This window comes from Zingiber officinale, chromosome 7B, assembly GCF_018446385.1.
Source record: "Zingiber officinale cultivar Zhangliang chromosome 7B, Zo_v1.1, whole genome shotgun sequence".
Classification (NCBI taxonomy): domain Eukaryota; kingdom Viridiplantae; phylum Streptophyta; class Magnoliopsida; order Zingiberales; family Zingiberaceae; genus Zingiber; species Zingiber officinale.
The window spans coordinates 101,671,529-101,743,617 of record NC_055999.1 but is presented as its reverse complement, the minus strand read 5'-3'; the positions used below and the strand labels follow the sequence as shown (position 1 = coordinate 101,743,617).

Genomic DNA, 72,089 nt, shown 5'->3' with positions numbered 1-72,089 from the left:
ATGTACATGACTTGTACATAAGCTTTCCCTATGATCCCCAATTTCGAATTAGGCTCATCTAGGTACAAGAACTATGCACCTTGATCCTAACTCATGATCCTAATATCTCACACACATCTAAGGTGTATCAAACACATCCAAGTCAATTTTGATGTGAGATATGAGTTTAGGTCATCTTAGGCTAAGTTCTCATGCATTTTCTAAACAACAATTTGATCTCCATATCAAATTATGTTTTTAACCTTAAATCAATTTCATTGATTATAAATGCAAGAAATGATGACATGGCATAAAATGATATCATAAATGAAAACATGTGCCAATGTCATGATGTCATGGCATAAAGTATGAAACTTAAATAAATCATGACATTTAACTAACCTAAGCATTATCATGACATTTCAAATGATCATAAATTAAATATGATGTCATGACATGGCATATGACAAACAATACATGGCAAATAACATATAAAGGTATAGAAAATACCTAATTCTAGCCTTAGTTGCCATTTTTGATAATTTTGATCATTTTGCCATCAATTCTATATTCCTAAGTGTAATAGACCTAAAATCAAATACAAAAGATTTTTAGATCACTATGTGCCAATTAGATTAACTCAAGAAAACTCCTCAAATGTGATTGGCACATCCTAATCACCTTAGGAATAATTTTCAATTTCATTTTCAAGGCTTGATTGCACCTTGAAAATTCCTAAAGTGCCACCTTTTGCCATGATTAGGTTAACTATCTATTCAAGTAAGGTTGGCACACCCTAACTAATCTAGTGTGATGGAATCACGCTCCTAGGAACCCAATACATATTTGAGCTCATTGGGTTCACTAAATATTCACTAGGGATGACTTCCCTAGCAACCCTCCTAATGACTCTCTTAGGCTTTAAAGCCTTGGCCATTTGGGACTCATCAAGATCAACTCTAGGGGTGACTCCCCTTGTGACCTTGGTGATGATCTTCCTAGCCCTAGATTTTGTTCCATAATCGAATGGAACATTATGATAAGTGGGCTTGACCACTTGGGACTTAGGTTTGTGACCCAAACCTTTCTTGTCCTTGGACATTGGTTTTTGACCCTTAAACCCTAGAGTTGACTTCTCTAAAATTTTAAGGGTCTTTTCTAAAGTATCAAGTCTTGACCTCAAGACTTGATTCTCCTTTTCTAATACCTCAAGTTTTAATTTGTCATTGTTCTTTGAGGTACTCCTAGGCATATGTCTAGTAGTTTTGGGATTCCTGTCTAGGTTTCCCTTAACCTTAGATGAGTTAATCCTAGGGTTGACATTTCTAGAGTTGTCCTTATTCAAGCTAACATGTTTAGCACCTAAGCATGTGTATCGATTTCTAATGTTATCATGCTTACCATTATTAACAATAGCAATAAGGCTACTAGCATGTGTCTTATTATTATTGCAATAATGTGCCTTAGAGATTACCTTAGGGTTTGCCTTAGCTCCCCCTATTGATGTGCTCGTCTTCTTGTCCTTGTGAGGTTGCCTCCCCCTCGGACATTGGCTCCGATAATGTCCCCTTCGCTTACATTGGAAGCACACCACGTGCTCCTTGCTCTTGCGTATCGGGACTCCGGCTTCCTTGATCTTTGGCGCCGGTGGAGTCTTCCTAATCCTCTTTGGACACTTACTCTTGTAATGTCCAAATTCCCTACACTCAAAGCACATTATGTGTAATTTGCTAGAAACTAAACGGCTTGAGTTACCTAGAGTTGAGGATGGATGAACGCTCTCTCCTTCATCCCTTCCGGAGGTAGAAGCTTCTTCTTCTTGCTCCGAACTTGAAAAAGAACTCTCCTCCTCTTCTTCTTTAGATGTTGAGTAGCCCTCAACTTCTAATTCCTCTTCTCCATGATGTGAGCTACTTGACTCACTTGACTCCTCTTCATGGCTTGAAGTGGAGTTCCCCTCATGGAACTTAGCCAAGTTGTTCCACAACTCCTTGGCATTGTTGTATCCACCTATCCTACACAAAACATCATTAGGTAAAGAAAATTCAAAAATTTTCAATACCTCATCGTTGACTAGGGATTGGTGGACTTGTTCCTTGGTCCACTCCTTCTTCTCTAGGGTTTCTCCTTTCTTGTCCATCGGAGGCTTGAAACCTAATTGAACACAACTCCAATTTTCAAGGTTAGTCATAAGAAAGTACTTCATTCTTACCTTCCAAAACGCGAAGTCATCGCGATCGTAGAAAGGTGGAATTGTGATGTCTTCTCCGAGTTGATCCATCTCTAGCTTGTGCTCCCTCGGGTGTTAATCCGGCGAAGAGCGACCTCGCTCTGATACCACTTGTTAGGATCGATGATCGCGGCTAGAGAGGGGGGGTGTGAATAGCCGCCCCAAATTGCTCGTTTCTTCCTACGATTAGGGTTAGCGTAGCGGAAATAACTAAATAGAAATGAAAGCGGAGAAAGATCAAACCTCAAACTCGAACTCGACGATGTAACGAGGTTTGGAGATGAAACTCCTACTCCTCGGCGTGTCCGTAAGGTGGACGAAGCCTATCAATCCGTCGGTGGATGAGTCCCCGGAAAACCGGCTAATATAACCTCCTTGTGGGTGGAGAAACCTCGCCACAATGTTTTGCAAAAGCAATACAGGAGTAGAAAGCAGCAAGAAGCAAAATACAATACAAATGTATGAAACACCTTCGCTTACTTGCCTTCTCTTCGACTGGATGAAGCAGCAGCTTCAAGCGACGCCTATAACAGCAGGAACCCAGCCGATGAAGCTCACACGAAGCTTCAAGCAGAAGAGAGCTCAACAAAGCTCAAATTACAGCAGTGAAGAAGAAGAACCGTGAGAGAGTGAGAGAGCACTGTAGAAGCCCTTGAACTCCTTTTATAACATGCACTCAACCTGCACTGCACCTGCGAAGAACAGAAGATAGAAGACTAGCCGTTGTGAGCCAACGGCTAGGGCTGGACCGATCAGAACATCTCCTGATCGGTCCAGGAAGACCCTGATCGGTCCTGGGGACCGATCAGAGCTTCCTCTGATCGGTCCAGGGACCGATCAGCTTCCTTTTCTCCCGAACTTCTTGCCTTATGATCGTTGTTTCCTGATCGGTCTGCACCTGATCGGTCTGCAGACCGATCAGATAACACTCAGTAGGCTACTGTTTGGTTACTGATCGGTCACCAGTGTAACGACCCGCCTTCTACTACTAGGCTGTAAGGCGAATCGTCACAATAATTGCTAAACTATGCTGTGCGGAAAGCTAGGCTAATTAAAATTTTTCTACTAAACTGATCAAAACATAATGCTCTGGGTGTACCTAGGAGTTGTACACTTGCTAGGGGAGACAACCTATGCCTCCCGACTGACCTGCTAGCTGTAATCAGGCATTTCAATCGATCCACAGATCGATTGGGCTGTCGGATCGATCACGGGATCGATCCAGCTTGATACTGGCACGGTGGGGCAGATTTCAACCCGAACTCTCTGTTCGCGGATGGATCGGTCGGCTGACCGATCCTGGGAGATACAGTAGCTACTGTATCCATCTGGATCGGTCGGCTGACCAATCCAGGAAGAGGAATGGCACTGGATCGGTCTGCTGACCGATCCAGGTTCTGAAAGTCTGAAACGAAATCAGAGTTTCTGATTTCCAGCACTGATTCGTGCCAAAATCGCATACACAAGTTCTAGATACATGAGAACACTCTAGCATGCAAATACTAACATTCTAACATCATATATTTAACATTCTAAGCATAATCTAAAGCATGGTTCGTTAACTCATGTCAAACATGGAAATACTAAAGTTCATATGCTGAATTGAAATTACTAAAGAGTTCAAATGCGTAATTTAAAGCTTGTTAGAGCCCTAAGATCTTTCATTCCAGTTCCACACACACACATCTTGATCTGCATTGCCCTCCAGCTTCCTCTGCTAGTCCACTTTCCTTTTACCTGTATCTGCAGTATAAGGAAAATAGTATCTGTAAGCCAAAAAGCTTAGTAAGAAACCATCTACCTCACAAAAACATGCGGCGATGCAAATATGCTTTGAAATCATGCTGTTTAAAACATATGCTGAATGTACTGAATAAACTAAGCATGACATGGCATATAAGCATACAATCATGGCAAAGCAACCAAATAAACACTGAACTGAATATAGGCTAAACTAACTGAAACTAAATCTGTAACTGGAAACAAACTCAACTAGCATCACTGATTTTGAGTTTCGAAATCTAATACATAATAAGTGAAAATACTAAACATGCTGTTGGGCCCGGCAACTGTACTTGCTGTGCGCGCATCCCTACTAGACCCGGGGTTGTAAGTCCCGAATTTAGCAGGGTTGTCTAGGCTACGACTGCGGGAGTCCAACCCAATGGATATCTAATCGAGTACAGTGATAAAACACCGATATCTATAGCTAATTGATATAACATGCTGTTTTTCTAGGTTATCGAACCTAGAGCTAGGTTATCTGAACCTAGAGGCGTCCCACCCTTGGACCGTAGTCCCATATAGCTAAAATAAACTGATTTATTGTTTTTAAACGCTTCTAATGCATTTAACTGTACTATTAAAATGCCTAAGTTGCATTTTTACTGATCTAGTTATTTTGTCGAACATTTAGTGTGCCCCAACTCTCCTCTTTATTAGGGAGATCACCTTTAGGCACCCGACAACGTCTACAACCCCAACTGAAGAGGGTAAGCGTGTCCGGCCCATCTAAAGGTACTCAACTAAAATCCCTAAATCTAAGAGGAGGGTTAAAACACCCTACATGTCAACAAAATCTGCATATTGCTAATCTAATGCATAGAAAATCCAAACGGAGCTATTATACTGCAGGTGAGGGGTTTCTTACTTCTTGATCGTAATTTCTTACGATTCTATTCGCTAGAGTTCCGGTGGAGATGATCCTCTCGACGATCCGATCACGTCTTCGCGTTCCTCTCGCGGAGAGGAACCTCTTTCGTGTTGGAGTCGTCGCCGGAAGGTGAACCGATGGACCTTGGGCTTGGTCTGCCGTGCGTGAGGAAGAGGAGAAGAAGAGGGGCGCCGGCGTGAGGGTTTGAGAGGAGAAGGTGCCGAACCAAAATAAAAATAACCCAACTCCAACTTAAGTTTATTATTTATATTAAGTGGTTTAATGAACCCAACTCTAATATAAATATATTTGGTTCTCCTTTCTTTCAGCACGGCCCTGCTGGATTCACCGGTTACTAATCTTATCCGTAAACCATAGGTCTCGGGTTCGATTCCCGCCTAAGCTATTTTATTCTACTTCCGATACTCGGATTTTTCCGAAAAAATATCTAAAAATTCCAGAAAAATCTTAGAATAATTCTAAAATAGTTTTGAGAATTTTCGGGCGTTACAATCCCCCATACCTTATAAAAAGTTCGTCCTCGAACTTATAACAATTCTGGGTACTTCTGTCTCATGCTGGCCTCTGTCTCCCAAGTCGCCTCTGCTGCTGTGTGATTTTGCCAGCTGACTTTGACTAATGGTACTTCCTTGTTCCGTAATTTCTTTACTGCTCGGTCTATTATCTGAATAGGCCGACTGTCATAGCTGAGATCATCACGGACCTGTACCAACCGGGGCTCCCGGTGGCGTCTGGGATATGCTTCTTCAGCATGGAGACATGAAATACGTTGTGGACGGCTGACATCTCCCGAGGTAGCTCTAACTCATATGCTACCTTGCCCACTCTCTTCGTGATAAGGTATGGTCCCACATATCCGGGAGCTAGCTTGCCCTTCTTCCCAAAACGCATGACTCTTCATGGGAGCTACTCAGAAAAATCTGATCCCCAATCGAAACTCTAGGGTCTCGCGTGGTGTATCGAGATAGCTTTTACGGTGGCTCTGTCTCTATCCTCTGGCGGATCTGCTGGATGGCTGCTGTATCTGCCACTAGATCTGTCTGAAGCTCTAGTTCCTTGCTCACCACTCTCATACCAACAGATTGGATCTGCACCTCCGCCCATAGAGTGCCTCATAAGGTGCCATGCCAATAGTGGCTGATAACTATTGTTGTATGCAAATTCCGCTAAACTCGGATATTTGCACCAACTTCCTCAAGTCTAGGGCACACGCTCGGAGCATATCTTCGAGTACCTGATTTACTCGCTCCTCGACCATCCGTTTGAGGATGGAACGGTCTTGAATTTCAATTGGTGCCCAATCTTGTTACGCACTCAAGTGTGATGTGAATCTCTGTCTCTGCGAAATGATGGTTTGGGACTCCATGTAGTCGACGATCTCCACGGAGATACTAGCGAGCTAGCTTCTCCATGGAGTAGGATATCTTGATAGCTAAAAAGTGGGCTGATTTAGTCAACCTGTCGACTATTACCCAGACGACATCAAAACCATTCGTGGTTCTGGGTAGCCCCACTATGAAGTATCCTCCCACTTCCATTCTGGGATCTGTATAGGCTGCAGAACTCCTCCTGGTCGCTGATATTCTGCCTTGACCCTCGACAGGTGAGGCAGATGCTAACATATCTGGCGATGTCTCGCTCATCCGGCCACCAAAAATATTTCTTGGTCTTGATACATTTTGGTGGAGCCCGGATGCATAGGGAGTCCTGTGGGCCTCATCTAAAATCTTCCTTTCCTCCCCGATCTGGAACACGTAGTCTATCACCAAAATACAACACCATTATCGGACACTCTGAATTCTCTACTTTCTGATTCTGCTTTCTGAATTTCGGGGTCCCGATCCTGAGCTGACTGAATATCACCAAGCAAGGTAGACTCTAAGGTCATAGTAGAGAGGTCCGACGATGAGTTCGAGACCAAAATCCGCGATCTCATAGGGGTGGTGACATGGTAGAGATAATAAGGTAGCTGGATTTTCTAAGTGCATCCGCTACCCTATTGGCTTTCCCCTGGGTGGTAGATGATGTCTATGTCATAATCTTTGACTAGCTCTAGCCACTTGCGCTGTCGCATATCCTTCCGAGTGAAGAAGTACTTGACTCTGATGATCTACTCTGCACCGAGCTCCATACAAGTAATGTCTCCAATTTTGAGAGCGAACACTGCTGCAAGCTCAAGATCATGAGTAGGGTAGTTCTTCTCATAATCCTTGAGTTGTCTGGAGGCATAGGCGATCACCTTGCCATCTTGCATCAGACCGCCTCCTAATCCCAATTTAGGCGCCACTATATATATAGTATTTTACGGCAAAGGTTTAATAGGTGCACTAGTCAATCTCCTCTTGAGTTCACTGAAGCTGTTCTCGCAGTCCTCTTGAAATCCACTAATTTCTTGTTGAGAGCTATCGGTGGGAGGCTATCCGGAGAAGTCCTCTACAAACTTCTGTAATATCCTGCTAATCCCGAAAGCTCCGATCTCGTGGCGTTCTTAGGTCTCCTCCGTTATTTATCGCTTCTATCTTGCTGGGATCTACCATAATGTCATCCTTTGAGATGACGTGACCCAGGAAGGACACCTGATTTAGCCAAAACTCACATTTCGTGAACTTGGCGTATAGCTGGTTCTGCTGAAGGGTCTGCAATACTAGTTTCAGGTGCTCTGAGTGTTATTCCTGAGTTCCTGAGTAGATAAGAATGTCATCGATAAACACAATAACAAACTTATCTAAATACTCCCTGAATACCCTGTTCATGAGATCCATGAATGTAGCTGGAGCATTTGTCACGCCAAAAGGCATGACTACGAACTCGTAATGTCCGTATCTGGTCCTGAATGCTGTCTTCGGTATATCACCCTCCTTGACTCTGACTTGGTGATATCTTGATCTGAGGTCAATTTTTGAGAACACTGCTGCTCCCTTTAACTGGTCGAACATGTCATCTATTCTGGGAAGAGGATACCTGTTCTTGATCGTGACCTGATTCAGTGCTTTGTAGTCTATACATAGCCGCATGCTTCCATCCTTCTTCTTCACGAATAGCACAGGCGCTCCCCATGGTGAGTGACTAGGGCGTATGAATGCTCGTGAAGTTCCTTCAGTTCTGCTGGAGCCATGCGGTAGGGCGCTTTGGAAATAGGATTGGTGCCGGGGAAGAGCTCTATCTCAAATTCAATCTCCCTGGCTGGTGCTAGGATACAAGAAGCGATATCTGTGGGCCCCTTTATTAGTAGGATACAAGAAAGCATGATCATGCTCATATGAGTCAATATGAGATATTACGATTATTTGATTGAGTGTGTCTACTTAGATATCAAAAAATACAAAGATTGATAAGAGGATGACATGATCTATACCTCATTGATCAATCTAGATATCAAGGATAGAAGGATTGAGTCATACAAGATAATAGCCACGGAAAGATTAAGTCGAATCTCGACATTCTCATCACTTGAGTAGCAATGATGTCTTGCTAGATGTCACTCATTGCTTATGTATCTAAAATAATTTTAGAGACATTGCCAACGTTACGAGAACCTATTGGGTTACACACAAAGAACATATTGATTTGGAGATAGGTTCACTTTAGTTTGACTAAAATGTGATGAACCATTGGATGAGATTATTTTAGTGATTGACACTTGAACTAGTGGGAGATTGTTAGTATAGCTCTAAAAGTCAATTATGGGATGATTGACACATCTAGATTAGAATTATTGAGTTAGATTTAAGTGAATCCAACTATACAGATTTAATCTAATTCGAATTAGATTTGAGTTAGACTCAAGTGAATTCATTCACTAAAGAGAATTAATGGAGATTAATAAAACATTAGAAGAGTTAATTTTAAAATTTATTTAATTTCAAAATTGAATTCAAAAATGACTTAATTGAGTGTTAATGATCATTAAGTCTCATTAAGTGAATTAATGCTCATTAAGTATTTTCATTGGATGAAGTACAAAAAGTTTTTTTTCTTTCATTTTTGAGTGTGAATTCATTCTTCTTCTTTTCCTCTCTTTCTTTGGTTGAAACTCCTTAGGGGGTGTTGGTTGGTCCTAGGAAGATCGTACCGGTTCCACTGTATAAAAATTTTGTACAAGTGTCAAACCTTTCCTAAACAACCTATTGTGTTCTTTAGAAGTTAAATTAGGAATCGCAAACGGAACTTAACATTATTGATTTCAAATTTAACTTATCTATTCTTAATGGTTTAGACTTGGATCGCAAGCGGAACTTAACACTATTGATCCAAATTCACCTATGTTATAAATTTAATTAAATATTAATTTTCAAAATTGGCTTCCAGGACTGCATGGCGAGGCACATGCCCTTCTTGGGTATGGGAGCATCCACCACCGCCTAGACAAAGCCTTTTAAGGAAAGCTAATATTTAATTTCCTTATATAACTCTAGGTTTAACAAAAAAAAAACAATCGAATCACAAATTTGAAAAATAAAACAAAAGAAACACAAATTCGAAACAAATTCAAAAACTCTAGGATCATATGCCTCTTGTGTTTGGTATTTCCAAAAATAACTATACAAAGAAAACTAGTATGATGCGGAAAATAATTACTAGTTATACCTTTCTTTGTAAGCAAATAACCTCTTGATCTTCTACCATATTCCTCTTCTTATCCCGGACATAGTGTGGGCAATGATCTACCGCAATGAAGAAGAAAGAAAAGGAAGAAGGAAAAAAACAATAGGGCCGGCCACCACCAAGGAGGAAAAGAGAAGAAGAAAAATAGAATAGAGTCGTTTCTTCGAAGGCACCTCTACCCTCTCTTTTATAATCCTTGGCCTTGGCAAATAAGGAAAGTTTAATAAAACTTTCTTATTTTCTTTGCCATGAAAAAGAAATAATTAATTGATAAAATCAATTTTATTTTCTCTTATTAAAGTGGTCGGCCACAAAAGATTCTCGATCAAGGAAAGTTTTTATTCACAAGAATTAAAACTTCCTAATTTGTTTCCGGAAATTTTTAATAAAAATTTCTCTAATAATTTTTCCCTTCAAGATGGATTATAAAAAGAAATTTTATAAATTAAAATCTTTCTTTTAAACATGTGGTTGATTTCTAAAAAGGAAAGTTATCTCTAAAATTAAAATCTTCTTTCAATTTACAAATAAGGAAATATATTTATTCTTTTCTTAATCTTTTGTAGAAACTTGTAAAATAAAAATATTTAATTTTTAAACTCTTTTTTAAATCATGAACATGGTTACAAAAAAGGAAAGTTTTCTTAGAATTAAAATCCACCTTTCAATCTACAAATAAGGAAAGATTTCAAATTTTTTCTTAATCTTTTGTAGAAAGCTATAAAAGGAAAGATTTAAATTTTAAACTCTCTTTTAAAACCATGTTATCCACATAAGAAAAATTTAAATAAAATCCCTTTTTATATTATATGTGGCCGGCCACACCTAGCTTGGACTCCAAGCTAGGGCCGGCCACTAATCTTGGCTCAATCCTTGGGTCTTGGCCGACCCTAGATTGGGTTCCAAACTAGCTTGGCCGACCACCAAAGAGTGGGTAAGAAGGTGGGTATAGGTGAATATAATTCTCTACATACAAGAGGCTACGATAGGGACCGAGAGGAGGAATTGGTTTTGGTCTCCCGATGAAAATAAGCTTCCCGTGTTCGCCCCGAACACACAACTTAACTTCATCAATAATAATTCATACCACTAAAGAATTATTATTGAACTACCGCACCAATCCCAAATTACATTTTGGACTCCTTATTATGAGTGTGTTAGTCTCCCTGTGTTTAAGATGTCGAATGTCCACTAATTAAATGAGTTACTGACAACTCACTTAATTAATATCTTAGTCCAAGAGTAGTACCACTCAACCTCATCGTCATGTCGGACTAAGTCCACCTGCAGGGTTTAACATCACAATCCTTATGAGCTCCTCTTGGGGTCATTCTCAACCTAGATAACTAGGACACAGTTTCCTTCTATAATCAACAACACACACTATAAGTAATATCATTTCCCAACTTATCGAGCTTATTGATTTATCGAGCTAAATCTCACCCATTGATAAGTCAAAGAAATAAATACTAAATATATGTGTTTGTTATTATATTAGGATTAAGAGCACATGCAACGACCCAATTTTCCTCATTAAGAGTTCTAAAGGTTCTTAAAAATATTTAGAAATATTTTAGAAATATTCTAGATATTTTTAGAAATTTTTAGAGTATTTTTATGTAATTTTTGGAGGTCGTTTGGTATTTTTACTAAACGAAGGAAGTTTCGACAAAAAAAATGTCCAAACCGAGAATTGAACCCACGACCTTTGACTCGGTCAAAACCCGGCTGACTAGGTGGGAAAATGGATTTTTCTGTTTAGAAAAGGTAGCGAATTTATTTAAGATAGTTAACAGAATATTGGATTATAAAAGAGATAAGTTGATCTTGGATTTGTCTGTTTAGAAAAGGTAGCGAATTTATTTAAGATAGTTAACAGAATATTATAAAAGGGATGAGTTGATGTTGGATTTATCTGTTTAGAAAAGGTAGTGAATTTATTTAAGATAGTTAGCAGAATATTGGATTATAAAAGGGATAAGTTGATGTTGGATTTGTCTGTTTAGAAAAGGAAGCGAATTTATTTAAGGAGTTAACAGAAATATTAAGTTATAAAAAGGGATAAGTTAATGCTCTATTTTCCGGTGACTTAAACCATTCTCTCCTTCTCTTCTGCATACGATGGCGGAGCTCGGGCAGAAAATGAAAGGGAGTTAGAGCATCATCTCCGGCGGTCGGCCAAGGTCCTAGAAGCCCTTTTTGTTCGGTTGTGAGTCCAAGAATCAAGGTAAGTGCTTCTCACCTGCAGTAGGAGTAGTTTCGGACCTTTGTTCTTCTTAAATTCGAAGCATAAGAAGCGCTTATAGTACAGATTTTTAATTAAGCCTATAGTGCAGATTTTAATTAAGCTTATAATGCAGATTTTTATGTAGAGCTTATATTGTAGATTTTAATTAAGCGCTTATAGTGCAGATTTTTAATTAAGCCTATAGTGCAGATTTTAATTAAGCTTATAATGCAGATTTTTATGTAGAACTTATATTGCAGATTTTAATTAAGCGCTTATAGTGCAGATTTTTAATTAAGTCTATAGTGCAGATTTTAATTGAGCTTATAATACAGATTTTTATGTAGAGCTTATATTGCAGATTTTAATTAAGCGCTTATAGTGCAGATTTTTAATTAATCATATAGTACAGATTTTAATTAAGCTTATAGTGCAGATTTTTATGTAGGCTTATAGTGCAGATTTTAATTAAGCTTATAGTGTAAATTTTAATTAAGCTTATAATGCAGATTTTTATGTAAGCTTATAGTGCAGATTTTAATTAAGCCTATAGTGCAGATTTTAATTAAGCTTATAGTGCAGATTTTTAATAAAGATTATAGTGCAGTTTGGTTAAGTATTATAGTGCAGTATTTATGTTTGCATAGTATGCAGAAATAGTGTAGCATAGAATGCAGAATCTTGATTAGAGTAGTATGCAGAATTTTGATTAGCATGGTATGCAGATTTTTGTTTATGCATTTCAAATTTAGAATTTGTTTAAACATTTTAGTTTTTAAAGAAGCATTCTTTTATTAGAGGTATTAACAAGTATAAGAAAGATAAAGAAAAGAAAGAAAAAGGCCAAAGCCTTAAGTTGATCCCAAAGTCAAGACTTTAGGGATTTTGGCGCACAAGGTGCTTATTAAAATGCCGAAGCATTATATATTAGAAGTATTAAAAGATAACAAGTATTTTACTTTTATCAGTGGCACTGTACTGGACTCTCAGTTGTCCTTGCGTTGGACTCCCATAGTCGTCCGTAGGTTTAGATAACCTAGTATGCAGGACTCTTAGTTGTCCTTGGGCTGGACTCCCATAATCGTCCCTAGGTTTAGATAACCTAGTAAACCCTACTAGATTCGGGACCAACTATCTCGGGTCTAGTTAGGAATGCGCGCATAGCAAGTACAGTTATCGGGCCCAAGAAGAAAGTTGATTATTATTTTGAAGTATTAAAGTATAAGTTTTCAAACAAAAGAAATAAGCTTCACATAAGTTTAAAATTCAGAAAGTTTAGCTTTCTTATATACTGACATTTTGTTTAGATTTGCTTACATGTTTAGTATTTCAGTATGCTATGTTTCGTTTGCTATTAGATGAGCATTCAGTTTCTAGATTTCTTTCAGCTTACATGCATACTCGAGTTTTGTGAGTTAGATAGCGCTTACTAAGCAATTTTGCTTATAGATGCATTTCCTCTTACTACAGATAAAGGAAAGGAAAAGCTATAGTAAAGGAAGGCGACAAGGAGGTGCGGATGGATGTGTGATGCCTGAACTATAGAAGCCTTGGGATTTAGCATAAGAATTTATTAACAAAGAGTTGAGTAGAATGTATTAGATGAGTCATTTAGTCTTCCGCTGCTAGTTAATTGTATGTTTTGAGTTCTCTGAGAGTTTTAGGAATTTCTATCAACATGTGAACAAGGATAGTTAAGTAAAGTTAGTAGTCCAGTAGCCCTCCGCCCTCACAGACCAGTAGTGAGGAGGGTGGGGTGTTACAGCACACACTTCCATAATAACTAAGGTCTAGTTCTTTTATCAAGTCAGTATAAAAAGAACTTACCTAAAATGGTCATACTCAATACATTTAGAGTGTACTAGTGTAATTTATTAGTCAAGATAAACTAATCCCTAGTCACACTACGACTTTACCGACGGTTTGTTCTTTTCCATCTTAGTCATGAGCAACTGTTTATAATTTATAAAGAACTGATAACATGATCTTCTGTGCGTGACACCACACACCATGTTATTTACGATATAAATTAATTGAACAACTATACTTAACATAAATGTAGATATTTTTTACCAATGTAATTCTTTATTTCAAAATAAATATTTACAAAAGCTAGGCTTTTAGTATATATTCTAACAATCTCCCACTTATACTAAAAGACTATGCTGCCATATATCTGATTCCCAAGCCTTCAACATGCCCATCAAAAGCTCTTGCCTTAAGGACCTTAGTGAAAGGGTCTACAGGTTATCACCTGATGCAATCTAGGCGGCAACAACTTCTCCTCGTTATACGATGTCTCGTATTGGGTGGTACTTGCGTTCTATTGTGTTTACTTATTTTATGGACTTATGTTTTCTTTGAGTTTGCTACTGCACCACTATTATTACAATAAATTATAATAATTTTTGGACAAACTAGAAATCATATCTAAGTTCATCATAAAGTTTCTGAGCCATACAGCTTCTATGGTTGCCTTAGAGGCTGCCACATACTCAGCTTCTATGGTGGAGTCTGAAAAACATCTATGCTTAACACTCCTCCATTGTTATGGCTTTACCTCCTAAAGTAAACATAAAACCCCGAGGTCGACTTATCTGATTGGAATTCAAAATTCATGTAACCTACAGGGATCAAATTATCTGCCTTGTAAACTATAATCTCTAGTCCCTCTAGGGTACTTTAATATATGCTTTACGGTAGTCTAGTGTCCTGGTCCTGGGTTACTTCGATATCTGCTAATTATGTCCTGGGCAAAACAGATATCCAGTCTCGTACACAGTATTACATACATTAGTCTTCCGATAGCCGAAGCATAAGGAATTGCCTTCATGTCCTTTATCTCCTTTGATGTCTTCGGAGACATTTCTTTAGATAAAGTTACTCCATGGCTAAAAGGTAGAAAACCTTTCTTGAAGTCTTGCATGCTAAAACGAGCAAGGATTGTTTCGATATATGAAGTTTGGGATAAACAAAATATTCTTTTCTCGCGATCTCTTATTACTTTGATCCCAAGAATATATGCATTCTCCCAAGTCCTTCATATCGAATTGTTTGGACAACCATACCCTTACTTCTGACAACACTTTGATATTATTTCCAATTATCAAAAATGTTATCTACTATAGTACAAGAAATACCACCACGTTTCCATCACACTTCTTGTATACACAAGACTCATCCAGTTATTAAATAAATCCATAGATCTGGATTACTTTATTAAACCGGATGTTCCAAGACCTTAAAACTTTGCTTCAGTCCATAGATTGATTGAGCTTGCACACAAGATGCTCTTTACCCTTTGCAATGAACCCTTTTGGTTGCTTTATATGGATATTTTCTTCAAGACTTCCATTAAGGAAAGCTATCTTGACATCCACTTGCCAAATCTCATAGTTCATATGAGTAAGAATAGATAAAAGAATCCGGACAGACTTAAGCATGACTAACGGTGAGAAAGTTTTCTTTTTCAACAAGCCTTGCTTTGAAAGTTTCCACCTTCCCATCTATCCCTCTTTTCCTATTGTAGACCCAATGGCTATTACATCATCTGGTGGCTCTACAAGCTCCCAGAATTTATTAGAACATATATATTCTAATTCTGTATTCATTTCTCAAAGATGCTGCATCTTTATCTTGGAGTGCTTTGTCATATGTCCGGGAATTAAATTCATGTTCTCCAGGGATCAAGTCCAAAGACTTTTCCAAAACATGAATATTTTAGGTTGCCTAACAACCCTCCCACTACGACGAGGAACTTTCTGTAATTGTGTATCATCTGTGATACGTGTTGCAGTTTATTGTGATATTTCATCTTGTATAGTTGGTACTAGATTACACGTGTCCTTTATTATTTCCTTAAGAACAAATTTACTTATGGGCTTATAGTTTATTACATAGTCCTCTTCTAAAAATCGGGCATTGGTGCTAACAATGACCTTCTGATTTTTAGGACTATAAACCTCCTTTCGTTTCTCTAGGATAACCTATAAACAAGTGAACTCCTGTCCAACTTATCAGTGTCTCTCATGTGCTAGACCACCCAAATTCGAATATGCTTTAGACTAGGCTTACGCCCATTCTGCAATTGTATGAGAGTAGAGAGTTCTGACTTAGAAGGTACTATATTCACTTATGTTTCCAGTGTATATCCTCAAAACAAATTTTGGTAATTCCGAATAACTCATTACTGATCTAACTATTTCCATAAGAGTCATATACCTTCGTTCTACTACACCATTTTGTTGGGGTGTACTAGGTACAGTTAGTTGGGATTGAATCCCGACTTCTGATAAATGACTCCTAAACTCTCCTAAGAGGTGCTTACCACTATGATCTAACCGTAGTGTCTTGATATTTTTAGCTTGATGTTACTTCACATCAGCCTAGTACTCTTTGAACTGATCAAAGCACTTAGACTTGTGGTGTTGGTTGCTACTCGGAAAACCTAGAGGTTCCACTATACAAAAATTTTGTACAAAGGTCTGAACCTTTTCCTAGTTACCATGTGTTCTTTTAAATTAAATTTTGGATCGCCTGCGGAACTTAACACGTTTGATCCAAAACTTAATCTATTTGTTCTTTTAGGTTTAGACTTGGATCTCCTGCGAAACTTAACACGTTTGATCCAAATCACCTAAGTTATTAATTCCATTAAATATTAATTTCCATAATTGGTTCCCAGTACTGACGTGGCGAGGCGCATGACCTTCTTGGATATGGGAACAACCACCACCGACTAGACAAAACCTTTTATGGAAAGCTAATATTTAATTTCCTAAAATAACTTTAGGTCAACCGAAAAGAACAATCAAATCACAAGGAAAAGAAAAACAAAAGAACACTATATCGAAAACAAATTCGAAATACTAAAATCGTATGCCTCTTGTATTTGGTATTATTTCCAAAAATAACTAGTATGATGCGGAAAGGAAAAATACTAGTTATACCTTTTAGAAAGACCTCTTGATCTTCTATCGTATTCCTCTTCTAACCTCAGACGTTGTGTGGGCAACGATCTTCCGAGATGAGAACCACCAAGCACCTTCTTCTTCCTTGCAAGTTTCGGCCATCAAAACATCTTCTAGGATGAAGAGGTTCGGCCACCACCACCATGCTCCAAGGGATGCTAGAAACAAAGCTTTCTTTTTCTCCTTCTTCTTCTTCTTCTCTAAACTTGATCCGACCACCATATGAGTCTCCACAAGAAGGATGAGGTTCGGCCATCAAAGAGAAGAAAGGAGGAGAGGATGGCCGGCCACACCAAGGAAGAAAAAGAGAGAGGAAAAATAATAGAGTTGATAACCATGAAGGCACCTCTACCCTCTCTTTTATAATCCTTGGCCTTGGCAAATAAGGAAATTTAAATAAAAATTTCCTTAATTCTTTTGCCATTGATAAGGAAAATTTATTTAATTAAAAACAATTTTTTTCTCATCAACAATGTGGCCAGCCACTTTAAACCAAGCAAAGGAAATTTAATTCAATCAAGAATTAAAACTTTCCTAATTTGTTTCCGGAAATTTTATAAAAAAATTTCTCTAATAATTTTTCCCTTCATGATGGTTAATAAAAAGGAAATTTTATAAATTAAAATATTTCTTTTAAACATGTGGATAAAAAGAAAGTTATCTTTAAAAATTAAAATATCTTCCAATCTACAAATAAGGAAAGATATCTAATCTTTTCTTAATCTTTGTAGAAGCTTTATAAAAGAGATATTTAATTTTTAAACTCTCTTTTAAATCATGAACATAATTAAAAGGAAAGTTTTTACCAAAATTAAAATCAACCTTTTAATCTACAAATAAGGAAAGAGATTTAACTCTTCTCTTAATCTTTTGTAGAATCTTATAAAAGGAAAGATTTAAATTTTTAAACTCTCTTTTAAATCATGTTATCCACATAAGAAAAATTTTAAAAAAAATAAAATTCCTTTTTATTTTAATAGGGCCGGCCACCTAAGCTTGAGTTCAAGCTAAGGCCGGCCACATGAATTCACCCATGAACCAAAACATGGCCGGCCCTAGCTTGGTCTCCAAGCTAGCTTGGCCGTCCCCCTATAGGATGGGTAAGAAGGTGGGTATAGTACTCTATAATCAAGAGACTACGTTAGGGACCGAGAGGAGGAATTGGTTTTGGTCTCCCGATAAAATTAAGCATCTCGTGTTCGCCCCGAACACACAACTTAATTTTATCAATAATAATTCATTCCACTAGAGAATTATTATTGAACTACCGCACCAATTCCAAATTACATTTTTGGGCTCCTTCTTATTATGAGTGTGTTAGTCTCCCTGTGTTTAAGATAACAAATGTCCACTAATTAAGTAAGTTACTGACAACTCACTTAATTAATATCTAGCTCCAAGAGTAGTATCACTCAACTTCATCGTCATGTCGGACTAAGTCCACCTGCAGGGTTTAACATGACAATCCTTTTGAGCTCCTCTTGGGGACATTCTCAACCTAGTATCTCTAGGACACAGTTTCCTTCTATAATCAACAACACACACTATAAGTGATATCATTTCCCAACTTATCGGGCTTATTGATTCATCGAACTAAATCTCACCCATTGATAAATTAAAGAAATAAATATCAAATATATGTGCTTGTTATTATATTAGGATTAAGAGCACACACTTCCATAATAACTGAGGTCTTTGTTCCTTTATAAAGTCAGTATAAAAGGAATGAACTCAAATGGTCCTACTCAATACACTCTAAGTGTACTAGTGTAATTATATAGTTAAGATAAACTAATAACTAATTACACTACGACCTTCCAATGGTTTGTTCCTTTCCATCTTGGTCGTGAGCTACTGTTTATAATTTATAAGGAACCGATAACATGATCTTCTGTGTGTGACACCACACACCATGTTATCTTCAATATAAATTAATTGAGCAACTACATTTATCATAAATGTAGATATTTGACCAATGTGATTCTTATTTCTAGATAAATGTTTATACCAAAAGCTAGGCTTTTAGTATACATCCTAACATGTGGTGCGTCAAGTAAATGTATCTTTATCTCGAATAGTCGTCTATAAAAGAAACGAAATATTCGAAACAACCTCTTTCCTGGATAGTCAAATGTCTACACAAATCAGAATGAACAAATTCCAACATATCTTTGACTCCATACCCCTTAGACTTAAAAGCTTCTTGGTGATTTTTCCTTCCAAATAAGACCCGCAGGTTGGAAAGATTTCCACTACCAATGAGTTATGCGGAGGGATGTGAGTGACCGATCAGCTTCCTTTTCTCCCGAACTTCTTGCCTTCTGATCGTTGTTTCCTGATCGGTCTGCAGACCGATCAGATAACACTCAGTAGGCTACTGTTTGGTTACTTTGAATTTAAAACTTTGAATTTAAAATAACATTAATTCCTCAAACAATATTATTTAAATTCACCAACACCTCAAACAACGGGAATTATGCATGCTACGTTAGTGTGGACGTATACAAATTCAAACATTTGTAAGAGGAGGGTCTTACCCATTAATTATCTTGTCAACCTTAAATTACATCAAACACCATGAATTTTGTATGCCACGTTAGTGTGGACGTATACAAATTTAATTGTTTGTAAGAGGAGGCATTACCCATTTTATTTTGTCAACCTAACTTTATGACAAATAAAATTACCTCAAACACCGTGAATTTTGTATGCCACGTTAGCGTGGACGTATACAAATTCAAACATTTGTAAGAGGGGGGTTTTACTTATCTTTATGACAAATTAATAGTTAGTATTTCTTTGGTCGCGCAAAACAATAGCAGTGACTCCGTTGGGGAGGATACTATTGAATGTGTCTAAGTGTATACCATTGCTTGATACTTAGTATATTAAATAGGATTATGCCCCTTCAGCTGGAGAAGATCACACGCTCCTAAATAATTTCCTATAATCATCCATAAAGGAATTTTGATCTAGTGATCCGCAAAAAACTCATCCATTGTGGAGGGAGGCACTCAGAGCCAACATGCAAGCTTGTTGCATCACTTACAAACCAGTAATGGAGATCGTGGAATTTATTTAAAAATCCCTCTCCCACTTAGTTATTTAAGGTGGGGAATTTTAACTTATGTTAGCATACATCACATGCATACACACACATCACAGTAAATAAAAGTAATAAATATGGAAATTAATTTTTCCAACTATTATGGCCTTTTCTGTCACTGTTCTTCGTGTGCTCCAACCCTAGTTGCTGCCATCTTTAGCCACCGCCATCGGGTCGAGTTGTCGCATCTATCTTGCTTCTTATTCCGCTGCGCCTCTGGTCCTCCAATAGCACCACGCCTCGCAAAGATACGATCCGTGACAAAAATAGAATTTTACATATATCGATCCTATATTCCACGAAGGAATGTACATGTAATCTAGATCGAAAATAAAATTCTAAAATCCTAGAGCTAATACAACTCCTGCTGTATTAGTTACATACAATCATGCACACACAAAAATAATGCCCTTAACATGTCTAAGGGTCCAATCACACACAATATCTATATGCCATAATAGTTGGAGTCTGCAACCACAAAGTTAGCACATCCTACTATTATCCTACCTAAATTATGTATGACATGTGCATAATCTATTTGAAAACCAAACACACAGAGGCAAACCCTAGCTCTGATACCAATTGTTGGTTGGTCCTAGGAAGATCGTACCGGTTCCACTATACAAAAATTTTGTACAAGTGTCGAACCTTTCCTAAACAACCTATTGTGTTCTTTAGAAGTTAAATTAGGAATCGCAAACGAAACTTAACATTATTGATTCCAAATTTAACTTATCTATTCTTAATGGTTTAGACTTGGATCGCAAGCGAAACTTAACACTATTGATCAAAATCCACATATGTTATAAATTTAATTAAATATTAATTTCCAAAATTGGCTTCCAGGACTGCATGGCGAGGCACATGGCCTTCTTGGGTATGGGAGCATCCACCACCGCCTAGACAAAGCTTTTAAGGAAAGCTAATATTTAATTTCCTTATATAACTCTAGGTTTAACCAAAAAGAACAATCGAATCACAAATTCAAAAAATAAAACAAAAGAAACACAAATTCGAAAACTCTAAAATCATATGCCTCTTGTGTTTGGTATTTCCAAAAATAACTATACAAAGAAAACTAGTATGATGCGGAAAATAATTACTAATTATACCTTTCTTTGTAAGCAAATAACCTCTTGATCTTCTATCGTATTCCTCGTCTTATCCCAGATATTGTGTGGGCAACGATCTACCCAGATGAGAACCACCAAAGCTCCTTCTTCTCCTTGCAAGATTCGGTCACCCAGATGAGAACCACAAATGATTAAATAGATCATTTATACACATATAAATAATATATATTAGGAATAAAGGGACTTACAACTTTAAATGAAATGACTTACCACGTGTAGCAGCTAATGTAGGATGGCTGCTATAACATGCAGTAGCTATTGTAGGGTAGATGCTACATTATATAGCAACTAATGTCGGATAGCTGCTACAAGTTGTTGCAGCTACCCCATTGATAGCTCATAGCTGATACATGTTGTAACAGTTACAACTTAAATCATAAAATATTAACATGTATCAAATATGCGAACTATAATACTAGATATAAAAAATTAAAACTCGTACAAATATAAATGTCTATTAACAATTTAGTAGCATCTAAGTAGCTAACTTAAAAAGACTTACCATCGAATGATTTGTAGAAAATGATGTTGAGCAAGTTTTCTGTAAATTATAGAAAAAAATGGTAAACAAATGTTATTTGGAGAAGCATTATAGCTGCTACACCGTTGTAGTAGTTATCCATCGAAGTAGTTGCTACAACGTTATAGCAGCTAATATTCCAAGTAGCTGCCCCAATGTTGTAGCAGCTATCTGTCTAAATAGCTATTACCACGTGTAGAAGCTAGTTGCTGAAGTAGCTACTACATGTTATAACAGATAGTGCAGGAATTAAGACTTAAATTTAAACGCCTTATCATTGAATGAAATGTGAGAAATTGAAGCTCCCCAAATTGGCAAGTTTGCTGTAATTTATACAACTAAAATAAATATAAGGCATTATTTAAAATAAAAAGATGAATAACGTTGTAAGATAGTACACTGTAGGCTTTAAAAGCTTGTATTTCATCTTGTTTACTCTCGAAGGACTGGTGTATAGCACCCCTAAAATGATTAACTTGTGTAGATGCTTCTATTCAGGTGTCATAAACACCCAACTGCCGACCAAAAAAGACAACATATGTTTTTCCCTGTATTAAATATATCACTTAGAATCATGTATAAACAATACATATTATGAATAGAGAAAATTACAAATACATTGTGGAAGGTAACTTTCCAAGTAGCCTCTACAACATGTAGCTATTAACTTTCTAATTAGCTGCTACATGTTGTAGTAATTAACTGTCAAAGTAGCTATTACAACATGTAGTAGTTAGTATAAATCTTAATAATATTTTAGAATTAGAGATAATTACAGATTAAAATTATTTTAAATAAATTTTTACCAAATTATATACATAACGAAATAGCTGCTACAATGATATAGTAGCTAACCGTCGAAGTAGGTACTACATCATTGTAGTTGTTATACCTTCGAAGTTGCTGCTATAACATTGTAATAGTTAGCCGTCGACATAGCTACTACACCATTGTAGCAGTTACCCGTCGAAGTAGCTGCTACAATATTGTAGCAACTACCTATCGAAGTAACTGCTACATTGTTCTAGCATTTAATATTCCAATTAGATGCTACAATGTTGTAGCAACTAGCCGTCCAAGTAGCTACTACACCATTATAGTATTTACCTGTCGAAGTAGATGCAACAACATTGTAGTAGCTAGTCGTCGAAGTAGCTACTACACCGTTGTAGCAGTTAACATTTCAAGTAGCTACAACGTTGTAGCAACTAGCCGTCGAAGTAGTTGTTACACCGTTTTAGTAATTAGCTATCGAAGTAGCTGCTACACCATTGTAGCAGCTAGTCGTCAGCCTTTGTCTGACCAATCGTATATTAGGATCTTTATATGATGCTAAGTATTCCAAGGTTCACCCGGCCTTTGACCGATCGAGCGCATTTAGGAAGCCCTATGTTTGATTGGCCTCTGTCCGACCGATCGTATATTAGGAGTCTGCTAAGGTTTAAGTATCTCGAGCCCGGACGACCTCCTAACCAGTCGAGCCTCCTTGAATTTTTCTTTAGTCTTAAAGTACCGTTGCGTTCTTAGATCTGATCAAGCTTGTGGTCGACCGACCTTATCCGAGAGTCCTACTCTGGGACCATGTGGGCTGGACTTAGGAACTTCGTTCCTGGGTATCCCCGTCTCAAGTGAGAAATATTCCTCTAATTTAACTTTAACTCAGACTTTTGACAGCCACATCATCTTGACTTTAACTACCATGTTATCCTTCCCATCCGTTTGATAACCATTGATCGTTCTCGAAATTTCATATCGACTACAGTGATCCCGTGACCCCCATCCTGTGTCCCATGACTTGATTAAAAAGGGGGGGTTTGACCTTGGTTCGTTCTCGCTGCACTAATCTTACCTTTTCTTTCTCCACCTTCTCCTGGGTATAATGCCGAGATCTATGAATTCAGATTTTCCTCCTTGGGCTCAACTATTATCTAAGAAAGAGCAATCCCTAGCCGAGGTGATACAAGCTCTAGATCTTCATCACTCACAACAGGGAGAACTTAAGGTGCGTCTATCTACTACTCATTCCCAAATTTGAGCTGAAGTCGCCTTAAGGGAAAAAACCTATTTTGACTTAGAGCAAAGGACCGTCGAACTGGATGACTTGGGATTGAAGCATGCTTCCGTGATCACCATCCTGACAAAGAAGACCAAGTAGATGGTCGACTAATATCACAATAGCAGTAAGATTTGGAGTAGCAAGCAGATAAAATGAGGTCCTTACAAGCTGAATTAAACCAAGCCAATTCAGAGATAGCCTCTCTTTCATAGACATGTGAAGGTAAATCTCATAAACGTAGGAGGATGGAGCAAGCATCTCATATTTGTCCAAACTGTTATTCAACCACACACCCCTATCTAGTGTTGGAGGAACAATCCAACACCTCCAAGAGGCAAGACAAGTAAAAATTTATCTATTCAATGTATCTCTTATGGTGAATTCATAGTAAAAGGTCCAGAAGTTCGATTGTATGGTTATTAATGACAATACAAAGTTCTATGTTAAGTTATTATACCTTGTTGTGTTGATTCATTTATCTCTTGATTATCTTTCCCAAGAGAAAGACGATCTATCTTCCCAATAGGTTAAATGTCATTAATGTTCCCAATCTCTCTTTAAAAATGGTAACACCCTATCAGTAACAATTTATCTCTTTATTCCTCCTTTAACCAAATCCTCTGTTACTAATGACCCCTAACTTGGAATCTGATAAACTCCAACAACTTTGCCAACAGATGAACCAACTGAATCTACTGCTTGCTCAAAAAGGAATAGCTCTTGCAGAGGCGCTGCAAGATAGAAACTTGTAGTGCTCTCATCGAATGGAAACTAAGAAACATTGGGTAGCTGCTAAGTCTCCAGTTCGTGCTGAGCTAGCCGTAAAAGCAAACGCATATTCAGATCTAGACAGTTAGAGACAAGCTAGAATATATTGGAAGATCAAGCATGATTCTACCATTTACCTCACACTTCAGGAAGCACAAGCTAAAGATAAGGGAATTGCACAACAACAGCAAAATGTACAGTTAGCCCAAGATGAATTGAGGCAAACCCAACTCATGCTTGAAGAAGAATGAAAGCGAACGAGGCAAATAGGGCGTCTCTGCCCTAGATGTTGTGCTCGTGATGGGAGTTAAAAGAGAGATTCAATCATCCTAGCAACCTTTTATATCTCTAATAATCATAGGTGCAATAGAGTTTAAACAGATGCAGGAATGCTCTTCTACACACTAATCTTATCATACATTAATGAAACTCAAAATAAGACGAATTCTAATTCTTATTCTTGCTCGATTATTTTTCCTTAAGGCTTTTTTCATGTTCCTATTGTGTCTTGAGCACTTATTGATTTTTGAAGATGGTCCGCTAACCGTCGAATTAACTACTACAATATTATAGCAGCTATCATTACAAGTAGCTGCTATAACATTATAGCAACTAACCGTCGAATTAGCTGATACAACGCCACTAGCTGTTACAATATTGTAGCAGCTAATCGTCAAATTAGCTGCTACAATATTGTAGCAGCTATCATTCCAAGTAGCTGCTAAAATGTTGTAGCAGCTAACAGTCGAACTAGCTGTTATAGCATTGTAATAGCTATCATTCCAAGTAGTTGCTACAACGTTGTAGCAGCTAACAGTCAAATTACCTGCTACAGCATTGTAACAGCTATCATTTCAAGTAACTACTACAATGTTGTAGCAGCTAGCCGTGGAATTAATTAACAGTGTAACAACCGGGACGTCTAATAATGATAATCACGTATAAACGGACAATAATAGGAATAGAGGCAAGGGAATTACAACTTAAAATGAAATGACTTACCAAGTAGCTGCTACAACGTGCAGCAACTAACTGTCCAAGTGGCTGTAGCCTGCAGGCGTTTGTAGCATGCGCTGACCTAGTACGTTGTAGTATAAATCCTTCCTTCTAATATATATTAGGATCACGGTAGGGAATTATAACTTAAAATGAAACGAATTACCATTGGTTATGAAATGTGGAAATTGATGATTGGGCAGTTCCCCTGCAAATGATATAAGCAAAAGCTGGTAAGAAAGCAGCTAGGGCTTGTTTGTTGTAGGATATTTCATTGTACAAGTTGCAAACTAGACAGTGAGTGGAGAAAAACTTATGATCGAGATTGGAGAGAATTTGGTAAGCAAACCAACATAGTGTATGTGTTCGGTGGTAGTTTCTCGAACTTTCAGTTAGCTCGAGAACAAGCATGCGATTGTAAGTTATCCAAGTAGGGCGCCTTTGCTTTTGCTTGGCCGGTAGGAACACGCTGCGAAGGAAGAGGAGAGAGAGAGAGAGCAGTGAGGGAAATTTAGAATTTAGAAAATTTCTCTCGTCGCAGATTTGAATAGAAAGCGGAAGGGGAGAGAGAATAAAAAGAATATTTTTTGATGAAGAAATCGAGTTAACAACGCCATATCTGTGCGTCGCCCATGGTCGCGCACAACTATATATATATATATATATATAACTACATAGAGAGAGAGAGAGAGAGATTTGGTATGTGAAGCGACGTTTTGTTCGTGACCGTGAGCGAAATCCGACATGAGCTATTTGACGCGACCAAAACCCAATTTTTTTAATCTCTCTCATTTGCATGCAACAACTTTTCTCTCTCATTTGTATGCAACAACTATAAAATTTTCATTTCTCTCTCATCTAATTGAATGCAACAATCACTATACTACTAATTTTTCAAGGTGATGCAACTGCTATAACGTTGTAGCAGCAACTACACAATAGCTGCTACACGTTGTAGCAACTTCTGTATAGTAGCTGCTATAACGTGTGCCAGTATTATTGTGCAGCTACTATGTTGTAGTAGCTACTGCACCGTTGTAACAACTACTGCACTGTTGTAGCAGCTACTGCATCGTTGTAGCAGCTACTGTACCGTTGTAGCGACTTCTGCACCGTTGTAGCAGCTTCTGTACTGTTGTAGCAGCTACTGCACCGTTGTAGCAACTACTGCACTGTTGTAACAATTACTGCATACTAACTGGTACAAGTTGTAGCAGCAACTGCATAGTAACTGTTACACATTATAACAACTACTGCATAGTAGCTGCTACATCGTTGTATCATTACTATCACAATAATTTTTTACCTATAATAATAGGAAAAAGAAAAAAAAATTTAATTTTAGTTTAAAAAGAAAGAGAGAAAAGTTATTACATACAAATAAGAAAAATTAAAAAAATTAAATTTTGACTACGTCAGATAGTCCACGTCGAATTTTATTCACAGTCGCGCACAAAGGGCCACTGAGCCTATCAAACCGCTATATTTCCTTTATTAAACCGCCACTAATAAAAAAATAATATAATAACACGTTCTGCGGATCTTTCCCCCTTTCTTCCTCGCTCTCTCACATCACTCGCAAGAGAGAAGAAGAGCCAGCCTCGGGCGTCGATCCCTCTCCCCTCTCTCGTTCCCTCCGGTCTCCATCTCGATCTCTTGCGCCGCCACTCGATCCTCCACGCCCTTCGCTCTACTTTTCGATTCGATCTGTTTGATGCCCGATTTGAGGTCCTCGGGCTACTCCGATCCCGGCCCGGCGTGGGGAGGTGCGTTCTGGGATCTCCAGCGTGTGGGAGCCTACGATTCCAACCGAATGAGGGATCCTCCCGGAGGAAGAGGTGACCTGCCGCCTCCGTGGATCCATCTTTCGGCGGGCGGCGGCAGGGTCGGGAATCTGGCGGATAGGTTCTCTGGGCTCGTCTTGGGCGATGGACGAAATGAGGGCGTTCACCAAATCATCAAGGCGATGGAGGATGCTGAGAGCACCATCAGGCAACAGGTCAGCTGCACGCGCTTTCTGATTTCACTGGAATCCTGGTTTGTGGTCTAGACTTAGCTCGCAGGGCTGAATTCCCTTGAACTGGAATCCATATTGTGAAGTTCGTCCATTATCTTTAGTTGTTATGCGTTTGACTTGAGAAACTTCCCAATTCATCAGTTCATGATTTATCGATTGTTTATCAGCTGAACAAGCAGGACGTGCATACTGGACGAGTGCACGAGGGTCGTTTTAATTTTCTTTAGAATGAAATATGAATTGTTGAAATTTTTTAGGCCAACAATCAATGAATTTATTACAACTGCAATCCCGACTAGTTTCTTTTGCCTTCTAAATCTCACTTATGATTGATGAATTCTAGTGCAGTTCAACTGACTTTTTTACGTTATTAATTTTTTTTTTGAAAAGGAAATTCACATTAAATATAAAATTACTTACGTGCGAAAATCATCACTATGCTGTCAAAACATCAAAAATGGCTAGAGTTCTACATCTTAGTATGGTTAACTAATATGTGAGCAAGTATTGATTTTTAAGCGATCTCAAATTGCACTTGCATCCAATTACTAGTGATGTAGAGGCACAATATAAGCAGCCATCTACAAAATTAGATACAAGACATCATGTCTTCTTGTCGCTATTAAAATATTGATGACTTGAAAACAATCTAAAGCGTAATGAAATGGATGCAACCTTCCTGCTGGCCTGTACTCAGTCTTAGCATTGTGCATGCAATTGAATAGAAACCTTGGTGATGCTGAAACCATCAACGATTTTGGACCCATATGTTTCAACGCCAACGAATTATTCTCCACATAAACCCTTCACAACACGCATACACATAAGGAAAAAGAATGATGATCACAACAGAACCAATAGTCAGATGTAGCAAATCACTTGTCAAAAGAAGACAAGCTAGAAGTTTCACTATAAACATTTTTTTTGGGGTAGATTTCCCAAATGACATTGCTAGGTTTCAATTTTTCTGACAAAGTACTCAATATTTTGTTATATCAATTAGTAATTGAAATAGAAATATTTTTTCATTATTTACTTTAAACAAACACGTGATAAAATATTAAAAAAAACATTATTTGAATTCATTTTAACACTTGTGGCTTAGTTTTGGCACTAGCAGCATAAGTGACACATGAGTGATTATGTGTGCCAATCAATATGGGATTTTGATAATTTACCAGAATTTTATGTTTTGACCACGCTGCTCGTATTTCAAACTATGATATTATGTATGCCAATTTATCTGATTCAATTTGTGCTCTATATAATTATTCCAAAAGAATGTGGAGGATAAATTATGGATTCTCTTAAGTTCTTTAGTTAAACCAGCAATTAATAAAGATGTACTATTTCCTACTTGTGAAAGATAATTCTTTGAAATTCAATTTATCAATTGTTTGAATATCATATTAATCTTGAGCACCTAGAATCTCTGTGGTTATGCATTGACAGGTAGTTGCCAAATTATCAATAGGGCAGGAACCTTTTTGAATATTTAGCATGCTGCATTTTCTATGCTTAATCTAAGGTGTGTATGGGTAGGAAGGAAGACTGTTGATTTAGAAAAAATAATTTTCAAGACAGATGGTTCCCAAAAGCTTTTAAAATATTCAAAGTAATTTGACATTAGTGGTAAGTGCCCCTCATGGCAACCGAGAGATAAGCAAAAAGGATACCACAATTCTTTTTTTACTTTTTATAGGAAAGGAGAGAGAGCTTCTTCTTGTGAGCATACTGATTCAGCAAACAAGATAATCATTGTTGCGCAAGTATTTTTGACTGATAATAAACAAAAGAGGAAATAAGTCCCCCTTGTCTAATATCTCTAGAGATGTTAAAAGGTTCATAGTGAACACCATTTGTTTTGCAAGAAAACTTAGCAGAACATAGAAAAGCTGAGATCCACATTCTTATGTTGTATAATTACAATAACAACAACAACCAAGCCTTATTCCACTGGTCGGGGTCGGCTATAATGACCAAAAGATATTTCCATGAAATATCAAATACCTTTTGATGATCAAGTTTATGAGGATGAGAGGAAATCGGGAAATCGTTTTGAATGCTTCACTTTATGTATCAGCCCCTGTGCAATAAAAATCTTGTTATGGATAGAACAATAAAAATAGATTGTTCAGGATTTATGAGGCAGTTCAAGAAAGGCTTAATTCTGGAAGAATCCAGAGAACTTTATCTTTTTGAGAAATTTGCATTTTGGTCCCTTCTGCTGATGCATTGCCCAGAGATTGTGTTGGATATAAGACACACATTATGCCTTAAATCTTTCCTAAAAACTCTGGAACCTTCTTGCCTATTCATCATATCAATTATCATTTGATTTGTTATCTGTAAGATTATCCATCACTAGCTAAGAGCAAGTAGTGTTATTCAAATCTTTTCAATTTTCAGCAATATGGATGTCTGAATCCATTCTGTGTCTTATGGAACTGTTTAACCTATGATTTATTCTAGTTTGAATCCTCATTCATATATTGTCTCTATTCCAAGTATCGCATGGTTAGTATCTTATTTTATGAAAAATACGTTTGACCAGAAGAAAACTCTAAGTGAACGACTGTTATGAACCTGCTTATATGCTCAAAACATTTGCACATTGAGGTCTTCTATCTTATGATTAGGTGTGTTCTTACTTTTGGTCTGCCCGTGTGCTCTACTTAGGTTGAAATCAATCCAGTGTTCAGATCATTATTTTGTGTTTAGCTAATAATGCAACAATAGTTACTCATGTTCTTGCCAGCTTTAATTTCCTTGGTAAAGTTTTGCGAATCTGCAAATAAAAAAAAAAGTTCCACACTTATACATCAGATTTTTGTGCATCCAATAGCTTCAATATCAGTGTGATTTTCCCTTTAATTCCCACCCAAATATAAATTACACATCTAAAAACTTAACATATCAGAATCGTATTGTGTTATTTGACCCAAATTATTACATTGACATTTGATTTCAGATGGAGCTACTTGGCTTTGGAGTATTCTGTGGCGTAACACTGCTTGCTAGTTATGTCTGAGTTTTTTTTTTTTTTGCACAAATTATGGCATTCAACTCCTAGATAGGGAAATACAGTAATAATTTTGAACTACTCTATTCTGTCTTTTTTAAACTAGTCAGTTCTATTATTCTCCCTGCACCTTTCTGTAAGATTTTGTTATTTACTAAAATTTCTTGTTATCTATTGATTATGAAAGTGATGTTAACAGTAAACCATAAAGAACTTATCTTTTCTAATTAGTGCTGTTGTCTTGCAGTTGGAAGAGAACAACTTATTAAAGAATGAAGTCTTGCAAAAAGCACGAGAATTAGAAAAATATGTAAGAACTCAAGACCACCATGCTATCCAGGGTTATTGTTCTAAATTGTTCCCTGTTATGTAGTATTAAGTGGGTTACATGCCCTAGTATATATCTTAGCGTTAAATCAAGCTTCAGGCTGGGATGAATTTTAGTTCTCAATGGTATGGCATATCATCATTCTAAACACTATTTGAGCTGTCCATTATAATATGGACTATAGGTTCACAGAACCATCATTTTTGGGTGCTTATTAAGTCATTTTAAGCTATAAGTGTTTCAGATGCTGATTTCCAACTGCCTGATAATGCAACTAATGCATTTAATGATACACTTTCTATTATAACAAAAAGGATTCTCTTAATATTTTAGTAGTGAATTTTTGTCGTTAACCTTGCTAGTATTTAGTTTTGAAATTTTGTGGGGCTCAGGCATAAACAGGTTGCATTATTGTGTTGTTATCTGTAAATAAAGTGGATATTCTTTGGCAATCCAAACATTATACAGAAACTGATCTTCCATCTGACAGCAAAATCGTTGCTGATTTATTCTCGTGGCTAGAGTGTGTTGGTTGATATATCAACGTTAGGCATTTGTCCCTACATTTAATGTCATCTTAAAAAGTTTGGCATGTGTGTGTGCTAATTTGGTTATTCTTTGCCTGTGCCAAATGCAGGCAGGAAACAAACTTCCATTGTCAAGGAAATAGTGGTGTTATAGTGGTGTTAGTAAAATAAAGGGCACTCCGATGCACGAAGTTCCCGCAAGCTGGGTCTTAAGGAAGGCTCGGACCACATTGGGTCATTGCACGCAACCTTATCTTGCATTTTGCAAGAGGTTGTTTTTGCAACTTGAATCTGAGACCATGGCAACAACTTTAACTATATATTCCAAAGCATCTTTGGACACTTATTTGTAATGGAAGATGTCAGAAAATTACTTTGTTCATTTGTTTTCTTTCTATTTTAATCAGTTTTAGAATACAATGGTAAGATGCAAATAGAATTCCCTCAATAATTAAAACACAACTCCCTCATGGTTAAAACTTAAAAGTCTAGCTTAATAACTAGGTAATAATATGAGTGTCTTAATATAATTGTTACTTTATTTCTACAGTTCATACCTTTTTGATCTTATTTGAGTAGTCTGTTGATGTCATCTTTCTCCTTTTCTTGTCAGAGGTCAGAAGTCAAATCATTAAGGCCTGAGGTACCTACAAATGACCAGGTGGATTCCTATAAAACCAGTTATTCTAATTATTCTGCTGGACATGAAGCAGAGAGGCGATGGTTAGAAAATCATTCACCTTTGAATCCTCAAGCTATGCTTGTGCTCCATCAGAATGGAGTGGCTGGAACGGAGGAATCAAATTTGGATTCTGGTACTGTTAATCAGCACACGTATGGAGGCAACAAGGTTAATGATGACCTTAAAAAATTTCCTGGAGTACATTCTGGTTTAGATAGTGCTGGTCCATCTCAATACTCTACACCATCCTCTAGATCCTTGTCTCCGAGCAGGTAAGCTAATGTAGAGCATGGAAATTTATAGTGACTTCTCTACCAAATTTGAAACCATATTCATAGATGTCACATCCTAGGAGTATACTTCCATGTAAAAGAACATACTCCTCTTGGTGACAATTTGCTAAAAAACAATGTCCATGACCATGTTAGTAAGAAATAGCATGTGATAAAGAGTGATCATATGTAGATAAAGTAAATGTGCATTTTATTCTTTTCTCAAGGTGACAAAACAAGTTTTCATTGTGTAAGCAAGAACATTTTGTACAACAAAAGAAAATGCTATATAAAAAGTATCTTTTTATTCTGATTTTTTTAGATAAAAGAAAGTGCATCGACAAAATGCTAAATGGTAAGAAAATAAGCAAAAACATATTTATTTAACAAGATCAGTTTTTGATGTCTGGTATCTTTAGGCATTTTTTTTTTTTACTTTGGTTTAAATTGGTAGAGACCTCAAAAATTGATCCTCCATGCATGTAAAATTTGAGGCCAAGAAAAACACAGAGTTAACAAAAAAATTCTTAGTGGCTAATTTACAAAGATCTGCATGAATTATAATCTTGATTAAGAATTCAAGAAATCAACAAGAGTAGAATTTCATACCTTGTAAAATTGGAGATTACAGAGTAAGCACAATTTTAGACTATGGTTCAAACCAATATAGACCTCTAAAATTGGCCGTGTCTGTTAAAATTGGAAACCAAGGAAGAGAGGGAGCACAAATTTGATAAGTAGGTAAATATAAAAAGAATGTGTATTTATTATAATTTTAATTAAGAATTCAAGAATCAATTAGATTATAATTCACATCTCAGCATTTAGGTTTTACTTAAGCATACAATAGTCTTTTTATCTATAAATTCTTGCAAATAGTCGCTCTTGTATGCTGTTCTCTTTTTTTTTTTCATTTGTTTTAGAGCAAGAATAACTGCTAAAAAGTGAATTACTAGTGTTAGGTACACGGTATAGGAAGTATCATTCGATACCTAGGCTGTAGCTTTTATCAGTGATAGTCAACGATATAACGTAACAATCAATACTGATTGCATGCAACACATGCACTGACATTGCATGTGGGCTGTTAAAAGCTCTAATCATATGGCTAGGCGCAAAGTATTCAATTTTTAGCATTTGTTTCACCATCTATCATAGCCCTTCTATTCACTTTATGGTTCTCACAACACCCAGCAGCTGTCATTCCACTTTTGAGGATATACATTTATATTACTTTTCATAATTTAAAATGTGATTAGTTTTTTAAGGGTCTAACCTATGCCACCAGTTATCAAACATTCAGCTAATTAGACAATGTACTTCTCTTGGTTGAATCTCCTGCACAAACAAACATAAACACAGTAACAGCACAGATTTAGAAATCAACCAATATTCACGACCAATGGTTCCAGTCTTAATCCATCAATCACAATACAAACTAATTGAAGAAAATGAGTCAACATTAACAAAACAGCCCCTAAATTAACAAAGTAGCCAACATTAACACCAACTCAACAAAAAACAGAAATGAAATAAGATAAAAACTCTATGCAACAACTCTTTAAATCAAGGAAACATTAGAAGCACTTGCTATGATGGAGAACAACTTGGAAGTCCTATCTGGACAATCAATATCTCTTAGTTTGAGAATAGGTAACCATTTAACAATATCAGCAAGAAAAAAAACTCACTCTTACCTCAATGAAGCTTAAGCACGGATGCATATGGTAACCGATCCAAATTGGTAGCAACAAAACAGCAGTTACTGCTTGAAATTAACGTAGGGAAAGAAAATCTGATAAAAATAGGGTATCACAGATAAACAGGAGGGATCCAAGGTTCAGTAACCCACTCTGATCGAACCTGGTTGCTGTCCACTCCAAAAGGAAATTTGGATCTTCCCACTGATCTGGAAATGGTAGGAAAAGAAAACCCTAGTCATTGACAATATCACAGAAGTTGGATGATTCTTTGTCCATGTTCACAAGAAGAGGATCAGTCACAGGGAAGAGGGCCACAGTGAGGAAGAGGCCAGGAGGGAAGAGTTTGTAAGAGAGGAAGACTGTTGCAAGGGAAAGATGGTGCTTCTGCTTACTGGAATAAATTGTGTGCTGGTGGATGGGGGGATCACAGCCCCACCCAATTGGGAGGAAGTAGCTTGGAGTGAGGAGGGAATGTGAGAGAGAGAGAGTGAGAGAGTAGGGATAAGACTAATGGAGGAGAGAGGAGCAACGCAGGCAGCTGATTGCTTCAATTGGCATCTCGGACAATGCCACAAAGAGAAGGGGTGAAGTTTGTATAGGTCTATAAAGGGCAGCTCGGTGCACGAAGCTACCGCCAATGTGGGTCCCAGGAAGAGTTGGATCATATTAGTTCTATTGTACGCAGTCTTATCCTGCATTGCAAGATGCTATTTCCACGACTTAAATATGTGACCACAAGGTCACACAGTGGCAACTTTACCATTACGTCAAAGCTCCCCTTTTTTGTTCAGCTCTATACCCGTAAAAAAAAAGGCCAAATGGACACTTAACCCTCAACACAAGGCTTACCTAACGACCTGACCAAAGACTAAATAGACCTTGAACAGACCTCCAAAAGCTAAATTGCTGGTTTGGTTCAGCTTCAGTAGCTGTAAAATTTCAAAATTTAATCATAAAAAAATTAAAGGGATGTACATTCAATATATAACATAAGATGTCTTTTATTGCTCTTGATAGGCATCAAAAGGAAGGAGGAGACCAAGATCAGAGGTTCATTTCATCTAGAAATGTTTTGGTGCCAGTGTCTGGTCTCAATTCTAGTACTCTGTGGAAGCAGGTAGTTTCGGTTGCTTAAAATTGTAGATTTTTTCTGCAATTTGCTATTTCCAGTTGTTTCTGAGTTGTAAAATCTATGTATAAAGGAACTTATTGTCAAGGTCAGAGAGCATGAAGAAGAGATTGCACAGTTAAGGAAGCATCTTGCTGATTACTCAGTAAAGGTTAGGAGGGCTTGTCATGGTGCCTGCGTTTTTCCTTTTGGTTGATCATTTTGAACCAATCAATAATTATGGCATTGTATATAGGAATCACAAATACACAATGAGAAGTATGCTCTAGAAAAAAGAATTGCTTATATGCGTATGGTGAGCAACCTAATACTTTCTTACCTTCTATAGTTTCCCTTCTAAATTTGTGATTGTTAATAGTGCAAAATATCTCAAAATGAATATTGCAGGCATTTGATCAGCAACAGCAAGACTTGGTTGATGCTGCATCAAAAGCTATTTCATATAGACAAGATATTATTGAAGAGAATATTCGTCTAACATATGCCTTGCAAGTAATATTCTTTGCTTACCTCGCGGGTATATGCTGTGAAATATTGGATCTAAACTCATAAGTTCAAGTGGCTAATATTAAATAAACTTTTTGCTAATTGCTAAAGAAATAGCATTAGTTTCTTATTGTCCCATGGCCATGCTTATTCATATTGTCATCTGGTCCATTGGACCAATGTACATAAGAATGACCATTGTTTCTGGGTTACTAGTTAATGTATCCTCTTCTTGTCTGAGTCATGCTACCTTTGTCTAAAATTATATGTTATAATGCTTTTAAATGGGTGACCTTTTTCTTTTTGTTGTTGCTGTTCTGTAGAAGTATTTTGTAGTAATTAACTAACATTTGGCATCTTTGTTTGAATGTCTTATCTATTTAGGCTGCTCATTCAGAGAAATCTACTTTTGTATCCTCTTTGGTGCCCATGCTGTCAGAACATGGTCTTCAGCCTTCTGTGGTTGATGCTCAGACAATTGTCAGTAATCTTAAGGTTAGTATATTTGGACTTTCTGCAAATAACACGGCAGGTAGCTTAGTAGTGAATCATCGTTCCACATTGCTATGTTTGTAGATAATATAAACTTACTTTCCATTTGGTGCAGCCTTTTTGTTTACTGTCCTTATACATGGAGATATTTTCAACAATGTAAATCCACAGTTTCACAATATTTTTTATTTTCTCACCTTTTGTATTCCATATCACTTTACTATTGTAGGTTTTATTCAGGCACATGCAGGAGAGAATGATCATTGCCGAGGTATCCTTTTTATGTATAGATGTTGTGCTTTTCTCTTTATAATAAATTTTGTCTTATCTTGGTTTTCTTATGAGATTTCACTATGGTGGTGAACTTTGTTTAATGGCTTTTTCTTCTAAAAAAAACAAAATGTTGTTGATCAACAGATATGTACAAGAGTAGCTGTCTAATTCATTTATCCAAATATAATTAATAACTATATACACATTGATGTAGGTTAAAATTACCCACTAACACCGAGCACTGTTGGATGTGCAACTCCTGTATGGTGCAGGGCTCAGTCAATATGAATATAGTGTGATCTGATGGAATAGAGCTAGGCCAGTTTGGCCTTGACATGTTCAAGAAGAGGAAAATGCAGCAACATGGAACAACATGATTATTTGATGGTTGGGTGATTTGTGACAAAACATCATGGAAAAGGCTCATATCCTTAGGCCAATAAAAGGAGAAGCCAAGGAGGGTTTTAGCCAATTGGAGGATTGGGGATTGCTTATCATGCAACTAAGTTTTCTCCAACTTAGACATGCACCTAGCCCTTCATCTTTTCCTTCAACTTTTTCCCTGCTTTGACACATTAATCTTCAGAATCTTCTGTGCGCCACCACAATTGATCGCCTTAGCCTAACCCATTAGTCATATCCAAGCACCTAGCTCAACTTATTCTTTGGTTGAAACACTCAGAGTTAGCATGAACTGAACCCATCACATTCCCACTTCATCTTCTTCTATTGAACCGAACCCAGTTCAGATCCTGAACTCAACCTCTCATCTCAACTTGAACTCCCATAGCCTCATTCCGAATTGAGGTCAAAGCTTGATTTTCATAGCTAGCAGACTTCACTAAAAATATGTTGTAATTTTAGTAGTTTACCACAACAGATTTGACTCTATGCTTGAGGGAAGCCCTTGGCACTGGGCATGGAGACGAGAAGGTCGAAGAAGAGTGCACTACAAAGTTCAATAAACTCACAAGTGAGGTGGATGTTGAAGGAGGCAACCCAATAAGGAGAAGAGTAGCATGTGGTCCGTTTCTTGCTGATGAGGAAATTGTTTTAACTCTGGCATACTTCTAGGCTGTAGGGGATCCGATACTGGTTGACGGAGGCTAGGGAGGCAATGAAGGTCCACGATCCCTTGAACCGTTTCAATTGGTCAATCTACTAAAATTCTCTCTCGAAGATCCTTCGGAGAGAGAGGACAAATACATAGATGAAGAAAGTGTGACAATCTACACTTTCTTATGCAAGAATAATAATAAACAATTGTAGCTCGATGTAATTATACCAACACTTATAGCTCGATGTAATTATGGTTCTTGCTGTAAAAGCTTGCTCGAGCATCAATCTACATAGTGGGGTCGTAGTTGCAAGGAGACGGCGTAATAGAATGATCGATAGAAAGAATTGTTGTACTTGAGCTGTGATCAAAGACTTCTTTTATAAGGCATTGGGGGCGGCTCCAATGATCTAGGGCGCCTCCACGCATGCTAATCTGATTTGAAAACGTCGGGTTTAATCCTCTCCGAGGCACCTCCAATGATCTGGGGCGTCTTCACTATTGTGAAGGTCTATCCTCACAACTTATCCCGTCCAAGTTCCTTTTTAGGGTGCCTCAGTCACCTGAGGCGTCTCCAACCAACTGACGAGCTTGGAATACTGTTAACTAGAGGCGTCTCCAACCAACTGAGGTGTCTGGAGTACTGTTCATTGCAACTTATTTTTTTTTTACTTTAAACTTCTGCAAAATATGGAACTCCGCCCATGATGAACTAGTCATGGCTGGTCCCAATCCCGGACAAAGGAGGAGGGTTGCGTTAGGTTACCTGCTAGCGTTAAAACTATGACAAATGTCCAATGAATGGATCCATTAAACTATTGTGCTAATGCTAGGTTGTTTCCCGGAAAGAATACATTGCAGGGTCCGACTGTAACGTCTCGGCAAGGACCGCTTACATTTTCATAAGAACTTGACTGTAGTGTTAAATAGGTAAGAATTCTCATACCATAAGTTGGATAAAAATAAATATGATAGAAAAATTAATAGTCTAGGATTTGGAATATAGAACATAAAAATCCTCATTGGTAAATCAATGGAGGTAGTAGATATGATGATTAGGAGAATGATTAGTATTTTGTGTGTACAAAAGATAAAATGGGTAGGTGAGAAGGCAAAGATGATAGAGAACTCGAGTTTAAGTTACGGTACATAGGAGGAAAGAGTAAAACAAGAAATGAAGTGGGTATTATTGTAGATAGTTCGTTGAAGGATGAAATTATAGTAATTAGAAAAGGGGATCGATTTATAGCTCTTAAGATAATAGTGGCGAAAGGAACTATGAACATAATTAGCGTATATGCACCGCAAGTAGGATTAAATGAAGCTATCAAATCAAGGTTTTGGGATGACCTAGATGAAGTATTACAAAACATTCTGCCGAATGAAATGATTTTAATAGGAAGTGATCTAAATGAGCATGTCGGAGTGAAAAAAAAATAATATGAGAGGATACATAGGGTTATGGGTTTGGAACGAGAAATGAAGAAGGGAAGAGCGGTGGAAGAGGTATTTTCATCAACTTTTTAATGAAGGTTTAGGTGACCAACTTAACTTAAGTAATTTAAGTAGGTCAAATGAGTATAGAAATTTAAATTTTTATCGTAGAATTCAGACTTTAAAAGTAGAACAAGCTTTAAAGCTTTAAATGGGATGTATAATGGAAAAAACTGTTAGACTAGATGATATTCCGATAGAGGTATGAAAATGCCTTGGCAAACAAGGTATTGAATGACGTACAAAATTATTTAACATGATATTGTAAACAAAAAAATGTCTGATCAATGGAGGGTAAACACTTTAGTTCTCTTATATAAGAATAAAGGAGACACATAAAATTGTGCAAATTATAGGAGTATTAAACTAATGAGTTATAGTATGAAACTTTGAAAAAAAATAATAGAAAAAAGATTAAGGAAACCACGGTGATTGAAAATCAATTTAGGTATATGCCTGATAGAAGCTATACATCTTCTTAGATAGCTAATTGAAAAATATCGGGAGTAAAAACAAGATCTACATAAGGTATTAGAAAAAGCTTATGATAGAGTCCCAAGATAATTTATGTGGAGAATTTTAGAAAAGAAAGGTGTTAGCGTAATATATATAGAACTAATTATGGATATGTACGAGAATGTAACGACCAGAGTAAATATTTCAGGTGGAGTAAATGAAGCATTTCCAATAAAGATAGGGTTACATCAAAGATTAACTCTAAGTTCTTTTTTTTTACACCAATTATGAACGAACTCACTACACACATTTAAAACACAATACTGGGAAACACTAGAAGGGAAAGATTTTAGGCATAGTAGAATAAAAACAGAATATATGAAATTTAGGTTTAGCAATATTATACGTAATGAGACAATTGTTAAGATAGAAGATGATAAGTTGTCTGGAATCGAGAGCTTTAAATATTTAGAATCATTTTTACAAGATGATGGAGGCATTGAGAGAGATGACTTACATAAAATACAAGTAGGATGGTTGAAATGGAGGAGAGCGTCCGGTGTTTTATGTGACCATAAAATACCTCTAAAACTTAAAAGAAAAGTTTCGCAAAACCGCAGTTAGACTTGCTATGTTATATGGAGCTGAATGTTGGGTGACTCGAGCACATGAGCAGAATATAAAAATTATAGAGATGAAAATGTTAAGTTGGATGTGTGGACATATGAGGATGGACAGAATAAGAAATGAGAGCATTAGAGAGAAAGTCGGAATTGCATTTATTGAAGAAAAACTCCAAGGGTGCGTTTGTTTAAGTTATCATGTATAATCTTGGTTATGTGATTATTAGGTAATCACATAACCAAGGTTATGGGGAATAAAACATAATCAAATGTTCTTTGGTTCAACCTAGGTAATACAACAAAAATTTATTTGTTTGAAGGTTTTAATAAATAACCTAGTTTAATATTTTACTATATTACCCTTACTTACAAAACCAACCATTATTATTATTATTATTATTTAAACTCTATGTTTTTTTTTTTAATTTTTTCTTTTTCACGTTTTTCTTTATTTTTATGTGTTTTTTATTTTTTTTTATTTCTATTCGTTTTTTTTATTTTTTAATTTTTTTTAAAAGTTTACTACTTTTTTTATTTTTAATTTTTTTATGTTTTTTAATTTTTTAATATTTTTTCTATTTTTTATATATATTTTAATTTTTTATGTTTTTTATTATTTTTTACTTTTTTTATTTTTTTTACATTTTTTATGTTTTTTTAATTTTTCCCCCTTTTTTTTATTATTTTTTAATTTTTTATGTTTTTTCTATTTTTTAACTTTTTTTTATGTTTTTTACATTTTTTTATTTTTTAAAAGTTTTTTGTTTTATATTTTATATTTTTTTTCTTTACATTTTTCTTTTTATCACATTTTTCTCTTATTTGAAGGTATTTTGGATAAAAAAATTTCGTTAACTCCGGAATCAAGAAAAACCTCAGTTTTCCGATTCCGGGTTGCATGACCCTTTTGCTGATGTGTCGGGCATTGAACATTACTCGGGAATCATCGATTACCTAAACCAACAAGGTTTTCATTGATAACCTTAGATGGATAACCAAGGTTATCAAGGATAACCCTGAGCCAAACGCACCCCAAGAGACATGTTTAAGATGGTACGAACATGCACTTAGACGACCAATAAATGCATCAGTTACTCGATGTGAAACTATAACAAACACACATATCAAACGAGAAAGAGGAAGCCCAAAAAGACTTGGTTAGCAATAATAAAACAAGATAAAATTTATTTAAGTATAGATGATATAGAAGGAGATATAGTTCAATGACATAAAAGGATCTATACAGCCGACCCCTCCTAGTGAGATAAGGCTTGGTTGTTGTTGTAAACTTTTGCAAAATATGTTTGTCCAATGACAAAACCAGGGAGTGAAATATCGTGTCGTGTCGCTTGGCACGCACGGTATTTACTGTTGCAGACCGAAATCGGCACCCATCGCGCGAAGAATTCATCGTCACGTGCGTGCCTCCATGATGGCATGCATGACAGAAGGAATCAGATTCGATTCCTCCTGTCGCCACGATCGTTTGTATAAAGGAGAGAAGGGGAGGCAAGCACCGATGGATCAGCGGCAAGTGACTACGAATCAGATTTAATTCCTTCTGTACAGAAGGAATCGGATTCCTTCCGTCGCAGATCAATTGATCACGTGACAGAAGGAATCTATTGCGTGATCGATTTATCGCAATTGAAGGAATCCATTTGATTCCTCCTGTCGCCGCGATCGTTTGTATAAAGGAGAGAAAGGGAGGCAGGCACCGATGGATCAGCGACGAGCGATTGCGAAGCAAGCAGCGACGAGCGACTACGAGGCAAGGCGAACAGCGCGAGCAACGAGGTGGTGATGAGTAGCTCTAGACTGGTATTATTTTCCTTGTTCGCAAACGGCCGGGATGCCTCCAACTATACCTCGAACACGAGCACACGAACAACTCGCAGGTGGCGCCGAAGGCATCGCGGGAGGCTTCCGGAGCCATCAAAAGCTCCTGCGTCGCCAAAAGCTCCGGCGTCGCAAGGCGGGGCACCTCCCGCGGCGGCTAGAAGCGTCGCGAGGTAACTCTCTCGGCGTTGGAAGCCTCCCAACGCCTTCCGGGCCCGCCAAAAGCTTTCCCGACGCCTTCCGGCCCCATCCCTGACGTCGTTGGAAGCCTTCGCGACGTGGCCTGTCGGAAGCCCTAAAATTGAGCAATTTTTTTTCTCGATAGCGTAATTTAGTTAATTTATATTAAAAAAATTATAATATTTCAGATTTATATTTTCATATTTTTATTATTTTAAATTCCATTTAAAAATTTTAAAAAATTCTAATTTTTTAATAAATTATATTTATATTTTTATATTATTCTGATTTTTTTTACTATTTAAAATATATATTATTTAAATTAATTAAATAAATAAATATTTAATTTATATAATTATTATATATAAAATTCCAATGGTAAATACATTTTTATCGTTATAAAATGATGATCATTACTTGGAAATATGTATTATTGTATTATTCTTAATATTTTATAATGTATAGGTAATGACATCAAAACAACAATCTCATGATACAGCTTGAAGACACGCACGTCGATTAGAAAATCAGTTCCATTGGTAATGTTTGCATTGCGATATAATTGGACGCGATGGTGGAGTCACACTCCTAAACAACATCTTGCCAGATGTTTCTAATTGTCTAAAAGTTTCTCAAGAAGTTCATCGTGCAATGAAAGAGGAATTTGATGACAAAAAAGTATTAAAGTATAAACAACAACAACATCGTGAACTTATTGATAGACGAAGCTCTAAAGAACCAATCTATGATGAATTTGAAAGTTGTGATGAAGTTCCAAATGACGAAGACTTTTTAGCAGCTCTCAGTGCCTCTCGAACTCAATATGACTATGAGCAAAATATGTGACATAAAAGTGGCTAGCTGGTCCTGTAGCAACATTAGGAAGAAGTGTAAGTGTTCATATTCTTTCAATGCAAGGTGGTATTGGTCGTTTTTTTCCTTCTATGAGATGAAGACATGCAGTTGATATTGCTAATATTGATCCACTGGCATTCCCAGACCAAGCTAACAAGCAAATTACGATTAATGATGCATATTCAAAAGAGAAAAAGGAATCAATTGGTAAAAGTATTGCTAAATTTTTTCATTTCAATCATATTCCCCCTAATGCAGCAAACAACACATACTACCGTATCATGGTATCCAACATCCAAAAATCTAGTCCTGGTATTCAACCTCCAACTACATATGAAATTGTTGGTCCATATTTAGATGAACAAGTGGAGGAGATAAAGACTTGGACCCTATCATGCAAGAAGCAATAGAGCTTATATGAGATTATGTTGATATGTGATGGCTGGGCAGGACCTACACGGATGAGCATTATCAACTTTTTACTATACTGCAATAGAAAGGTGATATTTCATAAATCTATTGATGCAACTAGAGACTATCATGTTGCACCCTACATATATCATTTAATGGATAGTGTATTCAAGAGATAGGTGCAGAACATATAGTGCAGGTGATTACAGATAATGGTACCAACTTTAAGAGGGTTGGAGAGTTATTGGAGCAATAGTATCAAATATTATTTTGGACACTATGCACAATACACTATATCAATTTGATGATGGCAAATATCAGTAAATTCGATATAGTGAAGAAGGTAGTGAAAAAAGGTCAATCTTTAACAAAATTCCTCTATAATCATCATTGGGTTCATAGATTAATAAGGAAATTTATTGATGGGGAGATTCTACGACCAAGAGCGACTAGATTTACCACTCACTTTCTCCTGTTAAATCGTTGAATCAGAAAAAAGTCGGATTGAAGATCATGTTCTTTTCTAACGATTGGGAAGCCTCTCGATATTCTAATATGGCCAAAGAGGTGCAAAAAATTATTATATCTGTCAAATTCTATATCGCAAATATTTTTATAGCAATAGAACTATTGTACGTTGTTCTACATAAAATTGATATGGACAAGAAGCTACAAATGGACAACGTTTATCATTTAATTCATGAAGCAAAAGAGGAAATTATGAGGCATCTACAATCACCAACCAATTATCAACATTATATAATCACTATAAGATGGGACGATCAAATGGGAAAATATATTCATTTGGTCAGTACGTATTTTTTAATGATAAATAATTTTTAATATTGTTATTAATAATTATATATGTTTAATTATTATAAGTTATTATCTCAATTCGGCATATCAATACCATTATAATCTTGGCACAAATAATGATTTATTAGTAACTCTCTGACATGTAATATCAAGACTACGTACAAATAGAGAATCAATTGCTGAGACTATTAATAAAAGTTGATTATTTCTAGAGGCATATGATTCTTTTAGCAATCTTATTGCAGTGTCATGCAGATATAAAATCGATGCAGGTAAATATAGTAAAAATTATTACTAATTATTGTCAACAAATATAAATACTATTTTAATTTTCTTCTTATTTATCTTACAGCTAAGTGGTGGTTACAATATGGAGGATCATCTCCAAATTTGAAAAAGATTGCAGTACGAATTCTCTCACAGACAACGTCTTCAAGGGGTTGTGAAAGAAATTGATCAACTTTCTCCCTCATTCATATAAAAACACAAAATCGTCTTTCTTATCGTCGCTTGGAGAAGATGGTCTACTCTCATTATAATATGCGTCTTCAATTAAGAGCAATAACAGAAGAGCATGAAGAACAAGAGTTGATGTAGACCCATTTGATATTAGATTTGTCTAAATTAAGAATGATCCAATGATGAATTGGTAGAGCGCCGTGGAGACTGAGAATCCATTACTTGATGAAACGGGAGACCCTCCACGACTATCTCAATTTCTTACTCAACAGATTGAAAAAATGCAAGCTAGAGGAGATATCTATAAGGAAGAAGATGATGAAGTTTTTGATCAAGAATTTTAATTTTCTAGATCTCGGTCTAAACGTTCTCAAACATCCCAACCCCAAACCCAACTAAAGTCCATAAATAAAGGCAAAGGTAAAGCTCCTGCAATTTTTACTAAAAAGAAAGAAAAAGGTAAATCTCCTGTTTTTACAGGAAGGGGTCAATTGAGAATTGGAGAAAATCCACCCGATGCAATTGATGAGCAAGAACATGATGACAGTGACGAAACATCATCACCTTCTGACACCGTAGTCCGATGAGAAATTCAAAATGAAGATAGTGATTTTGATAGTAATGCAAGTACTTATGGAAGTGATGACAGTGGTGATGCATATAGTGGTCCCTACTCTAGCACCGGAGCCATGGACATGTGAGATAGATTGCACACATGCAACTCAAGATTTTGATCATAGAGCTAGAAGTAGTGCTATTTAATATCAACGTCGATATAAGGGTGACAAACAAAAGAAAACTTATAATTATCAAGATATGCGGGAGAGTTTAGATGAGATTGATTTTGATCGAAGTTCATCATACTCGCAACCTTCTTATTATAACTCTAATGCATCATATGGTGATCCATCATACCAGAGCTCAAGGACGTATTCTTATCCAGTTATCCTTATCCTGTGCCTGTACCAGTTCCAATTTCAATAATGCCAGTTCAAATTCAACATCCAGTGATGAATCGAGACATGTTGATAAATCAATATCAATATTGCATGTCATGGGATGATTATTTAATTTGGGCGTTGGAGAACTATGAAGTTGACCTAATCAGAATGTTGCAAAAACCAATGCTTTATCTGATTCACACCACTCTTTTTGGTATTAGTAAGGTAACATATTATGATGTATCAATTTTAATTCAAGTTTTTTATAGATCATTTTTTTAAAAAAATTATATTTAATTATTTTTTTAACAATATTAAGTTGTTCAATAATTGAGAATTTGTATAAAATCAATAAACTTATTTTTAGATTATACACTAAATATATTTATTTAATAATTACTATATAAATAAAAAATTACTGAAACGGTATTAGCACGCACGATACGATATCGAAACAGTATCGTTCCGGTCTGGGACCGAAACCTCGGCACAAGTCGAGATTTTAAACTTTGAACAAAACTACTTGCATAACAAAGTTAGCACAGATGCATAAATTGTGAATTAGATCCTGTCTAATCAAGACTATGATCTTGTCTTGGTCTTAACTTAGATTTCTAGGTTAGATCTAAGTTGGACTAGCGCCTACAGTCCCACTAGGACTCGTCTTTACTGGATCTTTCTCCTCTAATTGCTTACATAACTTATCATTTGTAGCATTACTTGACGTCTGATCTCTTGACTCACCGACACTTCAGCCTGTTGTCTAGTCCTACCAATTTGTAGAATTACTTGACGTCTGATCTCTTAACTCACTGGCACTTCAACTAGTTGTCTAGTCCTACTGGACTTCCTGCTAGACATCTGGTCCTCTTTAACCTATCTAGGTTTCCTGCCAGTTATGTGGTCCTGGTGTCCTCTAGATCCGTCAAATCCTTCAATCTGCACTCTTGGTAAACATATTAGATTAACTTTGAACCTTTGACAACATCAAAATATATGTTCGATTCTAGTGCTCCCTACACCAACACTTATACCTGTGGATGATGGCTAAATGTTTTAGTGATAGCATTCCAGGAATTGGAGAAAGAAAAGGTAAAGCCAGCAAAGTCAAGTTAAACTAACAGAGAATTTAGAGGGAAATATGGTTCTGATGAGGAGAATGTGGAGTTGAATTAACCAAGGAAAAGGAACAAATATGTGCTAACGCTTGATGTGGAGGAGCCAAGTAGTGGATCAGAACCAAGAAGGGAGTGTCTAAGATTGGGTGTAATAAGGTACCCTTCATCTTCAATTTGCAGAAGTCAATACATAGGAATTTTCAGATGCTGCACATACGGACACATACATATAGATTCTTTGGAGCATGTTCATCCCCTTATCTACTTATGTCCCTGTATGGTATGTCTAATGTTTTGATGTCCCGGTTTTCTCGATGATGTTGAGAGGATAGCTTGTCGATTGTTCTTCAAGTTACTTCTAGGGGAATTGATGGGTGACTTTTTGTTGTGAGTAGATTAGAAGGAAAAAATCTAAATGCCCCATAGATCTTGGTTCTTTTAGAAATAAAAACAAGAATCCGCCTTTATCTCAACCACGTCTAATCATGTCTACATTTCACAAGACTGATAAGTCTAAGTAGGTAGACACCAAAGGGATAATGGGCATGATACTGATGAACCTGTACATTTGAATATTCAAATTGGAGAGTTGATTAGGAAAGGACATCTAAAAAAGTTTGTTAGGCCTGAGAAGATTGAAAAGCCAAAGGAGGCAAGATTAAATAGGGTATTGGTGCAGAAGCACATCAATGTTATAATTGGGGGACCGACCTTGTGGAAAGAGTAATAATAAGTCTAAATCTTATGCAAATTGTGGAGGAAACATTCATACTTTGCTCTTCACTTAGAGCCAGAGTACAAGTTGAGTTTGGAAGCTTACTAAGTGGATGTAGGGGGAATTAGCCAGAACCATCTAGGTGTGATAGTGATCTTGCTAATTGTTTAGTCTGAAGGGTGATTTGGTTAAGACACCTACTAATTTGCTAAAATAGCATATTTCACTTTTAAATGGAGCTTTTGACCTTGTTTACTTATGAGGAAAGAAAATAAACAAAGAAAAATGTTTTCAATAGTTTTGTTTTCCTTGGAGAGAATTATAGTAGAATTTTCCTTCTGACTATTTCCTCAGAGGGAATGAAAGAGGGACAGAGTTAAATTTTAAATTTTTTTGGAAGGATTCCTTCTAAGCATTTCTTTGGAAGGAAGCAAAGAGGAAGATGAGAGAAACTTAAAGTTTATAGGTTTATTATTTAAAAAGTAAGCATAAATAAAAAATAATTTTAAAAATTTTAAAATCAGATTTGAGCTTCGTTGCATGCAAAAGTTAGATTTCTATCCGAATCAAATGGTACTAATACAGTGAAATCTTAGGAAAGACTTCCCACTTTTTCTTTTCCCTCTTTTTCTGCCAAAGGAAATGGAAGAAAATTACCATTCGGAAAATCTTTTCAGTCACCTTATTTGCCTCTGCTTCGGTCTAATTCTAGAAATGAAGCTTTAAGGATTCCTGCTCTTATGAATGCTTTAATTCATCTATATTGAAGGGAATAAATTTGGAAGAAATTTACGGTTCTTTTCTTCTCTCCCTCATTTTCTGCCAAAGAAAATGGGAGAAAATTACCATTTGGAAAATCGTCCAATGACCTTATTTGCATCCGCTTTGGTCTAATTCTAGATATGAAGATTTAAGGATTTCTGTTCTTATGAATGTTTAAGTTCATCTAAACTGAAGGAATAAATTTGGAAGAAATTTGCTTCCCAAAGCTGAATGAGCCTCACATAAGATGTAACTACACAGGAAAAGCTGAAAGAGTCTCAGTATCAGATAACTCCACTATATGCAGAGATATCAGATGCAAACTTTCCTGCACAGTCACCTTTCCACAAAGTCGCACAAGTGGCGGTTTCTGTATGTCATGAATGCTTTCTTATTTTTGTTAGTTGCATTGAATTCATATATTCTAAATTTTAATGTATCATTTTGTAAGAACAAGAATAGCCTGGAAATTGTGCCTCAACCAGCATATTCACATGCAAGGTCTCCAATTTCTTCTCCTAATTTCCAAACAAATCATGATTGGGAGACAGTTGGGATCCAAAACCAGCAAGTTGGTCCAAGTAGTATTCCTGCAAAGGCTCTGGACCAGGACATTCCTGAAACAAGCGGTCCTTCCATGAGGAGGTCAGGTTTGATAATTATTTCTTCCTTTAGATGGTTTAATCAAAGTTCAAACAATTTGATTTGTGTAATTTTTGGTTGATTTAAATGATGCATTAATGTATTGTATAAGGTTCCTTCTCGACTGGGCCTTGAATTATCTTGGTTCCTGGAGTAATTTGTTATGCCTAGCAAAGTTCTATGAAATTAATGCAACAGCGCATGGCTGAACTTCAGCCACAGATATACGTTTTCTTCCCTTTGTTTACTTGAAAGTATCACAGGCTTAGAATTGCTACACTTTAAGCAACTACAATAAAGAATGATTTTGAAATTGGTACATGATGGTATCTCCAGATATTTAGATGTTATTATAGCATCTTCATTTATATTGACCACCTTTTTCTCGTGCAAATGATTTGGAATATCATCGAAACATATTGTTCTGCTTGCAAATCGACACGTGAACAGGTCGAGACTAGCTGGATGAGGGTTCTCTACTAAGACATGCAAGTGTTTGGTGACCATCTTCTACGAGTGAGAGGATTCGAAACAAGTCCTCAGGGATCACTTGGAGCAGCTCCTTATAATTGGTGAATATCTTTTGTGAGCCAAGGGTTATGCAATGACTCGATACAACTCCACAAGGACTGCATTGACTCACAAATATCTCCTCAAGGACAACACCTTGTAGTGGAGTTCCACAAGGGATTTCTTTAGCTCGCAAATAACTCTGAGGAATGTACATTCTCTGAAAGTGATTTCTTCAACCTGCAAACAACTTTGGAAGGGCCAAAGTTTCAAACATCTTATGTCAACTGAGTAATAAACCGTGGAATAACATCTTCCCTCTCTGTCTCCAATTAGCCACCAGCCCCATGTGTCGGTACTCCGCCATATGTTGGCACTCTGGCACAATACTGAAATCATCTCGTTCTTATTGGCCATTGAAACTCTAGCTTGAAACGAGATTTATACCTTGCTTTCTTACATCATTATTTGTTGCCAATAAATTTTTTTCCACCTTTTTGGTTATTTTTCATTACGAGACAAACAGAGTTCATTTTTGGGTTGGGGTGTTGATCTGTTTGCTAGTTGTTGCTCATTCTCATTGCTCATTTATAATATGCTGTATCATTTTTGATCTTCTTGTTAGAATAACATCTTCCCTCTCTGTCTCCAATTAGTCACCAGCCCCATGTGTCGGTACTCCGCCATATGTTGGCACTCTGGCACAATACTGAAATCATCTTGTTCTTATTGGCCATTGAAACTCTAGCTTGAAACGAGATTTATACCTTGCTTTCTTACATCATTATTTGCTGCCAATAACTTTTTTCCACCTTTTTGGTTATTTTTCATTTTGAGACGAACAGAGTTCATTTTTGGGTTGGGGTGTCGATCTGTTTGCTAGTTGTTGCTCATTCTCATTGCTCATTTTATAATATGCTACAATGGATATCTCTTTTATATGACATCTTTGTGCTAATCGGGGCTGTGCTTGCGGTATTAAATACATGAATTATTCCTGATTTGGGCCTTAAAATTTATCCTGGCGTTTATTTGACTATTTTCAGGGATGTTTCATCCCAAACAAATCAAGGGGAAACTTTTTCTGTTGAATCTAAAAACCAGACATCTTTCAAAGACCCTGTTAGAAGTTCCCAAACTGATGACCCAGAACCAACTGCTCACCATGGAAAAGAACCTTCTGTTCATTGGGCTCCTGGAAACTCACCTTACATGAGTACAGGACAGGATGAACCAAATGCTTATTCTTACCTTCCTACTGTCCTCGAGGAGCCTAATTCTTCATTCTCTGAAGGTGCAGGAAAATTTTTTTGCATCTCAGGAATTAAGGATTTATTCCAGCATCTACATTGGTACAATTGAAACTTCTAATAATTTTTGTGGTATGCAGCTGATGATGATCCACTGCCAGCCATAGATGGTCTTCGAATTTCTGGTGATGCTTATCCTGGATGTGAACTTCATGCAAGTGGGTACTCGATCAACGGAACAACAAGTTGTAATTTTGAGGTATGCGTATTAAATTTTGTCACATCCCATATAAGACTGTAGAATTTTGCCTTTGAATTATTGACTACTGAATTCAGTCCTATGACATTAGTTCTTTTATTTTGCAGTGGGTACGATATTTAGAAGATGGCTCTGTTAAGTACATTGAAGGTATTCCTTAACTTGGCCTGGATGTCTTCTCATCTTTTTTCCAGGAATTTCTTGCTCATTACATTTCTCTATATCTCTCATGGTAGGAGCAAAACAACCTGACTATCTAGTTACTGCCGATGATGTGGACTCATACCTTGCTATTGAAGTCCAACCTCTGGATGACAGGAAGCGGAAGGTTTTTTCTTTTCTGTTGATGTGTGTGTGCATTTCATATTTAGTATTCATTCATGGTATAACCTCGAACCCACTAAGAATTAAACGTCATGCCATCATATGATAGCCTGCTTGAGTTGAAGGCAGATCATACTCCTCTCGACTTGGTTTCTCTAGTATCATGTCAGCATATGATAGCCTACTTGACTTTGTTTCTCCTATCTGCTGCCTTGATTAATCTGTGCTCTTTTAGCTAAGGGTTAGGAAAAGATAGAGACAAGGTTTTGGTTCACATCATTCATTTTGAGAGTTGCTTAGTCTGGTACGTGGAAATTAATTGCATGGTAGAACGTACTTAGAATTCTTTGTATCGGTTGGTTAGAAGAAAATGTAATTTTAGTCAACATTTTTTCACTTTGAGAGTTGTCTGGTACATGGAATGATTCAATACGTGGTACAATGTTTGAATTATATTCTCTTTTGAATCACTGGTTTGAACAAAACGTGATTCTTTGGAATTTGAAGTTGATCCTTGTATGAATGTGTGTACATACAATTTGCATACATTTGTCCAAATCATGATGCATGGTTGAATAATATGGGTGAGGTCATAAAATTTCCCGGTATTATACAACTTAGCATATTATATAAATATCCAAATGGTAAAAGCTCTGACTTTTCTCATTACTTTCAATGTTTCATGTTAAAAGTGTAATGTGGCTACTTACCGACGTTTGCAAGAAAAGGGGAATGATTCTTCTGATCTCTTTCATCAGAGTGAAATGTCTAAATGAACACTGGTTGAAACATTCCTGCATTATCCGAATACTTATTCTATATTAGTACTTTTATAATCCTGGTGATTTATTTAATCTAACACAGACTCTTTTTTCTTACTCTAGGGTGAACTTGTAAAGGTTTTTGCCAATGATCAAAGGAAGATAACTTGTGGTGAGTAACAAATTTTTATTATGTTGGATTTTCTTTTCCTTTATATCATATTAGCTATTGCTTCCTCCTGAATGTTTGCCAGCTTATTTTGCCGAAGTTTTGCCAATGGGGATGTATGACCTACAAAAGGTTTATGTTCTGAAGCAAACAACTTTTCTGTTTTGAGATGTGTTGTTTGAGATTGAATAAGGAGATTGACAATCTGTCAGGAGTCTCAGGAGTTAAGTCGGCAGTATATTTATTCTGTAGAAGAAGACAAGTAATACTGGTTTAAGCATCTGCAGTTTGTTACAGTTACAGGGTAGCATAAACTTTTTCATGTATAAGATTTGGTTAAATTTGTTTTTACCTATTTCATTGGACCTTCCTCTAGGATTGCTTACTTTGTGGGAAGATAGGAGGGTGAGGGGTGGAGGGAAATGACACAATATGCACATGTGATTCCATATGTAATTTTGTGAGCCTCTCTCTCTCCTGCCTTCCCTTCCCTTTTCTACCTTGGTAAACTCAGCCTAATATCATTTGCATACTATTTCCAGATAGAATTAACTATATTACAGTGAAGATTTGCTAGTTCCTTATTGCCTCAGTTTTAATTATCAGTCAAATGATTTACTTTTGATCTTTATGACAATTATATAAATTTAGTTTTCTTTCTCCTTGATTGTTTACAGATCCTGAAATGCAAGAGAAAATTAAGAGAACTTTGACTAATGGGCATGCAACTTATGATGTATCATTATCGGTACTTTACTGCTTTCCATAATTTTTGCATCTCTGTGATTTCATGTACTATTAACGTTCAAGAGCCCTTTACCTGTTTCACATGTTAACTAATGCCAGACTAGATATCTTGATATATGGGAAACTGCAATTTTGGCAATAAAAAGAGAAGGCTATAGCATAAAATGTATTGGATCACGTGGTGGTGTTGTTACAGAGAAGTTTCAGCAAAATACCACAGTATGATTTTTTATTCAATTATGCATTTGGCTCTAAGTGTACTCTTCCCTCTCCACCAATTTCTTATCCTTCCTCTCTACACGTTATTTGTAATCTTATGCTCTTATTTTTTATTTAATCCCAGAATATGTTCAGTTGTAGATGTTTTTATCTATTTTTTGGCCTTTTTTATTTAATTCTACTGCATGGTCTTGTTGGTTAGGTTAGTATCTTTGAACTGTGTTGAAGTAAACTTCTATCATTGATTATGTTGTGCTTGCTGCAGATCTCCATTCCGTATGGACATCCCACAGAGTTTCTAATTCAGGATGCTAGCGGGGATTATCTACTAAAAACAGAAGAGAGTAGTGTGTAAGTTAAAAATATATCTGTATACACCACTTCTAGGTTGTTTATATTATATATAATTGTGAAAATTAGGATTCTCATTGCACAAGTAGTTCCCTTTACTTGGGTTTATTACTTATTATTACTACTTTGCAGTTGACACCCTAGATTATGAATTATCCACAATTAGTTCCTTAACACTCTTGCACAAGTTGGTTCAAAGATATCATCAAAACTTATCTTAAGGATTTTGCTAGGACTATTGGAGCCGAAAAACATTGTGGCAATCTCATTTGATTGCACTTTCGTCCCTCAATGTCTCTGTTTTGTCATCTCGTGAAACACTAGACTATAAAGGGAGAATGATTGATGTAGGTGTTATGAGATTTCTGAGATTGTATTATGGGGAAAATAAAAATCTTATTAAGTTTATTTATTCATCATACACCCCAGAATATGAATTATTTATAATTAGGTCTGTAACAATATGAACACTTTTTTTCAGCGATATATTACTCCACATGATACTTGGCACTATGGCATGCACAATTTAGCTATCATGATATTCACTCTCTAATGTCTTACTGTTGAATTTTTCAGGTCGAGAGATACCATTGTTCTGACATTGAGATTATTCATAGTGATGGTACCTACTTGACTAAATACATTCCTAAATCTCCTTTGCACAGGTCTTTTTTGTCCATGCGATATCAATATGTCAAACCTGACCATTTGATGCACCTTGTTTTTTTAGGTTTACAATTTTTTTCTTTTGTTCTAAGATTCAATTCATTTATTTGGAAGCTAATTAAGAAAATCCGAGTAACTTTTTGGAAATTGGTTTGTTGTTCTAAGGACAACAATATCACGAGTGACTGTAATAGCATGTAGTTACACTGCTCAGCTTGGTCTTCCCTTTGTTTTTGGAAGATATTCTATCATAACCCTGTGATGCTTACTATCTTAGCATCTTTAGTGAGCTTACGCTAATCAACCTGCAAACTACCACTTAATGTGTTTCTTTATACATTTTTGCGATCACAATTTTTGAAATAGTTGTTTTATAATCTCTGTATCTAGAACCCATCATTTCCACGTTGTGCTTCCATTGAGAATCTAAATTCTTTGCTTTATAAAGCATGTAGTTGCTTTATAATCTAAATTCTTTGCAATAGTATATTCCAAAGAGTACTCCCAATAATGTTTAGGAGGCGCACAAACTGTCTCCCAATAGCGTTTGCACTTCATCCTTTTCTAGCTGTTTCAAATTATTTAGCGTTTCCAATTGAAATTATAAAATCAGTTGCAGTTGTATGAATATATTCCAAAGACATGCAAGCTTTTGTTAAATTTTGATTGTGTGATAAACAAAAGCTTATCATGTAAGTAGGATTTAAGAAAGGAACTAATCTTCTTTAATACTCATCTTGCCATTTCCGCTTGTTCGTGGGCATACACGAACTCATATATGTCCTTGCTGAGCTGGCTCGACGTCATTGTATTTTTAGTTGTCAATTGATAATGAATTGGATCTTTGTACATCTTTTTAAGTCTGGAAAGACTGGTCTGAGTTTATTTATCCACATTTTTTCTAATGTTGTATGGGACAAACCTATGCGCCTTGATTTTTCTTTGGCAAAATGGTTATCCATTCTTGCAACCTGTTCAAGGACAGCTAAATGAGGTTTCCACTTGCATTGCAGGCTGGTGAGAAAAGAAAAGGGAAGAAAAAGAGTATATTTTTCAAGTAGAGTTTACTAACAAACCAAAGGATTGATGTATATTTGTTTTTGTTTTTATTCTTTTTATCCTTTTGGTGTTGTACTCGGTGTACGCAAGTGAATTGCTAGAAGGTAATCACTCTGTGCTGCCATTGTGTAAAATTTATTTATCTATTTTATTTTAGCGAGAGGAAGCTTTCTCAACTTAAATTTGTTTGGATATACCCTAATTTATATTATGTGATGTATAATAGTACCAATTGTAACAAAAAAAAAAAATGATTATATTTACTCTAAATGTTCCTCACAGTCCGTTATTTGAAAAGAGATAAATTACCGGATTAATTTATAGTTTGACTGTCAACATGTTCCACCAAATTAGTTCATCATATTTATATCAATCAACGTATTGCCTAGGACTTGTATCAATCGACATAATGCCAAGGCCATGTCCGTACAGTTATAATAAACCAAAACTTGTAGAACGTATACTCATAATAAATCATAAAAACATTTAAGTACTCTAGGAACATCATATTTTTTGAACAGCTAAATATCCACAGTATTTAAATCTTTTATTAATTTTTGAGTACACATAGAACCCCCTTAAGCTTAAGTTGATCAAACAAAAGTATCATTTTTTTTGTTAATGTTTTATTTAACTAGCTTACTAACCTCACCTATTCATCTTTTGTGATTGCCCGTAATCTTTCACTCGAATTGTTTAAACAAACTTGCTTTAAATAGACTAAACCTTAACCAATTAAGACCATGGCACAATTATGATCCTATACAATAGCTTGGCACACTTATCACAAGATGTAGAATAAACAAATTAATGTGACCCAAAAAGGACCATAAATCAAAATTTACAAGTTTATATGAATTTACTTCTCTATGAATCCAAAGGAGCTAATTATACAACAGTAACAAAGCTTCTATGTTGAACAACTCCCTTGACAGTGTCCGCCCTCGCAAGTTGTTCTCACTTGGCATGCTCGTTTTGTCCGCGAGCAAGTGCTGCCGATCGGCTTGGAAGTAAAGTTTGTGCAGAAGCAACAGATAGCTGTACAATTAGTATCAACTCAGTAGATTATGGTGTTGGAACTGCATGGTGGACTTTCCTTGTAAACTGACTAACCTTCACATCAAGTCGAGCAGAGACCCCGACAGTTGTTGGTCTCACTGATCTCTGTCGGATCATGTGACAGTAGTCAGGATCTTCTGCCTTTCCCTCATACCTTATCCACTGAATCATGTTATGGTACATTGGGAAGAATCGCATCTGGATTGCTGAATAAGTAAAGTACGGGATGACGGCCGCGGTGACGACAAAAAGTGTGGCAATCCAGTAGGAGGGGGCTGGTGCCAATCCCTCAATGAACACCAAGTATGCGGTGGTCGATATGGAGGGAGGTATGGCTCCATAAACAACTAGAAAGAGGTACCATACGGCAATGCTTCCCCAGATGAAGATGTGTTGTATCAAGGTGAAGTAGGTGATGTACAAAGCCATTTGGCAGTTGACAACCCAAACTACACACGTGTACATGACGGCGCCAAGTATCTCAAGGCCGACTACCTGACCACCTCGACGGAAGGCCTGATGCTGCATAGCACTTATACAGAAGAAGAAGATGATGTTGGCATTGCAAAGGCCAAGGAACATCCAGCCAAGGATCCGAGACCAGCTGAAGAGAACATTTTGTACACCTTCTTGGTAAAGCATGGGGAACTGTATCGAAACATAGTAGAATTGGATATTGTCAAAAGGGTAGTTGAGAATCTACTGTTGTCCAGTTATGGACTTACCTTTAAACAAAATCTAGCTGAAACGTCTTGGTCAAAGACCCCGAGAGCAATCACTGGAAGAGAGGTGAAGATGACATTATACAATGCCAAGAACCAATCGTTATAAGCGGTTTTTCCAGAAAAAGATGCGTATGCCTCATACAAGAAGAGCGTGACACCAAAAGTTATGTTCTTGTAGAAGAAGTAACATATCTGCAAATTGTTGGAACCTGTCAATTCCCAAATTGGAAAGAAGAGTGCTTCAACCTTGTAGGAGTCGAGATCAAACCATTGATGAAATCCTCCGGTAACACCAGTGCCCATGCACCAGTAGTAAACGTTCTAGAAAGCGAAACTGAGCAATAGCAACATCACTGGACATGACAGCCTGAAAGTTATGTAGACCTATTCAGAGTTGTTTTGAAGATGCAACACAAAGGTAATAAAATAGAACTCGTCGACCTCAAGAACATAGGCTAAGGTACCTTAGTGTTGCATCTTCAATACTTTAAGATGCAACACTAAGGTACTAAAATAGAACACGTCGACCTCAAGAACATAGGCTAGTGATTTGGATACTCATGCTAGAGTCTGAGTAACATAGGCCACACTGACCTGCATTCCTTCAGCACCACTGATTCCAATCCCTATATCAGCTTCCTGAAGCATGCCGACATCATTGGCACCATCACCGATTGCTAATGTCACCTTACGAGTACCGGCTTTTACAAGGCGCGTGACCTGAACAGTTTAGTTGGTTTTCCCATCACAAAAGACCATGAGGACTAATAGAGCTAAAGAATCTGCTAAACTCACAAGTGCCTTCTGCTTGGGAGAAGACCGGCAGCATATAACAGATGCACATCCCATTGCCAGCTCCAAGAACATGTTCTTGACATCATCTTCCAAAGCATATCCAAGTGACTTCCCATCGATTATCAAGGCAAATGAATCTGTGCTTGATGAACCAAGGAGTTTCTTCCCTTCATGTATCTGACGGATGACACTTTCCTTCGAAGCCTGAAACACCAATACCAGATTTGCAGATTGAACCAAATCAACAAGGTCCTTTCAAAGCAAGCTATCCATTAGTAACATCATAAAGTATTCAGAAGCATATTGAAAGATCGAATAACATGAGGTTGGTCAGCATATTAAAAGTCCCTAATTGAATTACCAAGGCCTCTTCAGTAGCTATTGAATTCCCATTGGAAATATTGTCATAGAGTAGAATAAGATAAAAAAAATATACTAAGTACCTTAAGAATGGTTTCCTTGTCCCCATCTTTCTCCAATTGAAGTATTTCTGGTGATTCCAAAGTAATTATTATCTGTATCATTCCTTGCCGTAAAAGACTACATGCGAAGCTGCAAGGTATACCAAAGTAACTATGAGGATGCATAGAGACAAACACAACTAAGTAGTCTAAGTATGAATGGAACAGAAGCATAAGCATACCCGATATTGATGGCTGTTTCCATTTTGTCACCTGTCAGTACCCATATTTTGATTCCAGCTTGGGCTAGCTTGTCGATGCATTCAGGAACCTGTGAGCCATTAGAATTACAGGAGAAAATGAATTAACATTGTGTGTGATAAAGGAACAATGATTCAAGAACCTTTGATACCTACTCCATTTTGCAGTTTGTCTTCAACAGCTGTGGCACCAAGAAGAATCAAGTTCCTTTCGATCATATCTGCAGCTTCCTCAATCTTTTCTTCTCTATCAGCACTGACTGAATTCTTAGCCACTGTGAATTTCTTGTTGAATTCCATGTATTCTTCTTCATCGAGCTCACGGTATGCAAGAACCAAGGTCCTCAAACCAGCATCAGCGTACTCATTGATTTGCTCTCTAGTACTTTGCTCGAATTCTCTCCCATCTTTAGCAAGCCTCTCAAACATCACACTGAACAAGTAAACAACCTAATTTATACAAACTATTGTAGTTACTGTGTGCATACTAACCACTAAAGTGGCTCCTAAAAATTGAAGGAAATGGAAAAAACTATAGCGTTTGGTTTCATTTTCATTTTTTGAAAAACACGCATTTTTCCTTTTCTTAGAAAATGACTTTTAAACATTCTCTATTTTCCCATAAAATAATCTCCTTTTCCAGAAAACAAATATGGAAATTACCAACCAAACAATGTTTTCCCTTTTCTCAGAAAATAAAAATGGAAAATAACCAAACTAAACACTGCTTAAATTTACAAACCTGTCAGCACCTTTACTAAATAGCAGCAGCTTCCCTTCTTCATCTCGAACTATAACTGACATACGCTTCCGTGAGCTACTAAACTCCAAGATATTCAGTAGAGTATATGACCTGTCAGAAAAGATCATACACTTAAGTTTCCACTAGTTAGACTATTCCAGAATCACATAGGACATAATGTGCAAGAGTTACCATATGATGTTTCTTACCTGTCGATAAGTTTCCATGACAATGGATCAAGCTCATGCAGAGAGATACTTGATTGTGTCCTCTGATAAAACTCAAAGCCTAGTTCCCTGGCAGCAACAACAAAAGAAGCCTCGTCTGGTGATTCAGCTTCGTATGATATCTTTCTTGTCACCTCATCAACTTCAGGTATGACAGTATGGCAGATCGCCAATAATCGAAGGAATTTATGAATGACATCAGAGCGAGGCTCATTAATCCAGTTGCCATTCATGATACGCTCATCAGAGAAATTAAAACCTTTTACAGAAGGTTTTGCAACCACATGATTTCCTTCAATTATTTGCTCTGTGTCTGGCTGATCGACCAGCAGTGCTCCTTTCCTTCTAGCCATTGCTTTCTCAACTTCAGTCACACCATGTCCATAAGCAGTTCCAGCTATTGAGCACTTAATAAACTCCATTGAGTTACAAGTTAGAGTCCCAGTCTTATCTGATAAGATTGTGTCTACTTGACCAAGCTCCTCGTTCAAGTTCGATGTACGAGCATGAGCAGGCTTGTCTGATTCTTCGTGGTACATCTGGATGTCTTGATTGATAAAAATGCTTTGCAAGATCTTGACTATCTCTATGGAAACATATAACGAAATAGGAATGAAATAACCATACAACATCATAGCTGTTAAAAAGTGCAGCACTGCTGCACTAGCTGCTCTATCTGGATCAAAGTAAATGTCAGAATCATCCGGTTCGAGGTACCATCTATTGTCTCGACGCGAATCTTTCTTAGTTGATATGCCAAAGAATACCGAACCGATAAATGAGATGAGGACTAGGAATGACAATAACAGGTAAATAATCCTGTCTAATTTTCTTTCAACTTTGCTTCTTTTGGATGGGGGGCTTGTGGCATTCTGCATGACCTTTGTGTCATGACCTGTGAAAACAACAGCACCATAAATGTAGTCGGTGTTACGCAACTTTGAATCTCTAAGAAGAAGCTGCTGAGGTGCAAGAGAATACTCTTGGTCCTCATTCTCCATGGTTCCAACAAAAGTGTAGAGGTTTGCATTTGGATCTTCACATTTAATTATTGCTTTGAAGCCACTAAAATCGGTATCTGTTTGCAAACCTGCAGTCACCTCCAATGACTGTTTTAATTTCAAGTTTGTTTCTCCATCAAGGTTCATAGTTTCAACATAACATATGGCATCTTCGTAACTGGATGAAAGCAAAATAAGGTCCGCGGGAAAGAATTCATCCTTTTCTACCTTGACAATATCACCAACTCTAAGATTCTTCCACTCTGTGTCACTGAACTTGCCTTCTCCTTGATGCACTTTGACCTTTCTATTGTTCACCTCAATGTCCTGTAGAAGAAGAAATGTTGATTAAACATCAAAAAAAACAAATCTAACTCGGATAATCCAAATAGATAGAATGGTCAAACTAAATTATAACTTCAAAGTTGCAATTAAAGAGATCTATTGTCTAGTGACCATTTCTATTATAGAAGTTTGTCCAAAGAATAACACTTCAGCTATCCAACTTTGCAATAAACTTTGTCTTTACTGGTCGAATCAGAAACATCAATAGAGCACAACAAAAAACTCATCACATATCGCTAAATGAAGACTCGTCAACTTTGATTAGCATCATGGTAGTTGTCGTAGTTGCTAAATGAAGCAAAAGAGCAGCATAACGTCCGAAACAATCGGATAAGCCAACAGTTACACAGCTTAACGCGAAAAGAGCTAGCAAGCGACCTGTTGATATCTCCGCCAGTCCTCGATGGCCTCCTTCAGCATCGTCGCCCCAATCACCACAATTAGAGGGAGAATCGCACTGACTGCAGTGTACGGAGCCAAGGGAGTGAAGGCAAGGCAACCTGCAACCAGAAAGTACATGTTCGCAACTCTTCTGAACTGCTCGAACAAGGACTTGGGCAGGAAGGTGGCCAAGGTGTACTTGGTGGTGGAGACATAGTTTGACACATAGTCCAGGTTCGTGGCCTCGAAGCAATCTGGATCATTGGCGAAGACCACGCGCGAGAAGCCGGGGCCTCCAATCTGGCCCTGGCCTTCCTCCGGCCTGGCCCTGCCGCAAGTAACGAAGCTGTACAGTTTACTGAGGCGAAGAAGCCTTCTTCTACTCCTTCCTTCCATTTTTACCTCCTCCACCAGGCCAAATCCGGAAGGAAGCTACAGAAAGGAAATTTGAAGATAGAGAGACGAGGAAAACTGAAGAGGAAAAGAGGGGGACAAAAAGTAGCCTCCTTTAATTCACTGGAACTAATTCAAACCCTGGTCCCCGGTGACAGAGTCATCACGAAAAAGCCTCCTTTGGAAAAAAACTTGCAAAGCTGCAAAACCTAAACCCCATTCCATCTCCTTCCAGTTCATGATCAGCACAGCAAGGAGATGAAAAGGTAGAAGAAAGAGAGGGAAGCAGAACGACCGATCAAACGTAAAATCCCACAAAAGTAAAATGAAATAAAAATCAGTCCTTTTAGATTCCAGAAACGCAATAATTCGCCGATAGCAGCCTTCTTCCCAATGGACGTCACGGCCGACGACGGGAAGACTTTGAAACTACAGAACGAGAGGGGAAATGGGGAATCGCTTCTCGGAGAGGGACACAGCAAGCCGAGATGGATTAACCCGCAAGGCAAAGTCACATCCCGCAGACCTTATTCCTAATAAAAACTGGAGCTTTCGGAGCCCAAATGCAGTCGCGATTTCTAGAAGGTCAACAGGGCCTTGCCTGGCGACAGCAGCCACAGCTAACCAGCGTGCGCCCAACAAGAAGCCGCCACAGCTCTTCCATTGCAAAAGCTGCGTTTTTTATTCCGCGATCCGGTTCTCGCCTCTCGAGACGCCGCCACGAGGGAATAGGGGACGCCGAGGACGACGGCAATCTCTCGGTTGCGAACACGTAAAGGCTTCTTCCCACCTGCTAAACTTCGATAGGAGAAAATAAAAAACGAATCTTTTCGATCTTCTCGTCCTCCATGGCTCCAACTCTCCCAGATTTCTTCACCGATACAGTTAACGGTCAAACAAGGATGGATTTATTGTTTATCATTAAAACGCCTACTACTTTGGCCAGTGACTTTGATCGTGTGTATGATGGTTGCTCCCGTAGATTTTAAAGTCAATTCCGTTAAGTTCTTAACAGGTATAAAAAAAATTTATTGGATGGCTGACTTTTTTTTATCCTGACTATGAACATCAGTGAATCGTCGATGAATTGATTTTATTGTTAATTTAATTATCAATTATTGAATAATAAGGAGGATAATGATGTGGCTGGGAGCATGGACGGATCTAAAAATTAGAATTGTCCTGGCCATAATTTTAGATATAAACCTTGTCTTAATTTGTATACTTTGGTCTCAAATAATTAAAGTGATAAGTGTTTGAGAAAAAAATTATAGAGCACTCAGTTTAACTTTTAATTTTTTCCCTCATTTTAATCTCGTTAGATAAATATCAATATTAACTCATATTTAATTATACTTTTTTTAAATAATGATACAAAATATATATATATATATATATAATTTAATTATTTATTCATAGATAAAAATAATTTAAAGATATAAAAAAAAAGACAAATACATTCGTTTATATATGTAAAATTATCTTAAAGATTTATCTACTATCAATCTTTTCTTGAGTTCATGAAAAAAATACTTTACCATTTTAATATAATCCTAAATAACACGAGTAATTAATTTTTAGAATTATTTAAATTAATTAAATAATGTAATCAATTTAAATCATTTAATTTTATTATTATTAAATCATTTACAATTTACACTCTTAATTACTTGACAACTTAAATTCACATTTTAATTAATTTCTAATTAGCAATGAATTAAAATTATTCTCAATCAATCAAAACTTTCCTTCCGCCTTTTGAATTACAATACTAAATTAATTAATCGATACCTTTTTCCTTTCTTTTTTTAAAAAAATCAGCAGAAATTAATGTTGGGATCTTAGATGGCTAGAGGGGGGTGAATAGTCTCTTAAAAACTTAAACACAAATTTCTACAAAGAAACTTGTTAGCACAGCGGAATTAGGAAACTAAAACAAAGAGGAAACAAGCACACTAACACACGAATTTATGAGGTTCGGGGATAACTTGCCCCTACTCCTCGGCGTGTCCGTAAGGTGGACGACCCCTGATCTTCGGTAGATCGCACCCCGGATAAATTCCGGCTAAAGATCCTCCTTCTCGGTGGAGTAACCTCTCCACAAAGTCTCAAGAAATATATATGTTAAAGCACAAGACTTACAGAGCTCGGTGGCAAAGAAGAATGAACTAACGCTTACAGCCACGCGAGGATCAGTGGAAACAGAGAACTCACAGATCGCAGTTTCTCACCCGAGAGCTCAAGAACTTAGCACACCTCAACGATCAACAGAACGTTTTTCTTTTTTTTCACTTTCTTGCTTGTTCTTCTTTCCTCTCGCTTTTTACTGCTTCTTAAGCCCCTGTTATCTGCTGTCACGGATCGTGGTCAAACTGCACAGGATCATCGCTGCAGCCAATCCCTCTTCCTCCTTACCTGGTTCTCTGAACTCAATCACCAGGAGTCAAGCGGATCGCAGCCAGATCACACCAGTAGCCGTTGATGCTTCAAATGCACCATGCGCCGCGAATCACAGCAGAAAGGCCATTTGTCGTATTCCTCTTATGGACTTAATTTAAAATTAGGCTTGGAATGATACCTGTGATCCCGCAAACTCAAAAGCTAACAGCACAGAGGGTTATATCACATGAATCAGACAGATCAAATGCAGTGGAGGAATCGCAGAAATAGCGAACAAATCTGATTGTGTGTGGATCGGTCACCAGACCGATCCATGGACCGATCAGGACATATCCTGATCGGTCCGCAGCTTGTCTGATCGGTCGTGGAGACCGATCAGACTGCAGGTGGATCGGTCTCCACGATCGATCCCCTGCCTTCTTCTCTTCGCAATACCATCTCCTGATCGGTCTCCAAGACCGATCAGGTCATATCCTGATCGAGGCCACAGAACCATGATCACGTTCTGTGTGTCTCTGATCGGTCACCGGATCGATCCATGGAAACTTAGTTTCACCGGATCGGTCTGCCGATCGATCATATGGATCGGTCTGCCGACCGATCCAATGTACCATGGAATGTCCACTTAGGTCCCTCTCGGACCTAGTCCGGAGAGCGAGCTACCGTGCCCTCTCCGACTTGAGAGCCAAGTATCCGCCCTCTCTGACCTAGTCCGGAGAGCGAGCTCGAGCCCTCTCAGGCGAGCAGCCCTCTCTGACCTAGTCCGAAGAACGAGCTACCGAGCCCTCTCCGACTTCGTCCGGTCCAGAGAACGAGCTACCGAGCCCTCTCTGACCTAGTCCGGAGAACGAGCTACCGAGCCCTCTCCGACTTCGCGTGGCAAGTTTCCAACTTGGACTTTTCTCTTCCACTTGATCAACCTTGATCATTAATCAAACCAAGTTTAATTAACATCTGATACAAACTTAAATCCGTGTCAACATCAAAACAACAGCCAGGTCAGACTGTATCAACAATTAATTCGTACTCATATTTAATTAAACTTTTCTTCTTTTCCTTTCGTTTTCTCCATCGTGATGCAAACTAGTGGAAACTCTTGTTGCTTTTTTACTTTCCCTTCCGTCTTCTCCCTCAATAGAAACTTTAGAACCTCGGAGGATGGAAAGCTTTCGTTACTTTTACGTCTTTCCCCTTCGTATTCTCCCCCGCAATGCAAAACCAACAGAAACTTCAGAACCTCGGAGGATGGAAAACTTCCGTTGCTTTTTCTTCTTTCCCTTTCAACCTCTCCCACGTTTTGGCCGACGGTGATCACTCAATAGAGACAACCAGGGAATGATCCAAGAAGGGCTGGGCTATAGCCCAGGACAGCCCTTGCTTGGATCCGTCTCAGCTGGCTAGGAGAACCAGAAGAGGAGGATTAAAATGATGATAAGGGGTTTTCAGTGTAGTTATTCCGATGCTTAAATTAAAGAATGAAGAAGATAAGTACTAGAGTGTTAATATACGTAGATGTGCATATGTACCTGGATATCAGAAAGGATTATCTTTTATAAAGAGACTACGAACTTTTTTTTCTTCCATTCTCATTCCCTATTATTTGTTACTTAAAATAATCCGAGATTTGCACGGTAATTTATTTTTTTCCCTGAAATTGTCATGTGTCCTATGTCGCCAAGAGGTCGAGAGACCCGAGAGTCGGGAGGCTAAGGAGCCAGGAGGCCCAAGAGGCCATGAGGCTAAGGAGCTGGAAGTCCTGAAACTTTCCTCTGTTGGAACCATCTCAACAAGTTTTACCAATCTTCTCTTATCTACGTGGTATATCATTCCCCGGATCACAAATCTCTCCTTCAAATCTAGTCGAAGGAGGTGAGAGTCCGAGTGACTAAACTGTTATGTAATCAGAGTGATCTCAGCTGTCTCGACTGCTTAAGCCATGTGGCAGATCCATTGTATATTTATGAACAGATTATGCATTAAATGTTATATATCTCAGTCATCATATCCTTAAATGCAACCACTCTTTTTAATCACGTTGTCTATATCATCCATCTCGATTCCTAAGCCCAAAATGTACCAATGAGCCTCCGAGATTGTATCACATTAATGTGATGGGACTCACAGTAGAGAAGACTAGATGTCTTTCAACACGTAATGATTGCTCTTGAGTTATTATTTATCTCATGTATTTGATCCCATGGTAGAAAATTTGTCTCACCTTTGTAACAGTACTTGCTAATTCTTCAATCGTCATTTCTTTATCTTCTTTGTCTCCTTCATCTTCGAGTTTTCCTCTTCACCCAATAAGTTATTTCAATTTGTCTTTATGATTCATTCTTTCACTAGTCCTTTGGTAGCGCATTCGTTGGTCGGAGAATCTTCTTCCACTCTCTGGTATAGATCTATTGCATTGAGATTTATTGATGTACCCTACATCGGTTGAGGATGGCTTATGGGGTTCCGACCGATCAGCTATTAAGGCTTTTGAATGACAATGATCAGCCATACCTCCTTCTTCAGACTTTGTAACCTTCTTCTGAAGCCAAATGTTGAGCGAGATACGTTTCCCTATCCTTGTTTTATTTATTAAAGTGTCATGATACTTTCGCATCGTATTGTCATAACTTGACCCCAATTCTTTTCGTATTTTGACTGGGATAGTGATTCTTTTCCACTTGTATTGCATTCCACTTTATTCTCGCTTCTTTTATTTTTTTCTTTTACTCGAAGAAGATGGAGGATGAGGTCTTTTTCACTTCCCAGTTTGAGATTAATTTGATCAAAAAGTTTCCTTCTGTTGGATCGTAAGCATGTGAGGAGAGGGGTGGATCATATATTTTTTGAAAATAGAATTATTTTACAAATTTAAAGTAAAATTACAGCGTAAAGTTTAAACTAAAAATAACACAAGAAAAAATTTGATCGATTTTACTTGGTTCGGAGCCTTCAGTGACTCCTACTCCCAAACCTAGTTCCCGCGGACCTATCGATGGGTAATCCACTAAACGCATCTTCCAGAACCACCAGAAGAGGTAATCGAATAGAAAGATAGGGACAGTATAACAACCTACACTTCCCTTTTAAAGCAGTAGAATGAAGATTGCAAAACTATTAAAAGTTACCAATAATTTAGAGCACACTCGTGTGTTGATGTCGGTTTGCCGAAGATGATAGGATGGCTCGGAAAAGTAGCTCGATGCCAGAAAGACTTCTTTGAAGCAGCAGTAGGAAATCGGAGCAATCAGAACTTTAAACGAATGCGTAGAAGCTCATAGAAGTGATATCTGAGAAGCCTTGGTCGAGATGCTCTTTTATTGAGCATGGAATGCTCCTTCGATAGCACTGAAGATGCCTTTAATGCGTAAAATCTGATTCCAAACAATTAGCCTTTTATCGTTGACGAAGTCTGATTTTATTCGATAGAAGACGCCTTCTAAGCCTTCGAAAGCGCTTTCTATGAACCTACTCAAGGTGCCTTCAAAGCTCTCGAAGGTGTCTCGGGTACTGTTCATCCAAGGCTTTTTTGCTTCTTTTATCTTGTAAAATGTATTAGTCCAATACTAAAACATCTAATCTACAAAATAAAGTTAGCAAAAAAATAATAAGTAGTAATAATTAGTTCCCGTCCTTCCAAAACTAGGAACTAGTCAAAGTCTCAATTTAGGAATACAAAATGGACCTAAACTGGACGAGCGCCTAAAGTCCAAACTTGGACTCGTCCTCACCAGAAATCTCTCCTCTAGTGACTTACCTTCACTTTACAAACTTATAGTCTATTGACTAATCTCTCGGTCAACCAGGTCTTCTCACCAGTTGTCAGGTCCGTAGACCCAACTGGACTTCGGCAACTGTCAGGCCTCGCAGACCTAGCCAGACTTTCGGCCAAATATCATGTCAGCCCTTTGACCTATCTGGACTTTGCACCAACTATCAACTCCTTAGACCTAGTTGGGTTTCATCCTGGTGTCAGGTCCCCTAACCCCGTTAATCTCTACACGCTCGGTAAATGTGTTAGATCACAAAAACACCTAACTTAGCTCACTTGTCATTCATCAAAATTTGAGTTAGATCGTTAGTGCAAATTGCATCAATAATCTTCCCCCTTTTGATGCAATCACAACCTGAGTTAAAGTTAGAAAAAGATATGCAAAAATAAAATAGTAATAATATGATTCAAGAGAAAAAATTAAGTAATTTCAATTTTCATTTTGTTCTTTTGATCATTTTAGGGTTAAGATTTTCAAGACTTATTTTGTCTTTTTCTTACTTAACTCTTACCCTCCCCTTTAACATTCATAAAAAAATACATATAAATGTAGCAAATTATGAAAATTGTAATAAAACTTTTAGTAAGTATATAACTGATTATAAAAATCTATTAGAGGGAGGAGTTAATAAAAATTTCTAAAAGTTTTCAACATTTTGAGATTTGATTTTGTAAAAAAAACCATTTGAAAAACTATATTTTGTAAGAATTTTAAAAATTATTTTTCAAGATTGATTTCAAAACACTTGTTTTTTTAAACTATCTTTCCAAAATAATTTTTGAAAGGAGTTTCAAAGGATTTGTCCAAGTAACATAATTTTAGAAATATTTATAAAATAGTTTTCAAACAAAATTTAAAAGTTTTATCAAAAATATTTTTTAAAGAAAAAAAATAATGTTTGCAAGAAGTTTATAAAACTTTTTAAAAACTTTCCAAATGTTTTTGAAATATTTTTTAAAGTATGTTTAAAGCAACTTTCAAAGCACTTGCATTTTATTTTTCAAAACATATATAAGAATTTTTGTAAAGTAGTTTTGACAGATATTTTATAAAATATCTTTCACAAAGATTAAGTAAAGTTTGTTTTGTTAGTGCAACTTTTGAAAGTAAAATTTTACAAAGAAAAGTTTGAAATACCTAGACAAACATTTTTAAAAATTTAAGTAAGTTTAAAAATTCTCTTTTTGTAGTTTTCAAAAAGTAGTAAGAAAGGAAATAAATCATTTTGAAAGTCATTTTTAAATATCCTCCCCTAAATTTGATATAATTTTAAAAAATAATATTCATCTAAAATTATCCTTAAATGTCTAACCGTTAGTTACTGACTAACTATCAGAAGATAGTAGCGTTCACTTGGTTAGTCAAGTTAAATGCTAATATCCAGTTAGAAATTCTTGAAAAATGACTACTTAACTTGATCAATGTACTATTATATTTTTTACCCAGACTTATATTGATACACTGATATAAGCACCTGAAATCCAGCCAATAGACCTATGCATCTCATGTCGTTCTAAGTTTTTGAATACACAATCAAGGTAGACCTAATGTGTTTGTGAGATGGTCATTACCTATATCTATAGGATCATGCTTTCAAAGGAAGTGTCCTAAACTAATGTCCAAATAAATTTTAAAATACTAGGAAAATGAGAATTTTTAGAAAACATAAATAATGAGTTTTCCTAAAATTTGCAAATCACTTGAAAAACATATTCTACTCTAAAAAGGAATTTCCTAGAATATCCAAATAGAGTGGCAAAAAGTAACTGAATATATAGATCAAGTCAAGCAGATGCACAATATATATAAGTGTGTTGAATACAATTAGATCTAGTCATCATCAACAGGTGGAGGTGGAGGTTGATCGATCACTCGTAAAACTCGAAGGATTGACTACATCTATAGGTCTAGCTATTAAAATCCGGTGGTCATCTCCTCTCAGAGAGAGGTAAATTTGGTGGTTATCTCCCCTAGAGAGAGGTGAACCCCTCCGAGACAGACTATCAGATCTGTGTAAAAGAATCCTCAAGTCTAGCAAGTCGGTCCTCTATATAAAGGGGAGTCGAGGCTGGGTCGAGGTAGAGGGCTAGGTTGGAAGAAGTCCAAAGAGCTTCTCAACCGTAAATAATGTCATTTCCTCCCCCTCGGACAAAGTAATAGGTGGGAAATCCTCCTCGACCTTGTCTTGAATGTCTGGTTGCGGTCCCACTCCCGTTGAGCAGTAATATCTATATGCACTAATGCAAGCTAATGCTTACCAATCTCATCATATGCGCTAAGAGAAGTAGACATACCCTAGGTCATATCTTCCCCTATGGTTGAAAATATGAAAGTCAAAATGTGACAATAGGGCATATGGACTTGTCGCCTAGCGATGAGACTGGATGCATGAATAACATTCTGAAACATGTGCAATGCAATGTCGATATCTAGGCACTGGCATAATGCATAAAGGAAGAAAGAGTGGGAAGGTTGCATCATCACAACATCGTGAGATGTAATGGGTAAAATGTAGGTGATCAGAACTCGATGCAGGACATAGTCCTGAACCCTAAGAGAGAGACCTAAAGTCGGTAATAGTAGGTACTCTTTGTTACATTACCGCAAGTGCACAGTTACATGGTCAGTAATATAAAAGATTGTCAAACCCACAGAGACTGGTTATAAGCAGTAGCGATTTCTCATGGAGAATTAGCTAAACAATTGATGGTTAAGAGTCGCGTGCTAAGTAAAGAGAAATGAGATTGAGAAAAGGAGAGAGAGAGAGACTTGATTTAGAAGATGTTCTAGGGGTTCTGTTTTATTGTGATATTTATCAATGTATCATAGTTCACCAATTGTCCATCCTCGATTCTCATACACTTGTAGGAAGCTAAATTTATTACCAACTCTTCTATGTAGTGGTCAAGCTGGAATGCTATTTGGATCAATATCTCATGCTATTAAATAGAAATGATTCCTATGAAGTCTGGAAATTAGTCACCCCTGTCACTATGACCCCTTGTTTATAAATCACAAAAACACACTTATACTCTATAACCATAGAGATAAAGATAACAATCACGTTCAATTCCCTACTTCCTTGTGGGGAATTGCTTCTCCTTTCAAGATAATGCCCTAGATGTCTGGAAACGGATTATCCATGTCACTAGGACCCCTCGATCATACAATCCGAGGCATTCCCCCTACAGGATTAATAATTCTATACAAGTATTCAATCAAACATGAGAATTAAGCTCAAACATAATGCATACACATAATATCAAATAGATACAAGGCATGATAATGTCATATAAATAGGAAATTGGCATATATATGAGTTCTTACATCGATTCACATCACAATTACTCTTTTAATCCTAAAACAATAGATCTACTCCATGGCATGAAGGAAAAAATCTAAGGGCATAAGAATTGAAAATATCAAAACCCAACTAGAAGAGGAAGGAAAAGAAGCTTATCCAATTACGTTGAGTGATCTTCAGATCTAATCCTTTGCTTCTGGAGTCAATGAGATGATAAAAATGACTTTGGATCATCGAACAGAGATCGAGAAGAATATAAATCAGTACCAAGATGGATCTTCCAAAGAGAGGACCTTCCTCCCCTTGGAAAGAGAAAGAAATCCCCTTAAATAGTGTTGGGCAAGGGCCTGGCACGGCCGTGTGGCATCTACATGGCCAACTTTTGCTTGTCCTTTGGTCAGGTGACACAGTCATATGGATTCACACAGTCGTGTTCTTCTTGGTCTTTGATGATCCACACGGCCTTATGGATTTCACACGGCTAAGGTCTGTTTCTCCTCTGGAAGGCCACACAGCTGTGTGGCTTCACACGGTTGTGGTCATCTCCTCCTCTGCTTCTTGGCACGGCCGTGTGGAATCACATCGCCAAAGTCTTCTCAACATTTGATAAGTGGCACGACCATGTGAACTTCACACGGCCAAGCCTTTTGTCTTCGCTTGTTCTCCAAATTATCTATGAGCGTTGTTTTCATCCTAAAAGTGGCTCTTGTCAGCAAAAACACACACAAAGAGTAGCTCTTTGACAAAGAAAAGTAATTATATTGAACATATGATAAGAGGTGTAGAAATTCACAGATCAAGTACAAATAAAGTACGCGAATGTGCTTTAAAGTAGTATAAAAGGTTATATAATCTATGCACATAATGCCCCCAGACTTGAACTTTTGCATGTCCTCAAGTAAAATGTCGCAATCTAAATTCATGTGCTCCTATAATGCATTATAATCTCTATTGTACTTGCCTAACTCTATCAACTAGTTTCATTGGTGAGCATGATTGTGGAGTAACCTAAGTATGGCCTAAGTATAAGTTCTTGTGCACAGTGCAATAAGAGACTCAAATTCTTAAGTTTCAATCTCTGTCCTAGTCAAGTCGTCATCCAATTGAATTCCTAATATTCCCGGTAATAGACACTTACCTGCCACACACTTAGTTCATACTTCTTAAACTACACAACATTTCAAAGGACTACTTGAAATCAAGAGAAACATAATATTTATTTCCCCAGTAACTTAACTCGATCTCAAAAGGATAAATTATTAGTTTCCACTCACGATAATTATTTTTTTATCCCTTCTTCATATGATTATTTTTTTAGTGCTTTAAAGGTGTAGCACTAACACAAATATAAATTTGTAAATGCAAATATAGGGATTTTATTTTTTTCAAATGAGTTAACATGATTCGAAGT

At 37.0% G+C, this 72,089-nt stretch overlaps 2 protein-coding genes across 4 annotated transcripts; one reads left to right on the top strand and one right to left on the bottom strand.

The window, feature by feature from the left end:
• Positions 1-26,794: 26,794 nt before the first annotated feature.
• Positions 26,795-55,060, top strand: LOC122006565. Of its 2 annotated transcripts, XM_042562118.1 has the most exons (21): positions 26,797-27,263; positions 30,551-30,613; positions 31,772-32,112; positions 34,833-34,932; positions 35,018-35,095; positions 35,180-35,239; positions 35,332-35,436; positions 35,815-35,925; positions 36,152-36,193; positions 48,183-48,293; positions 48,373-48,566; positions 50,120-50,367; positions 50,464-50,582; positions 50,690-50,732; positions 50,819-50,910; positions 51,791-51,839; positions 52,514-52,584; positions 52,683-52,802; positions 53,068-53,153; positions 53,730-53,775; positions 54,833-55,060. In XM_042562118.1, the coding sequence occupies exons 1-21, from the start codon at positions 26,979-26,981 to the stop codon at positions 54,878-54,880; spliced, it is 2,412 nt and encodes an 803-aa protein (XP_042418052.1). In that variant the 5' UTR covers positions 26,797-26,978; the 3' UTR covers positions 54,881-55,060. The 2 variants fall into 2 exon arrangements, with proteins under 2 accessions (XP_042418053.1, XP_042418052.1); XM_042562119.1 differs by lacking the exons at positions 53,068-53,153; positions 53,730-53,775; positions 54,833-55,060 and adding an exon at positions 51,922-51,968 and having other exon boundaries at positions 26,795-27,263; positions 52,683-52,790.
• Positions 55,061-55,633: 573 nt separating this feature from the next.
• LOC122006564 (putative phospholipid-transporting ATPase 9) lies at positions 55,634-62,138 on the bottom strand. 2 transcript variants are annotated; one of them, XM_042562116.1, is made up of 12 exons: positions 60,812-62,138; positions 59,070-60,415; positions 58,861-58,971; positions 58,275-58,551; positions 58,101-58,189; positions 57,901-58,009; positions 57,458-57,661; positions 57,257-57,382; positions 56,931-57,029; positions 56,663-56,854; positions 55,992-56,585; positions 55,634-55,916 (listed from the first exon to the last, which is right to left on the bottom strand). In XM_042562116.1, the coding sequence occupies exons 1-12, from the start codon at positions 61,208-61,210 to the stop codon at positions 55,836-55,838; spliced, it is 3,627 nt and encodes a 1,208-aa protein (XP_042418050.1). In that variant the 5' UTR covers positions 61,211-62,138; the 3' UTR covers positions 55,634-55,835. The 2 variants fall into 2 exon arrangements, with proteins under 2 accessions (XP_042418050.1, XP_042418051.1); XM_042562117.1 differs by having other exon boundaries at positions 61,809-62,137.
• Positions 62,139-72,089: the final 9,951 nt, after the last annotated feature.

Coding starts and splice junctions, on each gene's coding strand:
- LOC122006565 (XM_042562118.1), top strand. CDS start 26,979: ATGCCCGATTTGAGGTCCTCGGGCTACTCCGATCCCGGCCCGGCGTGG. Junction 27,264..30,550: donor AGAGCACCATCAGGCAACAG/GTCAGCTGCACG, acceptor GTTGTCTTGCAG/TTGGAAGAGAACAACTTATT. Junction 53,776..54,832: donor TGAGATTATTCATAGTGATG/GTACCTACTTGA, acceptor CTTGCATTGCAG/GCTGGTGAGAAAAGAAAAGG.
- LOC122006564 (XM_042562116.1), bottom strand. CDS start 61,210: ATGGAAGGAAGGAGTAGAAGAAGGCTTCTTCGCCTCAGTAAACTGTAC. Junction 58,972..59,069: donor TCATGGAAACTTATCGACAG/GTAAGAAACATC, acceptor CTTTTCTGACAG/GTCATATACTCTACTGAATA. Junction 58,010..58,100: donor GAAACAGCCATCAATATCGG/GTATGCTTATGC, acceptor TATACCTTGCAG/CTTCGCATGTAGTCTTTTAC.